General features: G+C 41.5%; 1 pseudogene; it reads right to left on the bottom strand.

Moving 5' to 3' along the window:
• Window positions 1–35,062: 35,062 nt before the first annotated feature.
• On the bottom strand, window positions 35,063–63,539 carry LOC147438946 (uncharacterized; annotated as a pseudogene).
• Window positions 63,540–72,089: the final 8,550 nt, after the last annotated feature.

Below are 72,089 nucleotides of genomic sequence, written 5' to 3'. Positions count from 1 at the left end.
TAGTCATTAGAGACAACCTGAAGAGAGCTAGTGATAGGCAAAAGTGCCACGTTGATCTTCACCGCTCCGCTAGAAGCTCATTAGGAAAAATATGAACCCTCTAGGGGCCCTTTGGGATTAAGGTTAATTAGAGGTCAGCCAATAGGAAGAGGGTGGTGGACACGCTCTATACCCTCAAAAAAGTAGGGAGACAAGGTAGCCTTACACCTCTTAATTGTCTCTTACCTAGTGAGAAGGTAAGGGAGGTGGCTAGGGGAAAGAGGGGGGGGGGGGGACCACTTTGACCTCTTTTCCCCCACTTTTTGGCCCGGATTTAAAAATACACTAAAAATTTTAAATTTTCAAAAAATTTCAAATTTCAAGTTTTCTCTCCTTAAAAGGTCCCCAAACCTATTTCATGGTCAAAAAAGTATTTTTGACCTTCAAAAGTTAAAAACGTGCACTAAAAAATCCAAAAAATTGATTTTTAAAAAAAACAAATCAAAACATCATTTTCACCCTCCAAAGTCTTTCCAAACCTATTCTATAGCTAAAAAGTAGTTTTCTCTCTCTACAAACCTTTTTCCAAGCTCTCCATTGCTGCAACAACCACATGCACCCCCTATAGTCCATCATTATCTCTCTGCTAGCTTTCTCCCACCTCCATTGTAGCACCAAGCAAGCTCCTCCTCCATCTCTTACCCTTACCCACCACATAGTTTCACACCAAGCTAGCTCCTCTCCCTTCTCTCATCTCCATTACAACATGAAACAAGATTCTACTCCTTCTACTTTCATTCACTCACACTACATGGAAACCTCTACTCCCGAAGGTGGCAAAAGTATGAACTCACATGAGTTGCATACCACAACAATAGGAGGTGTGAATATCGCGTGGGCATTGCAAGGGTTCATCTCCAACATAAAGATAGAATGGTAAGAAAACTACCCTTGTAGCTTACATTCGGAGCTTAACATCATCTCCATCTTTAAGTTTATCATGCTGGAGAGAATTAACCTCTTTATGGATTTCAGTGTTTAGGCTTCACAACTCATAACACTGGGTGGTGCTATTTTGTTGATGACTTTGGTGCGCCATCTATAGTTGTGTAGCATGTGATTTGAGTCTCACAATGTAAGTAAGTTGTGTTATCTATGGAGAGTCGTCAAAGATTTTTCTTGTAATTTATTCTTCGTATAATTGTCATTAGATAATTGGAATTAGATAATTGGAATGATATCATTTTGTACTTTATAACTTTGTGCTCACATAATCTTTTGTTTACTTACAGATTCAACTTGTTTTAAGAGGACATGAGCAAGCAACCATGTGCAGAGATGGAAATCACTCTATTTTTGTTCCTTGAGGAACCTTTCACTACCATGTTAAAAGATTTTGATAAGAATAGTAGGTGTTTTTTAGAATCTTGAACCAATAGGGACTCTCTAGGAGCTCTCATAGAAGCCATCCATATAGTATTACTATTCCTAGTGTCATAGACACACAAATACTCAAGTGTATATGAATCTCTAGATGAGGAAGACAAATACTTGTAAGATAAGCCTAACAGCAACAACATTGTCTCCATTTGTAATTATTTTTCATGAGGCTGGATTCCTCTATAAATGCAATATAAATATGTTTTTTTGTTAAATGGTGTCGCATTGAGTGAGAGTATTTAATTTAGATTACTGTAGTTTCATACAGATCTGAGAAATATTGTTTACTTTTATGGATATTTTGATTTGCCTGTACGATGATTCAAGTCGCAAGTCTTAATCACTCCACCTTGAAGAAATTCAAGCAATATTTTAATTTCAGTTTAATCATTAATGGTTATTCTTATTAAAGTGGATCATAAACTTTGTCAAGATGTCCTCATTTGGGGATGTTAAATATATATCATTAGCAATGTTTCACAAGAACACTAGGTGGACACAAGGAAGTAAAAATTGGCTCCTTGTTTGGTCGATTTCTATTGTTTAATGTTTAGTGCACAGGATTTGTGAGGCCGTTGACATGGGGAGTTCACTAAAGTATATGTAGCATAGCACATGTGTTCAACAGAAGGGATTTTATATTCTTGTAAAGTTGCAGAAACATGTGTAGATAAGACCTATAAGGGGTACTTTTAATCCATTCTAGTGAACGCATGTGATATAGGAAAATTTTACATAGTGAATGCTCCGGACCTTTGAACACAAAGAAAGGGGGGGGAGGGGGGGAGCTCTAATTACATCTGAGTGAAAAGAAGTGGAATTTGTACTGTCATGTTGCATAAAGATTTGCTTTCACTTAATCTTTAAAAAAATTGGTATCCTGGGATGCAGACAAGGCCATATAATGCAAAAAAAGGGGTAGCCACAAGCGCGCGTAGTGAGCCATCCAAAACTGTTGGATGGGCCATATGTGGGCCCTTGTGGCCACCCTTTTTTTGCATAATTAGGCTATTGCTGCACTCCAGAACCCTGGAAAAGATGAGATGAACCTAAAATTGAACTTTTCAAGCACATTATGCCTTCCTTCAACTCAACTTACTAGTTCCCTGCACCAAAAGGGCAAATCACATTGGACAGTATAAAAATCTAGTCTCATGTTGCATAAACATCTGGTTTCATCAAATATTAACATTATTGCTATTATAAGGGGCAGACAAGGCCATATAATGCAAAAAAAGGGGTGGCCACAAGGGCGCGCAGGTGAGCCATCCAAAACTGTTGGATGGGCCATCTGCGCGCCCTTGTGGCCACCCTTTTTTTTGCATAATTAGGCTATTGTTGCACTCCAGGACCTTGGAAAAGGTGAGATGAATGTAAAATTTAACTTTTCAAGCACATTATGCCTTCCTTCAACTCAACTTACTAGTTCTCTGCACCAAAAGGCCAAATCACATTGGACAATATAAAAATCTAGTCTCATGCTACATAAACATCTGGTTTCATCAGCTATTAACATTTTTGCTATCCTAAGGGGCAAACAAAGCTAGAAAATGCAAAAAAAAGGGTGGCCACAAGGGTGCGCAGATGAGCCATCCAAAACTGTTGGATGGGCCATCTGCGCGCCCTTGCGGCCACCCTTTTGTTTGCATTTTCTAGCTTTGTTTGCCCCTTAGGATGGCAAAAATGTTAATATTTGATTTAAATTTAACTCTTCATGGCCAAAAACCACTTAACTTAAAACACTGGATAACCAAAAAGCCAAATCACTATGGAGACAGTAAGACACAACTCTTAATCATTTTGTCATTGCAAAGTCATCTGAAATGATGTGAGCCTCTACAACTTCTTGAATAGCCTCCAATGCTATTGCTTGCATTTTATACTGATTTCCATAGCTTTGAAGCACCTCCTTCACCGTGTGAGCATATTTTTGATGCATGGCCATGATTCAAGTGTTACGTTTTTTTTTTTTTTTTAAAGTGTTGAACTTTTCGGTTGTTTTCAACAGCTTCTAGATTTCAATCGGCTCCGAATCTGGCCAGGCTTGTCTCACATGAATTTGTTCATCTCATCGCGTTCTTTGACCATCATGTGATGAGAAAAAATCATATCTTGCTCGCATTCTCCAAAAATCAATGTGCAAGTTGACAATTTATTTAAAAATGATGTAAAACATACATTTTTTACTTTTTTTCTTAATCTACGGGCTCCAACGAGCATTAAAACCATGGAATCTGAAAATACTCAAAGAACCATTGTTTTTTATTGTGTTAAGGACTGTATTTCCTACATACAAAACTTTCCCAAAATCTCGCCCTAACACCTTCAAAAGTGGCTTCCAAGGAGTGTACTCGGTCAAAATTTGAAACTGAAGAAAAACAATCAGAATGAAACTCCTAGACTGTGTATAAACTTTAGAATAATAACCAAAATTTCCTTCAAAAAAAAGTTATGCTAAAAATTTGAAAATAGCCCCCATTGGATCTCCCCACAACGATAGAAGTCAAAGGGTTCAAGGAGAGGTATGGTGTCATAAGTGCATGGTGGGAATCTCATCGAGGTTTATTCCGTCAAGATCTCTTGTACTTTATCATGTCTTCTCATGTACAATCTTACCAAAAAAAAATGATACTTTAATGACTACAAATCTTATTTAACTTATCAAACAATCTAAAATATGGTAGACCAAGAGTGCTCTTACACATCAACAAACAAAAAAGTCCAAACTTCTTCTCATTAACTTTGATATAACATACATTCGTGAACAACTTCCAAGGGGTAGTGCAGTCATAGTTCTTACATCCATTCCATGACATGGTATGCTCATGGGGTGACCTATCATATAAAAAATATCCCTCGTGGGGGTGCCCTCATGTTAGGAAAGGGTGTGTTGTGATGAAAAAGTTATTGTATTGTCCTACTATGGATCTCTCCATGTTAGCATAGTGATTTTTGGTGTAGTGGGGGCCACATTGCTTAAGGAGAGCTTTGTGCCACCGTAAAAGCTTCATGTTATGCTAGTTCCTTGAGCCATTCTTGCATTAGGATGAGATTTACCCACCTCTAATAAGGATGATTTGAAGCACCTACCTGCAAGATGTAACAAAGAAGGCTGTTTTAGAGGAAAAGTGGTGACACTTGACCTCTCTAAACCTGCACCACTGTTTCTTGTAATGCCACTGTTTTGAGCTGAAGAGCTTGACATTCGTGCATCCACGAATGCATAGAAGCACCTGCACCCATACACACCAATTGCAATAGCTAACAAGCCTAATTCTCCCCTCCCAAGATATTGAAGAACCATACACATTCCTCTCACCGACAGTATGACGATCTTGGATGACCTCTGCTCACCCTCACGTGCGGCCTTCGGTGCAAACACCGCGGACAAGCAATATGTACACTTTTGTTGTGCGGAGTACATGGTGGTGAGATCTCTCTCTCTCTCTCTCTCCCTTGGCCCCCCATTCATAAGCCAAAATAGCTCTCTCTCTCTCTCTCTCTCTCTCTCTCTCTTCTCTCTCTCTCTCTCTCTCTCTCTCTCTCTCTCTCTCCGTCCCTCACACTCTCCCTCACTCACCACTCCCTCTCCCTCGTTCAGCCCCCCCTCCACTTTCTCCCCCTCTCTCCTCTCTCTCTCTCTCTCTCTCTCTCTCTCTCTCTCTCTCTCTCTCTCTCTCTCTCTCTCTCTCTCCCTCCCTCTCTCCCCATCCTTGATTCCCGTTGACCTCTCTCTCGTTCCTTCCTCGGCCGTCATGAAGCCCGCAGGTGCAGGTGCAAATAGTCCACTCCCTCTCTCTCTCTTAACCCCCCACCACACACACTCCCCTCACCCCTCAGCCCCTCGCTCTCCCCATATCTCATTCTCTCTCTCTCCCTCCCTCTTTCTAACTCTCTCTCGTTCTCTGTCCCCTGCAGCCCAGCGGGTGCACAGAAAGCTCTCTCCCTCATCACGTGATACACACACACACACACCTACCTCTACCCACCCACACACACATACACCATCTCCCTAGCCCCTCACACCTTCAGCACACGCTCTCTCTCCAACTCTCGCTTCTGCTCTTTCTCTCTCTCTCTCTTCCCCCCCGTTCAGCTCGTAGACGTAGAGAAGGCTCTCTCTCTCTCTCGCTACCCACACACACACACACACCTGATACACAGACACACCCATACACATTCACACACACATCTGCAGTAACATCCGTAGGTTATTATTATTTTCCAATTTCAAGCCAAAAATCTGTATAAAAAACCCATTGCAAATTGCCACCTCTCTCTAGGTGATGGTCACAAAGGCCCACCTAGGAGATATCATTTTTAAAAATTCTCCTAAGATAAAGCAAGGGTCAACCATCTGGGACCCAACTCCTTGCTTTGTCTCTCCAGATTAGGGTCCTAACCTAATCAGACTATCCTAAACTAATGCAACTTGCACCTATAAAAGGGCACTGAGAGGTCACTATCAGGGGAGAGGGGGACTGGCAACACTTGCATTAAGAGAGAGGGAATTTTAGGGCAACATTTTGGGAAATTAGCATTATGAGAAGGAAGCATGTCCACACCCTGACTCCAAGGTTTGCCACACATACGCAAGAGTAGAATCTCCGTGCTTATGGAATCACCTCTAGAGAACGCACTATAGTCTCACTATCTCTCTCTATCACCATAGTCGCCATCTCGCCGAAGCTAAGGTTTTTATAAATGTCGCATTGATTTATGTTCCCTCACATCCTGAGGGGTTTTCATTACCTCTCTCTCCTACATCCTTGAGCCCATCCCGTTGAGTGCGATCCGCACCATTGCCTCCATTCGTCTTAGCTCCCATTCTCTACGCTGCGAGACAGGACGTTGGGGCACTGGCGAGGAGTGTCATCGACTTTGCACCTTATGCCCTCGTCAAGTGCGAGAGAGTGAGTACCACACACTACTTGAGTGCTCAGCTTTTGACCACATTAGGTCCTCTTTTCCTCATATATTCAGCCATGAGCTCTCCCTACATACCTTCCTCTCCCAACCACGATGTGGACTCTCTATTGCGACGCTCATTTCAGCCATTTTTGAGCATCGAGAGTCACTTATGAACTCCACTCAAACCACGTGACATGTTCATTTGGTCCCATAGGTCATATTTGACCTCCCAGGACGATAATAGAACTATCTATCTATCTCTCTCTCTCTCTCTCTCTCTCTCTCTCTCTCTCTCTCTCTCTCTCTCTCTCTCTCTCTCTCTCTCTCTCTCTCTCTCTCTCTCTCTATGTGTGTGTGTGTGTGCAGTGTTTGTGCTATTTCAAATCACCGTTGTTCGCGTCCTAGCTGCTCAAAGCTAGGTGGTGCCCCCTATTCATTTCCCGTGGCCAACTCGGCGTGCACGGTCCTAGCGTAGAGGCCGTCGGGGTCCGTGTCGCGCTTTGTGCTCGTCATTTGGTGCCCCCACTGAGGAGGGCTTCTCAAAAACCTCCAGTTTACAATGCTGAAGACAACGCACATCGTCGACCATGGACAAATGGCTGCAAGAATTCTCCAACTAGAGAACGGAGGAGGAGGAGGAGATTGAACAAACACTGACCACCTTCATTGAAATACTACTGCCAGGCTGTAGCATCGTCAATATCCAAGAGGTAATCTCCCCATCTCGCATTGCCTCTGCTAACCGCAAATCAAGAGCATTAGGTGGGAGGGCTACGAAATGTCGTCACTGTCCTCAACCAAAGCATTCTGTCAATGAGTGCCGATAGAGGACGTGAAGAAAGAACGGTGAGTTTTGCTTTTGAGAACTGCAACACTCTCACGATAGTCAAATTTTGTGTAGCACCAAGTGTTTCTCTCTAATGGTCCGAGAAGAGTCATCAACTACATCAACCACCAAGTCCAAGCCACAAAGCCTAAAGCATTTGGTGGACGCAAGTGAGCCTGCGCTCTCTCTAGGCCTAGAGAGTTCAAGTGAAGTGCGACCACCCAAGCGCCGTCATCGCATGCAGAATGGAAAGCCGATTGAGGTAGACTCTTCTCACCTAGTCTATTTTGAACCTAATATGGAAGATTGTGCGGACTTCAACAGGAGCTAGAGGCATGTGGTGAAGGCATCACCTTGTCAATGCCTAAGGTATGCAACTCTAGTGGTCAAATCCTTGCCCTACACCCAACATGGATAATAACAATAGGCCAAAAGTCTTTTCTTTCTATTTCTTGCAACACATGCATGTGAACATGTATATTGATAGGAAGATATTCTACCAGCAAAAGATTGTTTTCCTATTTGGAGCAGAAATGCTTGATGAAATCCTTAGATCTCCACGTCCCATCATCTTACCCCTTCTTGATTACTACCACTCTTTTGATGTAAGCATCTTTATTCTATTCTAGCCTTGCGCTTTTCTTAGTTCCTGCTCAAGTTTCCACCGATCTATAAACCTTTATGAATCACTAAGTCATTCCGAGAAAAAAAAGTTTGTAATTTCCTGCTCATTGAGTTACTACCATGGCAAGTGTTTCTTTTCCCACATTCAGTGGAAAAAAGGGAGAAGACATCACCACCAATTTTTTGGATGATTTTGACATCGCTTCTGTGGTTTCCAACAAGGATGATGATGTCTCACGCCTACGAATCTTTTCTCTACTGATGAAAGTAGAGGCCAAGTCTTGGTACAATGCTTTGCCCCAAGCTACCAAGAATGCCTGGGACGTACTACATGTTGCCTTTGTGAAGAGGTTTGGTGGAGGCACAACCTCAAAAAAGTTATAGAAGTTGCTAACAGAGTTAAAGCAGAGAGGTTTGCTAGAGTATACCACTTACGAATCCAAGTCCGTGGATTTGTGGGAGCGATGGGTTGCCTCACTAGAGGAAGGTGAAGGAGCGCCTAATTTCCTGAAGAAGGACCGTTTTGTTGCTGGCATGTGATCGACGCTTAAAGAGAAGGTGAAGGGGAGATTCCCTGCAACGTATGAGTTGGCAGTCGAAGTTGCCTGCCTTAAAGACAAGAAGCTGCACATGCAAGTAAGAGTCAACGAGTCAGAGGAATCAAGCTCAGTCCGACTAACACAAGTGACTACAATAGCCGCTCAGAGAACCCAACCACAAGAGGCATCAAAAGAGCAGCAAGACCTGTTGAGACGCATTACTACTTAGCTTGAAAGTTTATCCGTGCATCTAGTATAGCAAGAGCATGCACCTGTCAGAAATCCAAAGCAAGAAAGAGGACAACAGAGGAAAAACCAAGAGTACTACTGCTACAATTGTGGGGAGGATGGCCATGGCATGTACTACTGTCCTCATCCTAAAAGGCAGAACTTCAATAGAGGAGGAAGGCAGAAACAGATTTCTCCACCAAGAGCAAGACCACCACCACCCAAGCAACCAATCCCACATGTTCAAATCCCACCACCAGCCGTGCAACCACAACCAGTCCCACCAGTTCAAGTCCTACAGCCACCAATGCAACCACCGCCACAATCACCACTTACACTCATCCTACGTCCACCACCAATTGACAGCCGCATACTAAGTTTCATTGGTCTTGCAAAAGAGGTCAAGATGAAGATAACAGAAGAAGGGTCAAGTGAGAAGTTTGTTCAAAGGACTGAAGCAGTGGAATAAGAGGCTAAAGAATCAAAAGATGCTACCCCAATGAGGGAGGTAAGTCAAAATATCGTATTACAAATGTTAGTACATCTCTAACCTTGGATGAAATAGACACCAAAGCGATCAATTGACAGCATTGGGCAGTAAGGGTAAAAAGGTATAAAGTGTTGATCAAGCCTCGTCAGAGTAAGAAAAATGCAAAGAGCATGGAAGATACAAGAGAAGAGGAAGACCAGCCTCCTAGTAAGGCTTTGCAAAAGATGGACAACGCATCAAGCAAAGGTGAGGGCTTTGAAAATAGAAGCCTGTGCACCAACATGGACCAAGAACAGTATAGCAAGCTAAAGGCATCCTGCATCAAGGAAGTTTCACCAGAGGACCATAACGAAGAGGTAAGTATGAATGAAGGTTTGGAGCTGAATATTGTTCCAAAGGCTTGGCAGCCTAGCAAGACTTTATTGTGTAGTATCATAGATTTGGAGATGGGTAATGCCTCTAGTCTACTGAAAGGTGTTATAAACTTGGAGATGGGTAATGCCTCCAGTTTATGTGAGAGTGTTCAGAGTAAGTTTGATGATCAACATGTTGCCAACCTTTTAAGGATGTTCCAGACTCCTCCACAACACAACATTGTGTTTGCATGGGATGCATCAGATCTATGGCTATGGTTAACCACTAGGACATTTAGAGGTAGGCTCAACATGGAATAAAAGTTAAGGAGCCATGGATAGACAAAAGGTTGATAGAATCCAAGAATGAAGGCCTCATCCCCAATTTGGTGCAAATTTTTACAAATAGTGCATCCTCTCTTTGGAGAGAGGTAAGTTGATTACACTTGTATTTAATTCACAAGGTATGTGGCTCATCAGAAAAAATAGTTCACATGTTTGAGCACACCCAAGAGGAGCATGATACGCTTGCAAGCTTTTCCAATCGTGGCAGTAAGCAAGATTTTGAAGACAACTAGAGCTCACCACACCAACAAGGAGGCCATCTAAGATGGATTCTTGGCACACTCTTGGGAATCATAATCTTCAGTTCTACCTTTGTAGGAGCCAAGATGCTCATTTTTCCTCTCTCTACTAGTGGTTATAAACTTTGTCCTATTTGGCATGCAAATTTTACTGTTCAAGCACTGCAAATAATGATTCTATGCTTTACCTAGGATCTAGGAGGACACTGGCATAAAGTTCTGGAAGCCATGGGCTTCCCATTTGATCAGCCCACACTATTCCAAGGAACAGGCCATCATCCGAACCTGTTACACATTCATGGATTTCTTAGAAATCTCACCAACGGCCAAATGGAATGGCTAGTTTAGAAGGCAACTCGATATTGACTCCTACACATCAGCTAAAGAAGAATCAAAGGCAGGGCTAGAGGCATGAATGCCTCTAGCCAAAAGGGGAGGTCTAATGATATCCAGTTTTTGAAAAACAAAAAAGAGAGAAACGTTTCTTTTTTCCTCTACCCGAAGCACAACGACACCACCGAAGGGCTTGGCAATGCCGTGGTCAATCGGTGAGCCACGAATGGCACATTTTCAACCCTTCGTCCGCAGATCTCGAGTAGTCCAGCTAACACATTGACAAGGCGGACCCGCCATGCCAGGCTTGTGGCTCCAGTCCCTCTCTCTTACTCACACTCTCCTCACCCCCTCAGCCCCTCTTTCTCTCTTCCCCCACGCCATGGCCCAAGCGGCCCAGCTCTGGCGGCACCCTGGTCATGGCCCGTCACTGTCCATCATTAGGTCCAGGCTTTCGGAGCCGCGGCCGTGGGAACCGACCCCGTTCTAGGAAAATAAATAAACAACAAAAGAATGTTTTTTTCCCTTTTCTTTCCTCCATTGCCGCCATCTTACCTTTCTCCTTACCTTACTCCCACAGCGGGCCGCCGCCCCCCCTTGGCATCATCCCCCTCTCCCTCCTCCATTATCATAGGTAGCCTGACACTCTCTCTCTCCCTCTCGTCCGTCAACCCTCTCAGGGGCCGCCATGCATGGGACGATTCTCTCTCCCTCTCATCCATTATTCAATTAGTCCCTCTCACTTACTCACACTCCCTCTCATTCTCTCACTCGCTCTCTCTCACTCTTTGTAACCAAGCCCTGTAGGGTGCGGGTGCATAAAATATCTCTCTCCCTCTCTCCCTCGGCCCCCATGCATAAGCCAAAATAGCTCTCTCTCTCTCTCTCTCTCTCTCTCTCTCTCTCTCTCTCTCTCTCTCTCTCTCTCTCTCTCCTCTCTCTCTCTCTCTCTCTCTCTCCCCACCCCTTGATTCTGGTTGACCTCTCTCTCGTCCCTTCCTCGGCCATCATGAAGCCCGCAGGCACAGGTGCAAACAGTCCCCCCTCCACTTTCTCCCTCTCTCTCTCTCTCTCTCTCTCTCTCTCTCTCTCTCTCTCTCTCAGTGCAGCCGTTTTTTGACCTAGTAGACAGCAGTCCACTCTTTTGATCATAACTTCTTCATCCGAACTCCGATTTGGGTGATCTATAGCCTCAATCGAAGAGCACGAAGTCCTCTACGCATTGATGTAAAGACAAAAAATTTCAGAGTTATGGAGGCATTTCTGTAGCAGCATTTCCGAAGTGAACAGGTTCAACAAAATTGATTCTCATCTCCTATTTTACATACAATGTCTTCCGGCACTCGCAAGGGTTCTTCTTCTTCAACAAGATCCACAACCATTGTGGAAAGTGATCCAAAATCTCCTAAGTGTGGAGATAGCAACACAACCACCCAACCAACGACATCGAAAACCATGATCATGGCGTACTTGGTATCATTGCAAGAGACCGTAAACAAACAAGGCGAAGACTTACGAGCACTTGCAATGGAGAATGGCACACTAAGGGTACTTGTGGTTGAGAATGAAAATCTCAAGAGGACACTTGAGATGCAAACAACACGTTTGATGCAACTTGAAGAGGAAGTCAAGGAATGTAAACGCTTTCTTGTGGACTTGAATGCTTTGAAGGAGCGGATGAGCAAAGTAGAGCATGACCATGTATTGAAAGAGGAGAAATTTGACACTATGAGCCGGGATGTATGCGACATGAAAAATGTATGCACAAACAAGTCTTGGGCTGATGTATGTGGTAGCAATGTGGTTTCTAATTCCTCACTCATGCAAGCTATGGTTCAAACAAAGAATGTTGAGAATGTGGATGTGGAGGAGTTGAAAGAACGGGAGCGACGTTCCAAGAACATTGTTATTCGTGGAATTCCCGAAGAGAAGTTAGAGACACCTCCTTCTCTTGCCATTGTTATTGAAGATTTCTTCAAAACCCACTTTGGCATGTCCGGAGTTATGGTCTATGGAGCACATAGAGTGGGGAAGCAAGGAGCCTCGCTCGGGAGAACGGCCAATTGTATGCACCATGCCGGATGAGACCAAGCGAAAGATTATCCTTGATAATATTTGGATCTATTTGAGGGATACAAAATGTTTTGTATGTGAAGATCGCACTATTAAGCAACAAAATATGCGTCGCAAGGCATATGAGGAAAAGAATAATAAAAACAAGGAGATCTCTCATGAAGAAAATGTGCCCAAGGAGGAGGCAAGTCTCTCAAGCAAATAGGGATGCGTGACCTATGAGACCGAGTTACAATTGAAAATATGCTTTTGGAATTGTAATGGATACCCATGGAATGCGGGGGTTGGCATTGATGAACTAACAAGCAAAGCCGATGTTGTACTTCTTGTTGAAACTTGGGAGCATGATACACAAAGGATTGACGGCTTGGAGGATTACAATGTACATTCATTGATGTGGTCAAAGAATCTCAAGCAACGAAGAGGACAAGGAGGGTTAGCATGTATGGTTAAGAAAGGATTGGAAGATTTTGTATCAATTGTGAAAGATGACAAGTACAAACGTTATGTATGGCTGAAAATTATGACACCAAAAGAGCACCCATTTTTGTAGCGGTTGCTACATTCCTCATCATGATTCTCCCTTTTATGCTTGCATGGATAGAGATCAACCATTTTCTGATTTGGAAGAGGACATTGCTTATTTCAAAGGTGAAGGTGATGTTATTGTATTTGGGGATATGAATGCTCGCACAAAAACATTGCAACATGATACTCAACAATTTGATATGCCATACATTTCAAGGGAGTTGGAGGAAGTTCACTTGTATGATCGTACTTCAATGGATGAGAAAGAGCGGATCACTATGGAAAGTTACTTTTACACATGTGTAATAGCACGGGTATGCTCATTGCCAATGGTGTATCTTTGTGGAGTGGAACCAATGGATTTACATGTAGAAGACATAATGGGGATAGTGTGATTGACTATTTGCTACTCTCTGAAGCCATCATGTATCGCATAAAGAGTTTTATGTTTGGTCAATGGACCCCGGAATCCGACCATCGCACCTTATGTATTGACCTTTCATGTGGAGAAGCAACTAAGCATGATAATCTCAGCCAAAGGAAAGAGAAGTTATCACTATGTATGGATTTCAAACGGGCACCAATGTACATTGAAATGGTTGAGCAAAAATTATGGATGACAAAGCTTCAATGTGATGCACCATTGGAAACTAAATGGGAAGCTTTCAAAAAAGCTATTTGTTCTTGTGCGGAAGAATGCTTTGCCATAAAGCATCTCCATGGTATCAACAAAGATAGATCACGCAAAAGGTGGTTTGATAAAGAATGTCAAGATGCTCGAAGTCCTTGATAAAGCTTGATGCAACTATGGACAAAGACAACTATCAAAGTCATTTGCATACATACAAGGCATTGATTCAAAAGAAGAGAAGAAGATGGGAAGTAAAGCAACAAGAATTTCAAGTCCAAGAAAAGGCACATGCATGTGGAAGATTTTGGGAGAAACTTGAGAGGCAAGCGGATTTGAGAATTTTGGTAACTTGAGTCTAGTGGATATGTACACACATTGTAGGCAATTATATGAGCAAGAAAATACTGAAAAAATGTCATTTTATGGTTCACTCCATGTATGCCGTCTTTTTTTTCTATTGAGGATGTATGCGGTAGGCTTGAAAAGTTGGCACTCGCAAAGCGGGAGATCTTCAAGGTATCAAGCCGGAGATGATCAAATGGACGGGAGATTTTACCCAGTGATGTGGATGTGTGATGTTCAACCTTGCACTTCAACATGGTATGCCTTATGATTGGAGTACTAATTGGGTTAAGCCTTTGCATAAAGGAGGGGATGTAAAGAATGTAAGCAACTACCGGACTATAATGATTGGGTCTCTTATGGCAAAGTTGTTTGGGTGCATAATGGAATGAAATTGAGTGATTGGGCTGAAGAGAATGACAAGCGTGCAAAGGGACAAGCGGATTTTCGTCGATGCCATAGCACCATTGATCATCTTGTCACTCTGCGTGTTCTCATGGAGGAAAGTCGGTTGAAAGGCAAGCGATTGTATTGTTGTTTTGTGGACTTTAAGAAAGCCTTTGATATGATTCCACGTAACAATTTGTGGAGAAGGATGGAAGAACTCCAAGTGCCAAGTGAGTTTATGCTTGCGGTTTCTCGAATCTATGAGAAGGTGATTTGTCAATTGCGCATGGGAAGAGAAATTCAGAAATTTTTGTAAGCACTATTGGGGTTAAACAGGATGTCCATTGTCACCAACTCTCTTTGGTCTATGCATCGATCAATTGGAACAAATGGTACTTGACTTTATGCAAGAAGAAGGCATTGAAGAGGTCACTATTTGCAATGCGGTAATCATGCTTTTGTTGTATGCGGATGATGTAGTGCTTCTAGCACACACTTTAGAAGATGCACAAAAGCTTATGGTTGTCCTTGAGAACTTTTGCTTGCATAGTGGGCTGATTGTAAATGAATCCAAAACAAAGGTTATGCTTGTGAAAACCAACCATAAGGAGAAGCCATGCATTGTGTACAACAACGAGACACTTGAAGTTGTTGAGAGCTTTAAGTACCTTGGCCTTGAGGTTCCATTCAATCACAAGTGGTGAATGTGCTATGCGTGTTTGGAAGCGGGAAAGAGAGCATATTATGCATTTGAGAACATGTGTAATGCGGGAAACATCAAGTGTTGGGTTCTCAAGAAGTATCTTTTTGATGCATTGGTGACACGGTTCTTCTTTATGGAGTTGAAGTGTGGGGCCGGGATCTCAAAGTTAAATTGGAAAGAGTTTGAGAATGTCCAAAAGCGTTTTAAACCTCCAAAAAGTTAAGAAACAATATCAGCTTACTTCTTGAGTCGGGATCTCTTCCAATTGAGGTTATGGCATGGAAAGGTTTGTGGAGTACCTGATAAGATTTGTCAAAACGACATCGAAGCATAATTACCACCGGTTTTTTAGCATGTAATTGACCTCTGATAAATCACTCAATTCAATTTAAATCCATTTGTTAATTTCCTCTATTTAATTTGTCCTAAAAAAAGAGTATTTTTTCTAAAGTAATTAGATAACTTAATTATCTGAGATTATACTAATTATCACGAGTTTTTTAATACCTAATTAACCATTGATAAATAACTCAAAGCAATTGAAATCCATTGATTAATTTCCCCTATTTAATTTGTCCTAAAAATAGAGTATTTCTGCTAAAGTAATTAGGTAAATTAATTTTCTGAGCTTTTACTAATTATCACGGGTTCCTTAACACCTAATTAACCAGTGATAAATAACTCACAGCATTTGAAATCAATTTACTGATTTTCCCTATTTAATTTGTCTAAGAAACGGAGTATTTCTACTAAAGTAATTAGATAAATTAATTATCTGAGCTTATTCTAATTATCATGCATTTTTGAATACCTAATTAACCACTAATAAATAACTGAAAACATTCAAAATCAGTTTACTAATTTTCCCTATTTAATTTTCTCTAAAAACAAAGTATTTCTGCTAAAGTAATTAGTTAAACTAATTATATGAGCTTCTCCTAATTATCACGGGTTCCATAACACGTAGTTAACCACTGATAAATAACTCAAAGCATTTAAAATCAGTTTACTAATTTTTCCTATTTAATTTGCTCTAAAAACAGAGTATTTCTGCTAAAGTAATTAGTTAAACTAATTTTCTGAGCTTTCACTAATTATTATAGGTTCCCTAATTAACCATTGATAAATAAATCAAAGCATTTGAAATTAGTTTACTAATTTCTCCTATTTAATTTTCTCCAAAAACGGAGTATTTTTGCTAAAGTAATTAGATAAATTAATTATCTGAGGTTTTTCTAATTATTACGGGTTCCATAACACCTATTTAACCATTGATAAATAACTAAAGCATTTAAAATCATTTCACTAATTTCCCCTATTTAATTTGCTCTAAAAACAGAGTATTTCTGCTAAAAGTAATTAGCTAAACTTATTATCTGAGCTTTTCCTAATTGTCACAGGTTCCATAACACCTAATTAACCACTGGTAAATAACTCAAAGCATTTGAAATCAGTTTAATAATTTCCCCTATTTAATTTTCTCCAAAAACAGAGTATTTCTGCTAAAGTAATTAGCTAAATTAATTATCTAAGCTTCTTCGAATTATCACGGGTTCCTTAACACCTAATTAACCATTGATAAATAACTCAAAGCATTTGAAATCAGTTTACTAATTTCCTCTATTTAATTTTCTCCAAAAACAGAGTATTTCTACTAAAGTAATTAGCTAAATTAATTATCTAAGTTTTTTCGAATTATCACGGATTCTTTAACACTTAATTAACCACTGATAAATAAATCAAAGCCTTTGGGATTAATGTGATTATTTTTCCTTTTAATTTTCTCTAAAAAACAGTGTAATTCTGCCTAATTAATTAGGAAAATTACTCAGAAAATTATAGGATAATTTTCCTAGCTTAATGACTATCTAATGCAGGTCTGATAATTTCCTCAACTTAATCTAAGCTTAATTAATATATTTCTCATAAATTTATGGTTAATTTGGCTAATTTCAGCCCTAATATGATAGGATAATTAATTAGCTTAACATTACCAAGTTTAATTACAACAATCAACAGAGAATAATTAATTAAGAGAGGGTTTATGAGTATACATAGGCCTAATCTTTGATTTATTAACAAAATAGATTAATCTAGCCTTGTTAATTAAGAAGGATTAAGCTAATTACAGTTTAAATTAATCGACTAGAGCTTAATCTGTAGTGATTTCTGCGTAGCGTTCTCTCTAGATGAGAGAGAGTGTGTCAAGGCGCCGAGTCTGTCAAATTATGAAGCAAGGGATCCTATTTATAGTTTTCTGGCAGTCACAAGCTCTCACAGGCTGTAAAAGGCAGTTGCTTGCAGTTCAAAGCAGTCCCCAGCAAGTCAAAAAATGCCCCTGCTGCTAATTCAGTGACTGGCAGGTCAGTGATGACCCTCTCATTACCTGCCAGCTTTTAAAATGTCAATTCTGCTATAATTTGACCTATTTTTGCTTAATTGGTAAATATCTTGTAAATATATGGGAGACCTTTAATAAAGTCTATGCTTAAATGATTACTATAACCCTTCAATTTTTCTTAATAATTTATTTTACATTGAATCTTCCGGAAGGACTAGCGGGGTCAGTTTTTGTCCGAATTTAAATCTGAAAATTTCTAGCCCTGGGTTTGTTGTGCTTAAGATTCCAAAAATACCAATAGTTGCCACGGTCAGACAATTCTACATTGCTTTCTCAATAATCATATCAGTTTGATTAAGCTTTATACAACCTTTAAGGTTTCAGAAGTGGAAACCTTACAAGCTTTTTCCGTGCAAAAGGAGAAAGTAAACTAGAGTTATGCTGGGATGGAGAATCTTGCCATTCCTTTAATGTTTATTTTACAACAGTTGCACTTTTCTCAATATAATCAGATTGAGAGAACTTTTCTCTTTAGAATTGTTATCACTTTTCTTTTCACTAAAATTCATTGCTCTTTGCATACAATAACTAGAATCAAGAGCACTTTGCTCTTGAGAATTCACAAGACTTGGAGACAAGCAGTAACACAAAAAGACTTCATCTATTAAATTTGGTTTTTGTAAAATAGAAAGCTTGACTGTACATATAAGAGGTGCAGATGGTATATTTTTCTCACCAAGCAAGAGCACATGTTTACCATTGGCCATAAAGGATAAGGAGTTGTGTTTGTAGCTAGTGTGCAATGTGTTTCCTAAACCATGTAGCCACTCCCATCGTAAAACTACATCAGCATAGTCCTTATTCATAACTTGAAAGTCATGGATCATCATATGATCTTGAACAATAAGCTCAAACCCATGAACTACCGTGTCCCATACTTCTTTATGTGTGCATCTGTTGCAAGTGTCAAAGCAAGGGACTTGCCGTACACTTTGTGTGAGCCACAAATGATTGCAAGCACACAACCAGATTAATCTAGTAAGATCAAGAGAGCAAGGGGGTGTCACTCACCTCCCTACTCTCGCCTTTGTGGAGGATTCCTTGCCATGAAGAAGAGGGAGCTACCGCCATGCCGTGCTCAACCGCCTTGCCGTCATCGTGCCGTTGCAATGCTCGATCACTCTCTCTCTCTCTTTCTCTCTCTCTCTCTCCCTCTCTCTCTCTCTCTCTCTCTCTCTCTCTCTCTCTCTCGCATATACACACACACAAGGAGATGAAGAAGAAGATGGAGATGGAGCAAGAGCACTCTTCAATTGCACAAATGAGAGAATGAGTGATTTTTAGGTTTAGGTGACTTTTATATGAGCTCGTCCATCCACACTTGGGAAGCCATCCTTAGCCAACTAACCCTTGAATGTTCCAATTAGAGTGCACCTCTCATCGGCGATCACTTTTACCCTTTTTCTATTGGATCGACAAGCCCGGCCCATGACTACTAGAAGTGGACACCGGTGGTTAACATGCCCCCCTTCCTGATGTAGATTCCACTCTCTGAATATAACAATGTAGCATCGGGATCCATGATAGGAGTACCTATAGCAGAAGAAAAACAACATTGTGAAAGCTCAAAGGCAGCATGTGCAGGCATGCAATAAGTGAGATGCATATATGATATTCTAGGAAATGCAAAAAATATTCATGAATTGTAACATTGTCAACTAGAACAAGCATAGTACCTGAATGAAATGCAATTGAGGTAAGGTCTATTAGGTTGACTCTAAGAGAAGTACACAAGAGCTAGGGCTAAAGTAAGTACTAGATTGACCAACGTTAATTAAGAAATATCGACTAAAAAGTAGTTAACCCTAGGAATGTTCGTAGGGGTCTAAAGACTAGTGATCTTGTCACTTATACCACTTAAGTGTGATCAACATAAAATACGAGGAAGTTTGTGCTATTTTCTTTCTCTTTTGTCTTTTTCTTTTCCTTTTTTGTTGTTGTCATAGTTGCTACAAGTAGCTCGGGGACTCGAGGTATCAAATACCAGCAGCTGGGAGACTCGAGGCTCAAATACCAGCTTGAGCATAAACTAACCAGGAGACTTGAGGTCTCAAATAACAGCTTAACACATAGACTTCCACAACACAAGTCACACTTAGGTGGAGTAAGCTAGAGAGAACTATACACTCTTAGCCTAAAACATTACTAAAGTCACTACAATTAATAGACTATTTAGGAATTAAAGTCAGCAATCAAGTGGCCTAGTTTAGCCTAAGTTCCTGATACCTACTTAAAGTCAAATAATAGACCAAAATCAAAGCAATGAACAAGGTACTAAAAGTTTGAAAAAATTATAGCATCTAAAGTGGCAATGTCCCAACTTCATAAATTTTATGCATTGTTAGAAACTCAAATGACAAGATGCAAACACATAGTTGTGGAAAGCATAGATAAAAGAAAGTAGTACACCTGATATAATGGAGAGCTTTATCCTTCGAAGGCATCCTTATGTAATCACAAACTGCACAATAGTCACCACCAAACATCCACCTTCCAGAGGCACATCAGTAGGAAAAAAGAACTTTGCTAATCACTAAACTCTAAAACAGAAACACTCCTATCGTACTAATCCTACCTACCCTCCATCACTCAAGTGATGAGGATCAAAGTAAGTGGAGGTTGGAGAGCTTGGTCGGTAGCTTTAAGGCTAAACCGCCATCCTCATCCTCAAGGTAGGTGTAATCCTTTTCAGTAAGGCCGTGTGTCTTGTCTGTCCAATCACCATTATCGTCCTTGTCCTCTTCCGTGCAGAATAGTATTAGGAATATCACGATGCCTGCATACTCAATCTCGGCAAAAGGGTAAACTTGGGCAATTGGGCAAACTTCCTCGATATAATAGGGATCCGTCATAGTCAAGAGGCGGACCAGCCACTCTAACTCCTCAACATTTCTCTTACAAGTGAGTCTTTCAACCGAATCCCATTCAGAGGAATTATGAGGATAACATACATGCATTACTTAGGATAGGTAAAAAGAATATTCGTAAGAATCAGCCATATCTGTGAACACAAATAGAGGATGGTTAGGTGTTTGATGACATAGGTTTCTGTTTCAGTGTACCTAATGTGACATGTGTAGGTCTGGCTCAACAATTTTCACTAGTATTGTGCATACTCGTTTGCTAATTGCTCTTGCTCTTTACTTTTTTTTTATTTTTTTTTAACTAGGGTGGTTAGTTACTATATATCCAAATATATACAATCCCTAAAATTGGAAAGCTCAAGGGTCAGGGGAAGAAGGGTAAGAGGGAAACAATTCACTAGGCTGACGTGAATGAAAGACTCCCCCCTTCCTTGGGTAGATCATATTTTAAAAGGATGTCATCACCTTTTGGAACCAGATAATCCAATTGGTAATAGGTGAGGATTTTAGCCAATAGTTCTCTATTACCTTGTGTGCCTCATCGAGTTGCAAGGGTGGTAAGGCACTCTCCCATGAAGGAACTTGAAGTAGTGCATCAGGTAATAATTGAACAATGGGAGGTGTCGAATATTTTGTAGCCTCATGGAGACTGCCTACGGTAGGTGGAGATTGTGTAGAAGCTTTTACCTCTATGGATGCATTACATGAGGAGCTAGAAGCTTCATGGAACTCCCTCTTTCCTTAGCTAAGCCAAATAGGTTGGTTTTTTCTTGGAACCCAAACTAGCTCTGGATCAGGTGGTAGCATTCTCTGATCTTTCCCTTCCCGCGGTCTTCCATCGGCTTTGGCATCACAAAGTTTGACTCACATAGTTTTGTAGTGGATAGGGAAGGACACGATTTACGTTTAGGTACCCAAATTCGATCATTTCCATCATAGTAGCCTTGGGCTTCTAATAGTTGTTTGGGAATCCAACATGATTTGGTTTTCACCTTCTTAACCTGAGTGGATTCCTTCCTCAGAGGTTTCCTTTGTGAATTATCTTGAAGCATAGGGGGGTCCGATAACGATACCTTGGGGACCCATTGATATATACCCTTGGTCAGATCACGTGGAGCCTTTGATGTAGCATTGTCTGTCATAGCCATGGAAGTTGAAGCTTTAGGGGGTTGCGGTAGTGGCAAGGATGTTGTGACTTTTTGGATTGGCAATATTTTTTGTTTTTTTTGTTATGAAGAGGTGAGATTTCAAGTGTTATTACTTGAGCCATAGGGCCATGAGTTGGTTTCTGCATCGTGATACTCCCGGTCTCCCAATCAATATTACATTTGACTGCAAACATCCATTTGCACCCAAGGTTTATATTACCCTCCATAGTACCAACATGCATGACCAAAAAGCTTTGAACCACGGTTCCATTGTCATAAATAACAGGAGTGTGTAGGATTCCAAAAACAATGGTCTTCTTCTTAGTGACACTTTTGACTTGGATGGTGCTTGTGGATAGGGGTGGTTTTCCTAGCTGACATCAAACTCCATAGGATAACAAATTATGTTGAGCTCCTGTATCCAATAATGCGTTAAATAGTACTCTCCCATAGAGGCTATTTAGTTCAATTGGATATCGTAGAGGTGGCTCAGATTCCAATGAATCATCATCAGTGTCTTCAAAAAATGCTTCCCTGATTCCGAGATTAGCCTCTCGTTGGTGTCTAAGACGTTGTTGTCGTTCTCGAGCCTCAACTCTTGCTTGGATCTTTTTAAGCTCTATCTGTTCTTTGGCTGATTTCTTTTGATGGACGTCATCAACTCCATTGCTTCTATCGATAGGTTTTCTTTGAGCCTTTGTATACACAACCTTACATTGCTCTGTGGTGTAGGATTTGAAATGTTTAGGTGCACGGGGTAACATGTGGGGTCCTGTTGTTCTGTGGACTTTGATTTCACTTCCGATTCCTATTGTTGTTGAGTTAACTCTCAATTTTGTCGTCTCCTTACGGTACGGCTCAACTTTGGCTTCTCTGTAGCCTCTAGTTGTGTGATGTCAATGGGTTGTAGACTACACCACATAACACTTTGAAGATATTTACCCCAGTTATCTACCAACTTCCGATGAGCATCACATGCCCCTATATAATTAAGCCATTCTACGGCATATTTCTTTTCATTTATTCTATCTCTTACTCTTCTTGTCTAATTTTTGATTTATCGATCTCTAGTGAAGAGTCACTAGATGAATCGCTACTTGTGTCCTTTGCTCCCTCGGATAGATTGTCATCTAGGGTACCACTGGGCCCTGAATGGTTTGTCCCCACATTTGCAATAAGATTTAACTCAGATTCTTTGTTCTCATAGTCAATTTCAATTGATGATTCTGACCCTAAATCATGTGGGCTATAGTCTTGTGAGAAGCTACTTGTTCCAATGTCAGTCCAACCTTCATCTTGTAGGTCATCAGAAGCTATATGAATTGCTTCTAGCATATTTAAGGGTACGAGTGGTGGCATTTCATCCCCCTCAAGTGTTACCCAGGTCGTCCCTGTTTTCCCAAGGATTTATGGTTGCTGCTAAGTGGACCCAATCCACATTTTCCAACTTAGTCATCCCAGGAGTACATCCATATAAGGAGAATCTTCCCGAACATCAGTTTCCACTTTACATGTGTAACAATATTGCAGTGGGTCCGAGTGAACTGTGGCGTTAGATCTATGATCAATTATAAACCTGTTTCCTAGAGGATGTGCTCGACCAATCACAAGATCCACTCGAATGACAGAATCTTGGAACTGCAAGTAGACATGGTTTTTAGACCAGTCATGCACCATTTTTTCTTTCCTCATGAAAGGATGTCCTAAGATCATCTCAAATGCCATAGTGTGCTCGGAGAAATCCATAACAATGAATGCATTTCTTATTTTATGTCCAAAGACCTTGATCTTGAGATCTTCTAGCATCCCAATAGGTTTAACAATAGACCCATTGGCCATCTTTACTACTATGGTTGTGATCCCAAGGTGAGGTCTTCCCATAGTTTCCCGATAATTTTTAGTCACAATGCTAACCCCAGCGCCACCATCAAGGATTACCTTCACAGTTAATCCCTTGGTAGTGATTGGTATGGTTGCATTGGATTCATCGCCCTCAAAGTATTTTCCCAACTTGTTAACAAGTATTTCTACAACAAGGTTCTCATCTAGGTTGGGTTGTGGATCTAAGTGTTTCTCCTCTATTGGCATCTCCCTAGCTCCATCCATCTGTGCAAATTTTGGTAGCCCGACCTTCAGTTCTCCATTGAGGAAAGCTCAAAGAGTTAAGAATAGATTGGGGTCTCCATATAGGCTGGACATGATGGTGGTTCTGACTTCTGAAGCCATGAAATCCATCAATTTGGCAATATTTAACGGTACCTTTTGGGCTTCAGTCCCTTGACGTGGGGAAGATGGGATCTCCATTTCTTTGATAGGGTCAGATACTCTCACTATAATTTCCAATAAGAAGTGAGTATGCCCACTTTCCCATGACTTTAAGTCACTTTCGTCTTGGATGACGCTAGGTATGGCTAGGGGTCTATGGACTTTGTGAGGTTGTTGTTGCGTAGAGAACAATGTGTCTATAGTCTGGATCTGTCTAGGTACTGGTTCTAGATCCCTTTGGGTATCTGCTACCAAACTCCGTAATTGCTTGACTCGCTCAATCTCCTCCGTAGGGTTTGGGTAGTAGGGTTTGGGTAGTTTCCTATCTTCTTCTTGGGTCCTAGCCATTGTGGCTCATGACGATCTTTCTTGTTGGTTTCTTTCCTAGTGGTTGTCTTGGTCTCTATGTTTCACCTGAATTAGAATCCTCTTTAGCATCGTTCATATATATTGGGTTGTCACCAATCCCTATGTTTGTCTTTGAATTGGGGTCTGACTTCGTTGCTTTTTGTGATATCTTCCTTCGTGTTTTCTTCTCTTTTTGAGATTGGGCAATTGATGTCGTGTCTCTTTCTTCAAGAATATAATTTTGTCTTTGGAGCATCAATCATGTGAGTACGTTTACTGGTACCACGGGTATACTTTGTGATGGCTCCTCGGTAACCTCAATCAAGTTTAATGGCGTGATCTTCAGTGCATTTAGATTATTCGGACATTGGGCAATCAAATGATCTACGCCACATTGATTACAAATGAGTATCAACATTGTAGACGTGCTAGCTTGATTGGTTTGCATTAGTGTGGTGTTCTTTTGTAGCCTAATAGAACACTCGGCCACACGATGTGGAACTCCACAATCATAGCATTGAAGAGGTGGTCTCTTGACAATGTAATTGATATTTTGGACTCTTGCAGCAAGAGCAGCTACTTGATAGACATGTTTGACTTGTCTCCAATAGTCCTCCATGTAGTATTGTGAACTTTCTTCAAGCGCATCAATCCCATAGGGAATATTAGGGTCTATATCTTCCTCACAACCTTCCAAACAAGCAATAGATGACTCACAACCCACTTGATTCACATAAGTGATTCTTGGATGTGGTGGTTGCGGTCCTAGCACTGGAGGAGGTAAGGGTGTTGTGTGAACAACATTTTAGGCCCTAGGGACCATGTGTTGTGATGTTTGTTCAAGAGGTGGGGCCGGCATCAATGCAGGTACTCAAGGTGTGTCTGTCCATGCTAAGGTTGGCCTATTGGCCATTGCGCGCTTAAATACTATGCAATCCTTAGCTTGATGACCATACCTTCCACATGCATTGCAATTCCCATTGAATAAAAGTATAGCATACTCAGCACCATTGTTGCTCCTTTCTTGGATACATATGATTGTTTTGTGGAGCACGATTGTCTCTAAGACTCTCTTGAATGGCCTTGGTGAGATCTGCTAAAGTCATCTCAGATATCTTTGGCTCCTTAGCAATAGGCTTTAGGGTCATTGGTTGATGCCCCGATGCTTGTGAGCTAGTAGATTTAGACTCAACAGACACTCTTTCTCCTTGACTCATTAAATTATCCTCCAATTGGATCGCATTGGTGGTGACTGCTTCCCAAGTGGTGATACCTCTAATGACTAGGCCATTGTAGATATCCTCATGTCGTAATCCCGTAATGAATCTATCAAGCAATTGATTATTATTGAAATGCTTCAAGCGACTAATAAAGTCTCTCACCGACTCTCCTTTCTCTCGTTGGGCTTTCTGGAGCTGAGAGGCTACACCCCAAAGCACTCCCTCTCGTTTGTATTCTTTCAAGAATAATCTCCTAAGAGTAGGGTAAATTGTTTTTTCTTCCACCCTTAGGGTTCTATACCAATCCCCAACCTTCCCACTTAAGGTTAGGCTTAAAGCACTACTCTTATGCAGGTCATTACTTCTAAGCAAGAATAGTGGCCGTAGGTGCAGGCGCTTCTGGAACTAGATGTGGGATGGGAGTTGGCCTTGGCCTTGGCATACGTGCGGCCCTTGGGTCTCATACCTCATATGGTGGTGTACCACGTGGTGGTCCAAAGTTCATAGGTGTGGCCCTAGGCATAGCCGGTGTCGGATACAACATGTTATTGCTAAATGGTATGGCCCCACTTGAATAAAATCTTGGATAATGCCATTGTGGAGTATGAGCCCTTGGCATAATTGGGGGTGTGGGAGCTACATGGGCATGAGATGCGACAGGTACATAGGCTTGATGCACACGTGTAGGTATTGTTGGGGGCACTGTGCTACTAGGTAGTGGTGTAGTGCTAACAAACAAGGTCCAAGGTGTAATTTTTGCACTCATCACCGGAGTAGGTATCATAGTCGTAGTGTCTCCGAGAGACAGATGAGCTAGATTTGGAAAAGTAAAACTACTACTTGCGGGTTGAGACTGTATCAAAACTCCAGGCGACACAATATATGAAGGGTCCATTGGACTCACTGAAGGACTATCCATCTATGATAGTGTCGGTTGTCTGGCCTTGCCCATATCCAAGAATCTCATAAGGCCCGTTGAAGGAATGTTAATCCTTTGGTTTTGCCTCTCGAATTGGATGATGCTATGGATGACATTGCAGACCATCGGTTGTCGCTCCTCTAAACTTGTGGTGCTAGAAGTAAATTGTACAACTTCTAGCCAACCTATATGGTATGTGTAACCCATGTGTAGGTCAGTCAAGGTTTCCGTTTGTAGGTCATATCCCCAGTTTTCATTGAGAAATAACCCTTCTAGGCCCGGTGTCCTAGAGGTTTCCCTTGAGGTGGAAGCATTGTTGTTCCCCACAGTTTGACCCACATTGCCTACTAACTCAGGAGCACTTGATTGCTTGATTGCTATGCATGTTGTCCTAGGGGTCTTTCCCTTCATGGATCGGTGTTGTTCTAGGAAACTCTCCATTTCCTTGTCCCTAGCCGCTTGCATATAGCGCTCAACTTTTTGCACCTCCGCAAGACTCCTACCATCAGGTAGTAGAACTTCGAGGGTGATTGCTTTGCAGGGTCTTCCATGAAAGTAGGGTGCAAGATATTGACGTGGACACTCTTGGGGAGTATAGGCTTCCCTGAGATACCAAAGGTGAATCTACCTCTCCCTCACCTTCGTTAACTTCACTAGCCACTGCAAGTTCAGAGCCAGTAGCTCTATTAAAGGTTTCTATAAAGCGATTAAACCCACTAGATCCAGACTATGGGGCCCAGACCGGTACATTTTTGTCTACTTGATCGGGGTTTGGTGTAGGATGCCCTTCCATAATATCGTAGTTGGATGAAGAGTCACTAGCCGCTATGTTTGGGTCTTTGGTTGTACTACCTTGGGTCCCCGTCGAGGGCCTGGAACCTAAGGTAGGTGGGTATTGAGAACCCGTGTAAGTCGAAGTGCTCGCTAGTTGCTCAGCCTCTAGCACACGACCAGAGCGCGAATGCATGTGCCTTTGGCATCCTACAAGCGTCCGCGAAAACCTTGAAGGTTAACCGCTTGATTTTTTTAGGCGTTTTGAACCCCGTTTTCACATGTTTTTTGATGTTTTTTAACGTCTTTTTACGATCAGTTTTTGGATTAGAGCGTGTGATAGATCAAAACGAGTGTATCCCTCAGGGGATTGTGGTGTGCTTTACAGCACACTGTTCGGTTACCCGAAGCTCCGATGGTCCTCAAAAGGGTCGATTCTTAGTTAAGCGTGAGGCTAAAATAAGTAAGTCCAAAGGGTGATTGAGGCCTGAGCCTGGGCTTGGGCTTGGGCTTAGGAAATGTTACCGATCCCGATCCTTTATTTTAAATAAATAAATTTTTTATTTTGATGTTTTTGGGATAAGGTCGCCGCGGTCGCACCACGCGCGCATACACACCTAACCTACCTACTTGCAACTAGCATAGCTATTGTTACACAGTGTTTAACACGGTACTACAACAACTAATTAACCAACAGATCTACTTATTGCACCTTACAGATCTAACATTATAAATCTAATACCTTAAATCAACACCATATTAACAGAGAACAATACACTGCAGCAAAAACAAAGTTCACAAATCCTTCTCAACAGCCACACACCTTCTTTCTCTACCTTTCCTACATCTCACATTGCACCACAAAGCAGCATAGAGTGCTATTCGAGCTTAGTGCAGGGCATCTCCCCGACAATGACGCCAAAAATGTGTGCATCTGTCACACATGTCAAAGCAAGGGACTTGCCGTACACTGTATACGAGCCAAAAATGGCTGCAAGCACACAACCAGATTAATCTCGTAAGCTCAGAGAGTAAGGGTGTGTCACTCACCGCCATATGCTCGCCTTCGTGGATGATTCCTCACCGCAAAGAAGAGGGAGCTACCGTTGTGCCGCGCTCAACCGCCTCGCCGTCGTCGTGCCATCGCAATGCTCTCTTGCTCTCTCTCTCTCTCTCTCTCTCTCTCTCTCTCTCTCTCTCTCTCTCTCTCTCTCTCTCTCTCTCTTGCATATACACACACACACAAGGAGATGAAGAAGAAGATGGAGATGGAGAAAGAGCACTCTTCAATTACACAAATGACAGAATGAGTGATTTTTAGGTTTAGGTGACTTTTATATGAGCTCGCCCATTCACACTTGGACACCCATGCTTAGCCAACTAACCCTTGAATGTTCCAGTTAGAGTGCACCTCTCATCGGCGATCACTCTTACCCTTTTCCTATTGGACCGATAAGCGTGGTCCATGACTACTAGAAGTGGACGCCGGTGGTTAACATTTATCATTTCCAAACATCTATTCTACCACATACTTGTGGGAGCAGGGAGTCTGTGTAAGCTTCAATTTAGCTTCTTGTTCAAGAAGTTATGAGTTGCACCATCATCCATTAAAATACAAACACATTTTCCGTTAATAGTGCCATGCATGCAAATCAACTCATAGGGGACAAAGGTGGGTTGCCACATTGAAGCAGGCACACAACACTTGTGCTTTTCTTCCATATGAAGAACCTCTACAACACTATATTCAGGAGATGAATCTAATGTGAGGCGTTGCACCGTGTGCATGGTCTTTTATTTGCCTTGCAAAAGAGGACAATCCTTCTTGTTATGCTCGTTTGAAAGACATTTGAAACACAAATTTCTTTGCATGCTAAAAATCGGCAATGTTGAGAGATCCACGCGGAGTATCTCGTGATTGCTTAGGCTTCTTAGCCTTTGAGGGCGCGGAGAGGTAGATTGTCTCTTGATCCTCTTGGAACGTGTGGGAGATCTACCTTGCCATTGGCTCTTAGCCGAATTGCTCTTAGCAAAACTATTCTTTGAGTAGGGAACATTTTCCTTCCTCTCTTGGTTTTGGGTATGAGTGATGGCTTCTTCCAAACTTTTTGGATGTTGGGTCTTGACATGAAGACGATAGTCTTTGTCAAGACCCTATTGAAACCCCGTATCTTTTGGAATTCATCCGGGATGCATGCCGTATATCTGGCCTCTCTCTCACTCAGTATCTTTCTAAGTATCAAGAAATCATATTTAAACTAGAAAGATACTAACTGAGAGAGAGGCCAGACATGCGGCATGCATCCCATGCTAATCAATTCTTATCTTCTTCATTGGAGTCCAAAAACTCTTTGGAGAAAGAAGCTTGAAACGCAGCCAAAGAGACAGAGGACGAGCATCTATTGGAAATGTCATCCACCACTTATTACAGGCCTTGCATTTAAGAGATAGACTTATTTTCACAGCTATCTTAATATCTGGGATGTGTCTCAGCCTATGAATATCACTCCATTTGTGTAAGAATGTATTGACTGCATCCTTGTTGCGATCACGCTCTTCACCGCTTGAAACTCAGGAATGGTGATATTCTTAAGTAATTCATTTCTACCTTGTGCATCTTCTGAAGCACTTGCCTCATGGACTCCTTGAGTCGTGCGAGCTTGGGTTCCTTGAACCGTGTCAGCTTGGGCTCCTTAAGCCATCTGTGAATTCATAAATTTCACAAGTAGCTCAGTAAGGTTTGTAACATTTTTAGTTAATGCAGAGAGCTTGCGTTCAAGTACACTTTGACAATTTTTTGAAGTCTTGAAAGTAGTCATATCTACAAGACCATGATCTCTTAAATTATTATCATTATGCATATTAATGTCGACAACACCCGTGGTGGCCCGATTTTGATGTGTATACTCAAAATCAAAAGTGTGTGTAGGTGGGATATCCTCGCCGGCTATGGTAAACAAACGCTAATGTGGAGAGAGAAAAACCGTCAACTTGTACCTTGTAAAGCTTGAACCAAAGTTGGTTGGTGTTGTGGAAGTAGCTTATGCAGTGTTATGGGTGCCTATGAGTTGAAGCTGGATTGCTAAAGCAGGTATGGAAGCTTTGGGCAGGCAAGTGCTGGTGGGGATGTATGCCTGATGCAAATTTTTAGGCCAAAAGGGATCCAAAATGTTTAGGCCTTGGATGTGGTGCTTGGTCCAAACGGCTCCTCAAATAGAGCTACATGGTGAATTGAAAGAAAGGGCAGTTTAAATTTGTAATTCTTTGTAGATCCCCGATGAGAAGGGCAAGTGGGGACAGGTAGCCAGAGGCATTGTGAATGGATGGAGGCACAATGCTCAAGTTGTGGAGCATGCCGGTCTTTCCAGATCCTCAATCGGAGCCCAAACGAGAAAGATATAACTAGTCAAAGATTATGGGCCAAATTGATTGCATTGATTGGTGTGCCATCTGGCATTTTCTTTGACCCGCCTGATTTCTCAAAGGTAGCATGCATCACAAGGAGTCAGCCGGATTTGACGGCTCGTTTTCGTTCGAGCCACGATTATCGAGTTATTGCCCGGTGAAGTGGGGTATCATATGATTTTCATGGTTTTTTGGGCCAATGGTTGGAGGTCTCGGGAGAGCCAAAATGCGGCAAGGCTTGTATGGACTAAAGTCGGCATTACAAGCTCTGATGGTGACTTTACAAAGTAGGCATCAAAGCCTTGAGAAAATAATGGCAAGCATTGAAAGTGGAGGAAAAATGCAGGTTTTTTCCTAAGTTTTAGTGGGTTTTTTTGGAGCTTATGGGCTTGAGATGGCGTGGTGCTGCCATGTGGCATTGGTATTGATCCCACATGCAACGTACAAAGCAAAAACTGTGGGGTATATAGCCTACACTGGCGCCCCCACGTGGACGTGACAAGGTGGAGAATAGTTAGTGCTCTCATGGCTATGATGGCCTTGCGCATGCGACATTTTCGGCACAACGGGTGCTCTTTGGCGGCGGTGGCTCATGAAGCGGTTGATGACATGTCAATTTGGGAGAGAGCCCGTGGGTCCAAATCCCTTTTGAAGGGGAGTGCACAGAGTCGTCGTTGCCCCCTGGGGTATTTCACATGTGATAATGAAAGAGAGAGAAAGAAGTCACCGCCCCTTCAAAAAATTTCAAGTAAGGGGGCCCTTGATGGACCAATCGATTGCAAGCTTCCAAAATCAAGGAGGAATCTCTATAAGAGAAGAAAACATTTTTGGGGCTTTTCCTTTTAGACGAGGAGCCAAGAAGGAGGCCTTTTGTCACCACCACGAAGGTGTGTGCCCGTGTCTGAGGAAGCGACAGGGAGAGATTGTCGAGCCTATGTTTTTGCACGTGTGTAGACTGAGAAGGACCTGCTGACACCCACAAATCACTTCTTCACCAGTGCTCGGGAAAAACCCATAGTTTTACTTTTATAAAACCTACATTCATTACACAAGTAGGTTTCTTTCCAATAGGTGATGCATTAGCACTCTATGGGATTGCATTCTGATGAGAGAGAGACATAAGGGCAACTGGCTAGACACTTCTATAAAGAAACTGAACTTGATGAAGCTACACCATAAATATCAAAGACCTATCCAAGCATGCCAAGGTTCCCACCACCCACAAAAGCTTGCCACACCTCCTAGAGTGATCTTAGCGAAGCGAAAAGGAAGCCAACACCTTATTAGTAGTCGCACAATCTTTGAAAATAAGCAGACACACATAAGAAATTTGATTTGTCAAAACCCAAGCATACCCAAAACGATTTCACGCACCACTTTGCTCCATCAAGTGGGGCAGTTGGGGTGCCGTCCACCTAAGCATTAAAAATTGGAATTCCGACAATGGCAAGGAGGGTGCACAAACAAGACACCCCCCCCCCCCGGATGGTGGCGCGCACGCATGACGGCCACCTCCATGCCCTAGTTGCCTGTTAGGTATACCCTAAGAAGTCCCTGTAGATCCCTCTTCCTTTGATCCTCCCTACTCATGAGGCGGGGGCACACGCCAACCTTGCAACGGCTAACATAATCGATTGATTATCTTTCAAAAAACAAGTTTGGGGCTTACCAAGGAAATATTAAATGTACAAAAATAATAAAGATACCCATGTTTAATGCTCTAGCTCTTCCTCTCGATTTTGGACCTTGTGTGTGTGTGTGTGTGTGTGTGTGTGTGTGTGTGTACCGTCTCTTGCAAACAATTGAAAGAGGGTTTCTAGACACTTTCACTTAATCCCCATCATCAGCCACCCTCATCAGCTACCCAAGTAGTCACAAATTCTACGCAGATAATTCTATCCATTCACAGCATAGCAGGTTCAGATCCGTGCTGAGGGACTTATGTCATGTAATCCAAGCACATGATCCACAATCTAAAAAAGCCTCGACCTAGGGTAAAGGGGCCAATATAAGGCCATGTAAGAAAAAAATAGTATTTTTGGGGGGGATTTTTCATATCCGGCCAGATTTGAAATTTGAAGAGTGCATTCAATTCCTCATGAAAAGACGCATTAGATGATATCAAGATTGATATTTTTTTTATTTTGCATCAGCACTCTATTTGAAAAAGCGTAATTCTGAGGGCTTTTTAGAAAACAGAGACACTCAAGCCCCAATAGTAGTACACTTTTTAGCAAATCAGATGTGGACACCTAAGCAAGATTCCAAGCATATTCCTTTTTTTTGTCTCTCTTTTGGGGGTGGAGCCATCTTCCTTTTGGGGGGTGGTTCCTTATTGGCCCCTTTACCCTACTCCTTTGGCATTGCCTACTAGGAGTATCCAATAACTGCATCCGCTACTTTCACCACATTCAAACATGCACCATCCCTGATGAATGCACTCTCGATAGGCCAACCGGTTGAGGTGGCCAACAATTTGAGTTGCAGGCATAGTGATAGAGTGCAGTCATATGTCGAGACCTGCACTAGTTTATGAGGCAACAAAAGTAGAGGTGATGGAAATGAAGATTGGAATGAACTACTCTCTTGAGTCTCTATCTTCATGGCATTCTCAAGCTTATAAGGTACCATAGTGGTTGCAGCCTTGGGAGAGCCGAGGAGCCGAGGACTCGCGAGAATTGGGTGTCTCACTTTCCCATTTATCTATGCCTGATTGTGATGCTATTTGAATTTTGTGTAAGTCATGAATGAGTACTTGCATTTACACGGTGCCATTCAATGGAAGGTCTCAGTTGTAAGAACTCATGTGTTCCTTTGTGGGGGAGAGAGAGAGAGAGAGAGAGAGAGAGAGAGAGAGAGAGAGAGAGAGAGAGAGAGAGAGAGATCCCCCATGCTCATGCTTGCATTTCAAGGGAACAATATGCAATATGTTGACGTTGACGACCAATTGTCTAATGCAATCGTTGTCTATTGAAAAAAACAACTCGTGCTTGGAAATCCTTTGGTTGACATGCCACAACACCAAGTAACCCCGGCCATCAAATGAGGGGCGATGAGGGATAGATGGTTGGGGTTGGCATGCAAAATCTTGAGGTAGGGTAAACCCGAGTAGTGTCCCCTAATTTCACAACGAGACGTAGTCACCTGCAAATATTGCAACCCCTCCTTAGCACCTCCAGTCGCAAGCACTACCTTGGATGCCATGTATGCCAAAGGTGGTGCATTTCATGAATCACGTTAGTCAATATGTATGTCAAGTGCGGTGTTGTACTTGATGAGCTTCCCTTTTGCAATGCTGCCTCATGGAGTGCATTGATTGCAGGATATGTCCATTAGGGTTAGGGTCGGGAAGCTCTGGGCTATTTTGAGCGGTCGGATGCAGAAAGAGGGCACCTCTCCAAATGCAATCACGTATATAATTTTGCAACTTGAAGGCATGTGGCATTACATCAGATGCTGCTATGAGCAAAAAATAATAACGATGATATTGTTATTTGGAGGTTCTTGAAAGAAAACGTTGTGCTTGTCCCTTGATCAACATGTACGCCAAATGTGTGCACTTCAAGAGCATCCAGTTTGGGATGTCATCAAGTCTTGGAATGCACTGATAGAAGGAGGAGAATCGTAGAGAGAGCACATAATTCAACATTTGGAGAGAGTAGATAGAAAGAGGAGAATCCTAGAGAGAGCAAATAATTCCAGATTTAGAGAGATAAAGATAAGAAGAGAGAGAGAGATGTCTAACCTATCTAGAAAGAGGAGCTAAAAAAAGATAAGAGTCGTATAGAGAGAGAATAAGTCAGGAGTGAGGAAGAGAAAATGATAAAAGGGGAGAGAGAGAGAGAGAGAGAGAGAGAGAGAGAGAGAGAGAGAGAGAGAGAGAGAGAGAGAGAGGTCTAACTAGAAAATTGAAGGCCAAAAATACCAAAAAAACTTAGTGGAAACATGCTATCTCTACTAGATGTGATCTCTCTCTCTCTCTCTCTCTCTCTCTCTCTCTCTCTCTCTCTCTCTCTCTCAGAGTGAGAGTGAGAGAGAGGGAGAGAGAGAGAGAGAGGAAAGAAAACGGCAATTTATAACTATTTCTCGCCTCTTTGATGTGGTGACATTATCATAGTGTCTCTCTCTTTATCCAAATTCTTTTTTTTCATTTTAAAAAAAACCACATTTTGGAGAGAGAACTTCTCGAGTCCATGTGGCAACACCACTACCCAAGGCGACGCCTTTATATACATAGCTAAGATAATTCACATAGCACCGCCGGAAGCGATGCCACCGCCGAAGGCGACGCCGTTGTACTGGTGATAATTAAAGATGATGCTCAACAGTGAGCAGTGTGTACTTGACCTGTGATAAGAATCACTCCTCGCTCCTCGTGAAATGAACACACTAGAGTCTAACACTAAGACCACTAATAGTCTACACAATGTTATACATACATACACACACATACACACACATATATATATTATTATTTTTTTTACATGGACATACTAAAAAACTTGTAACTTGTATATTCACCCTTAAGAAATCTCACTTTTCCATTTTCGAATGTGCTTTACTTTTTGCTCACTCTCCATACATTTAATAAACCATATAAATCCCTTTTTTTCATAGGTTCCCAAAACCCATGGAAAAAAAACTCGAGTGGTAATTCTAAAAATTTAGAGGTGAGATAACACTAAACCTAGGTTTTTTTCGAGTAATGTTCCTCACCTAAAAGTGCTACCTAGTTTCATGCACAACACTACTATATTATTGGATAAGGTGACCCAGATGGTGACCTAGACCTGTAATGACCACACCTTGGGTTCTAATAGGGCGAATAGGCTAGTGGTCTACCACAATCTCGATCGTGTCTCTGGCTACAATATGGAGAATACTATAGGGAATAGTCACGCCACTAGGAAAAATATGAGTCTTGTGGCGGCTCGTAATGTCTCCTACAATCACCATACTATCTTGAATAAGGTGACCGAGATGGTGACCTATACCTAGAACAATCACGCCTTGGGTCTGATAGGGTGAATAGGCAATGATCTATCACAATCTTGACCATGCTTCTGGTTGCAATATGGAGAATACTTTGGGGAATAGTCACAGCACTAGAAACAATATGAGTCATGTAGTGGCTCATAATGTCTCCTACGATCACCATACCCCGGACTCGTAAACCCCAAATATCTTCCAGGAGTACGAGTCCTTGGCGGTATGTGCTTAGCCTTCTCAAGAGTTAGAACCCTCTCATCCAGTGTGACTCCATTTAAGTACTTTATGCATCGTTCTACAACTGTGAAGGTCTCCATTGTGATGAATGAAAACCAGCGGGATGCTCGTGAACGAGCATCCATAACAAGCCTACCTTTCCCTCCTTTGCAAAAAAAATCCTCCAAATTTTCCTTTGTCGTCCGAGCAAACAGCCCTATCATAAACAAATTGTTCCAAGGATTAGGAGAATTTGTTGGACTTCTTGACCAACTTGGAGACCTAAAAGGAGAACAGGCTCTGGGAGTCGTGCTAAGAGATCGACATCAATATTTGGAATGCTTGGGAGGCGTAGCTGAATACCTACGAGAAGGTGGGTGAGCTATTCTTGTGATGGATGCGTGCAGACAGAAGAAGTTCCAAGAAAGACTCAAAGTGAATTCTCTCTCTCTCTCTCTCTCTCTCTCTCTCTCTCTCTCTCTCTCTCTCTCTCTCTCTCTCTCTCTCTCTCTCTCTCTCAGCCGTATTTTGACCTAGTAGATAGTAGCTCACTCTTTTGATCATAACTTCTTCATTTGAACTCCAATGTAGGTGATCTATAGCCTCAATTGAAGAGCGCAAAGCCCTCTATGCATTGATGTAAAGATAGAATTTTTTTGAGCAATGGAAGGCTTTGCTGTAATAGCACTTTAGAATTGAAAAAGCTGTCAAAACTTTGTGTTTTTGTTGCCGACTTGAAGGCAATGTCGGACAAAACTCGCAAGGGTGGAAAATCCACACTCGCCATGGAGAATGATGCAAAATCTCCAAGGACTTTGGATGCTAATCCAACCACATCGTCTACAACAACGGAAGCAATGATCATGGCTTACTTGATCTCATTACAAGAAACCATCAACAAGTGAGGTGAATAGCTGCGTGCACTTGCAATGGAGAATGGCACTTTAAGAGGTCTTGTTGTGAAGAATGAGCACCTCAAGAAGGTTCTTGAAATGCAAACAACACGCTTGATGCATCTTGAGAATGAAGTTCAAGAATGTAAGTGCTCTCTTGTGGACACGAATGTATTGAAAGAGCGCTTGAGCAAAGTTGAGAGTGATCGTGTATCGAAAGAGGAAATGATATATACAATACGACATGATGTATGTGAGATGAGAAATGCATCCAAATCATGGGCTGATATATGTAAGGATAATGTGGTTTCTATATCTCCTATCACGCAAGCCGTTGTCCAAGCAAAGAATGTCGAGAATGTGGACACTCAAAAATTGCAAAAACGGCAAAAACACTCATAGAACATCGTCATTCGTTAAATCAAGGAGGAAAGTATGGAAACACCCCAATCTCTTGCGGTAGCTATTGAAGAGTTTTTAGCTACATACTTTGGCATGTCTGGAATCATGGCTTATGATGCACATCGAGTTGGAAAACAAGGAGTCCCTCGCTCGAGAGAAAGACCTATTGTATGTACCGTGACTGATGAGGTAAAGAGAAAGATCATCCTTGACAATAGTTGGATCTACTTCAAAGGAACGGGTTTTAATGTATATGAGGATCGCACTCTTATGCAAAAAAATATACGTCGCAAAGCATATGAGGAAAGAACCAAGAAGGTCAAGGTGTCATCTCAAGAAGAAAAGTCACTTGAGGAAGATGCAAGTGCACCCAACAAATAGGGACACATGATCTATGAGACCAACTCAAGCTTGAGAATAAGCTTTTGGAATTGTAACGGCTATCCATGGAATGCGGGAATTGGCATTGATGAGCTGACCAACGACTCCGATGTGATACTTCTTGTTGAAACATGGAAGCATGATGTGCAACGAATTCTTGGATTTGATAAATATGACGTGTATTCTTTGATGTAGGCCAAAAATGCAAAAAATGCAGAGGCCAAGGAGGCATAGCATGTACGATCAAAAAGGGTTTGAAAGATGTTTCCATTGTCAAAGAAGATAAGTATAAAGGCTACTTATGGCTGAAAATCAGCCCACCAAATGGTCAAGTCATGTTTGTGGTTGGTTGCTACATTCCTCACTATGACTCCAACTTTTATGTTCGCTTGGATATGGATAGAGATTAGCTTTGTTGAACTAGAGGAAGACATTGCTCATTACAAGGACCATGGTGAAGTCATTGTCTTTGGAGACATGAATGCCTGCATAAATATGTTACAACACGACACACAACAAGTCGACATGCCGCATGTCTCAAGAAGAATGGATGACTCATACATGTATAATCGAAGTTCTAATGATGCAAAAATAATTGGATCACTATGGAAAGTCACTTCTACATATGTGCAATAGTACCGGAATGCTCATTGCAAATGGTGTATCTTTATGGCAAGGCACCAATGACTTTACATGTAGAAAGAAAATGGTGATAGTGTGATTGACTATATGTTATTTTCGGAAGCCACACTAGAATGCATACAAAGCTTTAGACTTGGTGAATGGAATCCGGAATCGGGTCATAGGATGCTATGTATTGACCTCAAGTGTGGTAAAAGACCAGAGCATGTAGCCTCCAATCATGATATGAATCATTCGTACCTACATCTAGACTTCAAACGAGCACCTATATATGTTGATATGGTGGACCAAATGTTAAGCATGACAGAGCATCAAGAGAGCCAAACATTAGAATGCAAGTGAAAATTTTTCAAAGAAGTAAACTGCTCTTGTGTGAAGGAATGCTTTTCGGTGAAACGCATGTCTTGCAAAATGTCTAAAAAGGGTAGCACCAAGAAGAAATGGTTTTACATGGAATGTAGTCAAGCCCAAAAACACTTGCTAAGGTTAGATGCAAGCAAAGACAAGGAAGCTTACTTGGAACGTTCACAGTTCACACACATACAAAGCATTTGTTCAAAAAAAGAGGAGAAGGTGGGAAGTTAAAACACAACTTCTTTTAGCGCAAGAGAAAGCACATGCATGTGGTAAGTTTTGGGCAAAACCTAAAAGGCGCGTGTTGAGAGCTTTGGTGACTTGACTCTTGAGGATATGTATACACATTACAAGAACCTCTGTGAGCAACCCAATGTTGATATGATGGAGTGTTGTAGCTCCTTTCCGCTTATGTCTCCCTTCTTTACCATTGAAGATGTATGTTTCGTGCTTGAGAAACTTGCTACTCGCAAGGCAGGGGAACTTCAAGGTGTCAAGGCTGAAATGATTAAATGGACAAGCAAGAAAACACAATATTGAATACGCGATATGTTTAAACTTGCACTTCAGTTTGGCATGCCTCATGATTGGAGTGCAAATTGGATCAAACCTTTGCACAAAGGAGGATATGTAAACAATGTGAACAACTATCGCAGTATAATGGTTGATTCTTTGATGGCAAAGTCATTTGGATGTATCATGGAGATGAAGATAAGTGAATGGACTGAAAAGAACGGCAAACGTGCACTAGGCCAAGCAGGTTTCTGAAAGCATCATAGCACTATTGATCACCTTGTCACTCTTTGAGTTCTTATGGAAGCGTCTCGATTGAAAGGAAAAAAGTTGTATTGTTGCTTTGTGGATTTCACATTAGGGCCAAAAGGGCCTCAAAAAGGGCTGTGTAAGGAATTGGTTAGCTTGCTAATTAGCGGAGCATTTGACGGTCAAAACGGATCCAAATTTGACCGTTTTGGGTATTCAAAGCATATCTTGAGCATTTAAAGAGTATCCTGGTACAGATCTTTCAATATGGACAAAAGATGTCATTTTCACACTACTTTCTCCCCTACAGGACCTATTTTGTTGGCTTGGCGGAAAATACAAAATTTTCACTTTTGAATGATGGTTTTCCTCACTACTCTTTCTCTCAAGCCATTTCATTAGGCTCTCTTCACCCTCACAAGCTTTCCAATTTTTCTCACTAGTTTTGCTCGGCCACAAGCTCGCTTCAACCTCAAAAGTTTTCCCATCATTTCTACTCTGCATGGAAACCATTTTTCTCTCGTCACCCTCACAAGATTTCCAAATTTTCTCACTAGTCTTGCTCTTCCTAGAAGCTCAATTTAGTCTCACAAGTTTTCCAAACTCACTAGTTTTGCTCTGGTTAGAAGCTCCCTTCAGCCTCACAAGCTTTTTCACCATTTGCACTCTGCCTAGAAACTCATTAAGTTGTTCCATATGAAAATCAAGCTCAACCAAGTGTAAGAAACCGCGAGGGTTGTGTATCAAAGGTTGCAGGCGTCCGAGCTCAAGCATTACAAAGCCAACGGAGCAAGCAAATGGATATGGACAGAAGTCAACTTGTATCCTATTGATCCACGAACTCGAAGGTAAATAGAAAATTTTGAAGCCTTACTTTCATAAATAGATTTCCATGGTGGCCATCTGTATTTGGAGATTGATCCAACTATTTCTAAAATTACAGAAAATGTTTTGCAGGATTCTTCAATAGGAGGTTTGAAAGCTAAAAGATTCACTTAGTTTTCTCAGAAGTCACATTATCAAGCACAAACTTCATTTTTCATATGAACAAGAAATGGAGGATGACAAAGAAGAAGCAATGCACTAAAATAACTAAGTCGATACCAAGGGAGTCAATTATAGAGGATGAGATCAAAGAGCCAACAACAACCACCTTGCTGTGAACATCACAATCCTTCCAAGGAGGAGACTATTTAGATGCAAAGTTACAATATCATTCCTTGCAAAAGAATATCATTTTAACAATGTAATTACTTGTAAATTTACTTTAAATCTCCTTGTAAATTTACTTTCAATCTCCTTGCAAAACATTCATTTTCACAATATAATGCCTTGTAAAGTTACAACATATGTTCCTCTAGCATTGCAACATCAGGATTAACACTTTATCTCCCCTTTGCCACACAATCATTTTACTCATCTATAACTCCTAAGACAAGTTTCCCTTTAACTATTCTAACATTTGTGTGAGATCAAACTTGAGCTTGAATTTTTTTCACTCTTCTATGTAGACTTCCATGTGACCATGATCCTATAACATGACATCTAGAAACCATTGGCATGGACCATCATTATTAGAATCTTCATCACCCTCCAGAGTCTCTTTGCCTTTAAGCCATGTTAATAAAACTTTGTTGCTTCAGCTATTTTGACTCAACTTATTATTACAACTTTCAAATAGAGCAAAATGACAAAATTTTAACATCACCGATGAGTCCGAAATGCCCAAAAACCCCAAAAACGACTGGCTATATGCCTTGTTCTGACACCCAGAGAGGACTCTGGCTACCCTCTCCTCGCGCCGTACAGGATAGTGCCTCCGGAGGCCTTTTTTGGCCATATATAGCCAGTCGTTTTCGGGTTTTTTGGGCATTTCGGACTCATTTGTGATTTCAAAAGTTTCAAATAATATAGCTTTTAAAAGTTACAAGTGTTATATATTGTAAAAATTTTGTGACTATGCTTGGGTCCAATATGCTTAATAGATCTCTATATAAAAAGACATCTATATTAGGCAGGAAAGGTGAATCTGTGAATGGAAATAACCCACATGTCATGATTGGGGTAATGAGATTCTAAAACTAACCCCCTATCCTGGGGTAATGTGGCACCAAATTGGTGTTCCAAAAATGACCCACACAACATGAGGGGATAGTGAGATTCTAAAAATACTCCCTATCCCGTTGTGCAAGCAAGGCGTAGTGTGGCACCAAATAGGCCTTTTCCTAATATCTTGTACATATAAAGAAAAACCAATGGAATCCAAATAATAAGGTCACTCAATATTTTTTTGCATTGTGTGTGCATGTAGCCAGAACGACGCGATGAGGGGGGGAGTGACAAGCTGTATGATGCCCTCTTCACGCGGTCTGGGTAGGAGCAAAAATAATGCAACATGGCAAGTGTCAAAGTCTTTGAGCGCTTTTGCACATGGTTTAGAAAAATAAGTCCAAATAATAAGGTCACTTAAGATTTTTTTGCATGGTGTTTGCATGGAACCAGAACGACGCGATGAGGGGGGTAGTGACAACCTGTATGATGCCCTCATCGCGTCGTTCTGGCTCCATGCACACACCATGCACAAAAATCTTGAGTGACCTTATTATTTGGACTATTTTTCTAAATCATGTGCAAAAGCGCTCAAAGACTTTGACACTCCCCATGTTGCATCATTTTAGCTCTTGCCCGCAACATGGGGAGTGTGAAAGTCTCTAAGTGCTTTTGTACATGATTTAGAAAAACCTTAGGAATCCAATTAACAAGGTGATTCAAGGTTCTTATGTGGTGTGGCCGCAGAGCTAGAACAACACGATAGGAGGATGACAAGCTCACAGATGACAAGAGCACTATGGGCAAGAGATGGACCGGTGCGATAGGGGGAGGAGTGAAAAATTCATTGAGTCCTTTTGCGCACGATGTGGGTACACTAACAAAACGGGGCGAGTGGGGGTAGAGTGTAGTTCAATCAAGCCACAATTGCACAGTGTGGTCATTGATTCAAAACAATGTGAGAAAGGATGTCTTCAGGTGTGGTCCCATGTTGATGTAGATATTATGTACGCACGTGCTAGGTGCAAGCTCTTGATGTGGTGCTTAGAAGTAGAGGCTAAGTGAAAAGAAGACATTAAAAAAAATACGGATTAGTCATTAATAGGCGTCATCATCACTGTTTGAAAAGAAAGATTTCGTATCTTCTAGCTTAATATTGTACAATAATAGAAAAGAGCACTTGTACATTAGGCCCAGAATATGATGTTATTAATAGGCGTCATCATCACTGTTTGAAAAGAAAGATTTCGTATCTTCTAGCTTAGTATTGTACAATATTAAATAGAAAAGAGCACTTGTACATCAGGCCCAGAATATGATGTTATACATCAAAAATAACAAGGACGCCATCAAGTATAGGCAATTTAGCCAAATGAAAGTGACATTTAGACGTTTTCCGCTAAAGTGGAAGCACAAAAGCTCAAGCTAGAGGAGACAGGAATGCCATACTTTTGTATACGTGTCAAGTGAGTATTGGCCAATTTCTTAATCCGTGGATTACCAAACAGCCCTTTTTTAGACGTTTTTGGCCCTAATGAGAAAGCTTTTGACATGGTACCGCGAGGAAATCTTTGGAGATGTATGCAAAGCCTTCAAGTGCGGAGAGAATTTATGCATGCAGTCTTTCGCATCTACCAAAAAGTGATATGTCGACTACGTATAGGAGATGGAATTTCAGAATTTTTTGCAAGCACCATTGGTGTCAATAAAAAATGTCCACTTTCCCCAACCCTCTTTGGGCTACTCATTGATGAATTGGAATGCATGGTTCTTGATTTTATGCAACAAGAAGGCATAGAAGAGATTAAGATTGAAAATGTGGTGATCATGCTTTTGCTTTATGCCGATGATGTAGTGCTCTTGGCACATACCTTAGAAGATGCACAAAAGCTTATGAGTGTCTTGGAACGGTTTTGTCTACATAGCGGGCTGATCGTGAATGGATCCAAAACCAAGGTTATGCTTGTAAAGACCCTCAATGATGAAAATCCATGCATTGTATACAACAATGAGCAACTTGAAGTGGTAGATAGCTTCAAGTACCTTGGCCTTGAGGTTCCATCCAATCATAAATGGAAGGATTGCACAATGCGTCGCTTGGAAGCCAAAAAGAGGGCTTATTATGCATTTGAGAATATGTGCAATGTTGGAGAGATCAAGTGTTGGGCTCTCAAAAAGTACCTCTTTGACACATTGGTGACACCGGTGGTTCTTTATGGAGTGGAGGTGTGGGGTGGTAGCATTGGAAAGTCTACTTGGAAAGAGTTTGAGAATGTCCAAAAGTGTTTTCTCACCAACTTTCTCCAAGACAAGACACAAACACCCTACATTCCTTACTTCTTGAGTCCGAATCGCTTCCCATTGAGGTCTTGGGCATGCAAAGGATTGTGGAGTATATACTTAAGACACAATGTAGCCCTTTGTATCGACTTCCTAGAATCGCATATGAAGCAAGTCAAAAGGTCCAAAAGACATGCAAGAGCAAAATACTAAGTACGGGTTGGATGCTTGACATCAAGAAATGGTTTGGAAGATGGGATGCATGTCACTTGGTCAAGGATGCATCGATCGACTCCCAAGTTAATGAGGCCTTCTTACAACGCCAATGTATCACGGCTTGAGAGAAATCCGGAGGTTCTCGCTTCAGCCATTACACCACATACATTGCCCCAAACTACAAATCTCTCTTCTTCTCCGAACACGATAACCGAACCCATCCCTACATCCTTGAGCCCATCCGTTGAGTGTGATCTGTACCATTGCCTCCATTCGTCTTAGCTCCCATTCTCTACGATGCGGGACAGGATGTTGGGGCAGTGGCGAGGAGTCTCATCAACTTTGCACCTTATGCCCTCATCAAGTGCGAGAGAGTGAGTACCACACACTACTTGAGTGCTCAGCTTTTGACCATATTAGGTCCTCTTTTCCCCATATATTCAGCCATGAGCTCTCCCTACATACGTTCCTCTCCCAACCACGATGTGGACTCTCTATTGCGACACTCATTTCAGCCATTTTTGAGCATCGAGAGTCACTTATGACCTCCACTCACACCACGTGACATGTTCATTTGGTCCCATAAGTCATATTTGACCTCCAAGGACGATAATAGAACTCTCTCTCTCTCTCTCTCTCTCTCTCTCTCTCTCTCTCTCTCTCTCTCTCTCTCTCTCTCTCTCTCTACAGATTAAGCTCAAGCTTGTTCAAGTCACACACCATTTTATTAAGGCTAGTATTGAATCTTCATGTATCTTTGGAAGTTGAGCTCTTAGGCCTATGTCACACACGGATGCAGTACACACATATCCCAATTTGTAGTGTGAATTTCCTAGTTGAAAGCAATTGAAAACATGAACTTTGCAAAGTAAATAGACGATGTATAACTTTGTAGAGAACTCACTTGATCATTGGCAGCAACTCCTCCATGACTACCTCAACGTGCTCTAAGATGCCTGCCAAAAAACATGTACACGTGTTCAATTGAGAGCAAGCCTACTTGCTTTGACCATGTGTTTATGACTGGACATGTAAGATCTGGATCGAAAATATCAAATAAGCCCCTACATGCACTATACATGTATAATCTAAGTTACTACAACTGTCAATGTAAGCATTAATCAAAGCTAAGCAACATAGCACACGAGCTGCTAGGCTCCCCTTTCTTATGCCTTCTAGATGTGAATTGGTGGAAGACAAAATAATCTTTGTTATTTACCATTGCCTACTCTCATTGCTGATGTGCGAGCCCCTAGTGAATCAACATCTGTAGATGACAAACCTTAATCCCCAACATTAGCCATTTGATGGCACACATTGGGGGGAAAATTCCTAGAATACTCTTAATTTATAGGGTGGTGAACCTACAACTCTTTCTCTCTGTCTCCCCTCCCCACCCCCCCCCCACATACACACACAGCCACCCCCCTTCTTACGTATGGTATAAGCATCCCCAAATTTGGGGGTACCCCCTATTGTAAACGATTATGGAAGTTCTAAGAAAACGCCCCTATTGTGCACTCACATGCCACCATACGGAAGGTACTAGTGGATCCCCTAGGGTGCAATCTTGACTACCATGATTTACGAACTTGTCATCATGTGCATTACCAAGCATTAGTTAAGTGCAAAGATTGACCTGAAGAAGGCGCCACTTTGGAAAACATTAGTGTTCTTTCGAAGAAATACCCACTTTTATTTTTGGGTATAAAAGAATTTCTCCAATGGGGGAGTAATGTAAGGACAAAGGTAGCTGAGCCGAGCAAGGCCTGGTGGGAACCGGGCACGGGGACTCAACCACCTACAAAGAGGGGTCGGGGCAAGTTGTGTATGAGTGAAGTGATTCTCACTACTCTTTGGTCTTGAACATTCCCTCATGGAGAGCAGCAACAACACCAATCAATTCCACCAATGAGCACAATCTTAGCTGACATGGAGGGTAACAAGAAGGAGTTGGCATCAAAAGTGATGCAAAAGAGAGAGGTGGTCAAGACTTGATGGAGATAGAGATGTTGTTAGCTCTCTGCTCTAAGAGATAGAGGTGGAGAAGGAAGAGAGAGAGAGAGAGAGAGAGAGAGAGAGAGAGAGAGAGGCAGGGAGAAAGGAGGGCCTGGATGGCGGAGGGCATTCATTGCCTTCTCTTCCTACCATCATCCCCTTGGCAGACACACCATTACAAAAAATAGCCGAGGCCACAAAGAAATATTTTTAGGGGGGAGAGGAAGAGCTCATGCCCAATGTCTTCTTCCTTCTTGTTTCTGGGTGCGTGAGGGAGTGAAGAATTTCTTGCCTTCAAATTTGTATGTAGACTTGTGGATGAGAGTGTTGAAGTTATTGTGAAAGTGTGTTGATGGAAAATTGGGGTAAGAGGATAGGGTATTTTTCAAGGCAAATTGAAGCTGTGACTGTTTGATTAGAGGTGAGGGTACAAGAAAGGGTGAAAGAGGTTGGAGTTTTGAGGTGTTCTTAAAGGATTTTGGGAGTTTTTTCTAGGATGATAAAATGGTGTTTTTTGTGTGTCTCTTTATTGGCTTGGTTGGCGTGTGCTAATACACAAGAAGATGTAGAAATTTTCTCATGTAGGAAAACGGAGTCTTTTCCAATGTTTTTCATACAATGAATAATATCATGAGCTTCTGCTTGGGAGGCACCGCATACCTAGCTAGGTCCGATCGGGGGTAGGGGACCACCGGCCCCGCCATCGGGCCGGCGGTCCCCTGCCCCCAATCGGACCTAGTTAGGTGTGCGGTGCCTCCCTCACAAAAGCTCATGATGTTGAGGTAAGTCACAATGTGGGAATTATTCTGAGAATTTGTCCAAAACTTCTTCTGATAGGCTCCATAATTCGTCTCGGAGGGTGTTTTGGGTTGTTTTCTTCGGGATCATTTTCTTCAAGGAGGAATACATTCATGGAACTTTGGGTTGTTTTCTTCGGGCAATTTTCTATCAAAAAAAGGTCAAAAACTTATTGCAAAGGCATTAAATTACTATTAGTAACTACTTTGACATTAATGAAAGGCCATTGTACCTACTATTAGTAGGTGCAGTGGCATGCATGAAAGGCACATCATGTTTTATGTTGTATACACTAGTTTACCTTGTTTCATCTCCCTACTACCTACTGGGTCTAGTTTCACTTTTCATTAATTAATTAGACCCGCAGATTCCTTCTGCCAGTCTTCCCAAACTAAGGGTCACACTTTCGCCCCAGTTCCCGCATGCCTAATCGCGTCAGTTTCCATGCACGAGTGCGATTCCTTCTACTGCTTTTGCTCTGTTCATGTCCCGTGCACCCAGTTGGAGCTTGACATTGCTCATTCGCAAGCTTTGCTGGCAAGATCACCTGCGATAGCCGCTCGCCAAGCTCAGTCGTCAAGCAGTTTGCTGTCATGGCCCCATCCGTCTAGCCAGCCCCCTCCCCCTCCCCGTTCCCCTTCCCCTTCCCCTCCCCCCCACCATGGCTCCTCCCCAAACATAGATTTTGTCTCTCTCTCTCTCTCTCTCTCTCTCTCTCTCTCTCTCTCTCTCTCTCTCTATCTATTTCCCCCAGCACAGTCACACATACACGTAGCTGTATCTCCGCCTTTGCTCTCTCAGTCCCCATCCTAATCATTTATTCTGCACAGCAAGATGCCCTCGCCTCTGCGTTCAATTTTCGTCCTCTTGTTTCCCTCGCCATGGCACCAGGCTCACCTCGCCCTCGTGCTACCCATGGAAGGTTGCTCCCTGTCTCGCGTAGGCCATCGCATGGCAAGACTCTCTCTCCCCTTGATCGCGCAGAGAATGGCAGCATTCTCTCTCGCCGCCATACATGTATCCCGCCTTGCGCCACAATGGCCACAGGAATGTCTCTCTCTCTCTCTCTGTCTCTCGCTCTCTCTCTCTCTCTCTGCCCGCCGATTTTGTCATCTTGTATTTATTGATAGACAATCAGTTTTCTTACGAAACGTTGTATAGAAAAGAGGAAGGACACGTGGAGAGAGAGAGAGAGAGAGAGAGAGAGATTTTTTCTGGGTCGATAGGATTTTGCTGCCCGCCGCAGGCACAGAGAGAGAGAGAGAGAGAGAGAGAGAGAGAGAGAGAGAGAGAGAGAGAGAGAGAGAGAGAGAGAGAGAGAGAGAGAGAGAGAGAGAGAGAGAGAGAGACATTCATGTGGCCATTGTGGCGCAAGGCGAGATACATGTATGGCGGCGAGAGAGAATGCTGCCATTCTCTGCGCGATCAAGGGGAGAGAGAGTCTTGCCATGCGATGGCCTACGCGAGACAGGGAGCAACCTTCCATGGCTAGCACGAGGGCGAGGTGAGCCTGGTGCCATGGCGAGGGAAGCAAGAGGACGGAAATTGAACGAAGAGGCGAGGGCGTCTTGCTGTGCAGAATAAATGATCAGGATGGGGACTGAGAGAGCAAAGGCGGAGATACAGCTACGTGTATGTGTGACTGTGCTGGGGGAAAGAGAGAGAGAGAGAGAGAGAGAGAGAGAGAGAGAGAGACAGAATCTACGTTTGGGGAGGAGCCATGGTGGGGGGGAGGGGAAGGGGGAGGGGGAGGGGGCTGGCTAGACGGATGGGGCCATGGCAGCAACTGCTTGACGGCTGAGCTTGGCGAGCGGCTATCGCAGGTGATCTTGCCAGCAAAGCTTGCGAATGAGCAATGTCAAGCTCCAGCTGGGTGCACGGGACATGAACAAAGCAAAAGCAGTAGAAGGAATCGCACTCGTGCATGGAAACTGACGCGATTAGGCACGCGAGAACTAGGGCGAAAGTGTGACCCTTAGTTTGGGAAGACTGGCAGAAGGAATTTGCGGGTCTAATTAATTAATGAAAAGTGAAACTAGACCCAGTAGGTAGTAGGGAGATGAATCAAAGGAAGGAAAGGAAAGAAAGGCTACAACTTTTTTTATTTTTAGAAATATATAGGAAAAACTACCCAAATACCCCTCGAAAAAATCCCAAAATACTTAAAAATTCTCAAGATACCCTTGTATCTATTTTGGCTGGATTGTTCAAGATTTTCCTTTTTGATAATCGAGATCCATTTTTGAGTGTCACAAATTACCTTGCTAAAAATAATGAAGCAATTCATCTCCGAAGCCTAAGTAACCAACTTAAATTCTAGACAATCAATCTTCTTATGAAAAGCTACAAATTTTGTATCTTTCTATAAATTTTATCTTGCAACCAAGGGCAGGGGTATTTTGGGAGTTTTGGCAAATTTGAGGTGCATTTTGGGAATTTCTGACAAAATATTGGTGGTATTTTATGAATTTTTGAAATTTGAGTGTGGGAATTTCAACAGACTAGAGGGGTATTTTGGTAAATTTTTCGAATATATAATCTCATACCCAGAAGTATTTTGGGAATTTTTTGAGGTGGTTCTTTTGTGGTTTTGAGGGGAAAAAAAGGGTGACTTGGCACGTGGAGAGAGAGAGAGAGAGAGAGGGGGCGGGGGGCGGGAGTGTGAAAGATATTTTCTATGTGCTTTGATGACAGACACCATCTCCGAGCGCGAAAGAGGGATATAATTTTTTTGTTTGTACCATCACAGCTACGATTTCGCCAGCAGCAGGGACGGAGAGTTGTTCTGTCTGAGCGCCAAGCCGGCGAAGGAATGAGTTGCAAACTGGTCGAGCAAAACGAAGTTAGCCACCGGCAGAGCTGGGCATGGCACAGGTATAAAAGATGAGCCGACCATCACGAGCCTTGATTGACCCTCTCTGGCCGCTGCAGCTCTCCGGCGCCCACAGCCTTGCTTTCGGTGCAGGATAGGTGCTGGCAGGTGTTAAACGTGCAATGCAAGTGCATGGTCAGGTGAAGGAGTGCCGAAGCGGGGAGGCAGGTCTTTTTTATATATATCTAGGTAGTAGGGAGTCGAGTAGCGTGCAGTAAATTCCTGGCAGTGGACTGGCTTAGCACGAGAGCTTCTCATGTTTCGGTAGCTAACGAGCTCGACCGCAGTCTTAATTTACGCGTCCATACTTTAGTTGCTTTGGAAAAAAATGGAATCTTGAAAGATTCCAGCTAATCAGAGCGAGTGGACCGAGAAGAAGGGGCTTGAAGAATCAATTGGTTACACAATGATATTTACTAACATTTGTTTCAAAACTTATGGCTATTGTCATGAAAAATCCTTCCATGAATAATGGTCACTAAGCTAAGTGATTCGAGGTTTGTGGCATGTCACTATAGAAAGTTGCATACAACCAATGAATAGAGGTTGTCATATGACATGTATCCCAAAGATTGTTTGCATGATTACATACTGGGGATAATTAGGCAAGGTCACAAAGCAAGATGACACATTTGTCATTGAAAGGATCCAACAATGTGCCACATGCTATATTCACAATCTATCTTATGACAATATCAAAAGTCATTTGTGTGAGCACAGATATATCATCAATGATTATCACATTTTTCTCTGTTATATACATATATCTATAAGTTGTCTCATGAATGGAGAGAGAATACTATTGATTTCTGGTTGGTATCTTGAGATAGCAATAAAGTATGGATGCAATGTTGCTAAGTCTTGTTGTTGCTGCTTTGATAGATGTGACAAGTATGACACTCTTGTCTTGTTTAGTGTACTCATGTGTCAAATATTTGATCAAATGTCCCACTCCAAGGTGTGCATGTTGGAATGTATACCATTCTCGGTAGTCAACAACCATTGGTATATGTTTATTTGTTCCATTGTGAGTCAATGGACTTGAGTCAATGGTGTTCTATGGTTGAGTCATTGTTTGGGGTCAAAGGTGTCATTGTTTTGTTTTTTCTTTTTAATGTAGCCTTCCGAATGATCATGTTGACAAGTCGGTCAATTTGCTATGCGACTAGCATATTTCCTTGCATGTACTTGTAATGTATAGCTATAGGTCCTTGTTGCTTTGGATAAAATTCCTTGCCTAACACTTTAGGAGGTAAAACGTGTTGCATTGTCATGAGATAGCAACTAGACTTCTCAACAAAAGACTATATGATGTAACATGACATTGCAAAAGAAGACATCTATGTGATGTGTTGGGTGGTGTTTGGTGAATATGATGAGTCTTTTCGAACAACATTTGTGTAGTTTTCCAATAAGGATTGACATTGTGTGCTTGATGAAGAGCGTTTTCATACAATGTGGTTTTTATGGTGGTCAAAGAATGTGAAATTTTCAAGGGCACTCGGTTTAGGACAATGTAATTCAACAAGGTGCAAGACAACATTGTGTGATTTGGACAAGATATGTTATTTGAGTTTTGAAGGTGAGGAATCCATGTAGTAAATAACCTCGCCTTTTGTTATAACCAAGATTTTCAAGGAATTCAAAGCAAATTTTATTGTTTAAATCGGATTTGTTAGAAGTGTATTAGTTGTTACTTGTAGTTTAATTTAGTTGGGTTTTTTTAAAGCGGCTACTTTTGGATGTTTTAATCGTTTCAATTTTCATTGTGTATTTGACTAACTAATATTATATTAATGAGTTGGTGGTATTTGGTGAATATAATGAGCCCTTTTGAACAACATTTATGTAGTTTTCCACAATAAGGTTTGACACCGTGTGCTTGATGATAAGCGTTTTCATACAATGTGGTTTTTATGGTGGTCAAAGAATGTGAAATCTTCAAGGGCACTCGGTTTAAGACAATGTAATTCAAGACAATGTAATTCAACAAGGTGCAAGACAACATTGTGTGATTTGCACAAGCCTTATGTTATTTGAGTTTTGAAAGTGAGGAATTCATGTAGTAAATAACCTCGCCTTTTGTTATAATCAAGATTTTCAAGGTATTCAAAGCAAATTTTATTGTTGAAATCGGATTTGTTAGAAGTCTATTAGTTGTTACTTGTAGTTTAATTTAGTTGAGGTTTTTTAAAGCCAATTTTACGGCTACTTTTGGATGTTTTAATTGTTTCAATTTTCATTGTGTATTTGATTAACTGATATTATATTAATGAGTTTGTGACGGATTAGATTTCATATGAGTGCTTTAAAGGAGGAGAAGGGTATTGTCTGGTATGCCACAACATTTCAATGCTTTTAATTTAGCTGGTAGTATGTATCCACTTCGAGAAATGAGGGTCTAGTATGATATCACACAAAAATCCATACTTTCACTTTCCTTTGTTGTTGTATGTGCGACATGCGTCATGACATACATGAATTTGCTTCTTGAGAATAAGTTTACTAATTGTGTTTACATGTGTATCATTGGTAGCTGCTATAGGGATATGAGTAAAACTCTATGATGTTGCTTAGTCATTTTCATCTTCATCTACCCACAAAAATGCAATGGTCATGGACAAATCCCATGTCTTGAATCTCATGCCTAACAAGGTGGTGATGAACAAGGCCTAGAATTTGACTTCCATGCAAGATTCATATATCTATCATTTTGTCTCATGAATGGATAGAGGATACTATTAATTTTTGGTTGGTATTTTTGTCATTACCTTCAATGGTGTTTTTGATTATGAGTCTGATCCATTCGAAGACAGTAAAACTTCTAAATGTTGATCGTCACCTTTCCTTTTTTCTCTGGGTTTTGAGGACAGTCTGGGTATAAGTGTTTGATTTTGCATCCTCCACAACATCCTCCCTCACTCTTCTTACCATGAGGAGTGTTGATCATAGCATTTCGTTGATCCTCTAGACAATCCCTAGCCCAATGATCGCCACTACACCTAAAACAAGGTCCCAGAGGTCTCTATTATTTACGTTGATGTGCATATGGTCTCTGAGGATATGACTTTGGTATGAATTCACCTTAGTTAGCTATGAACATCAGAGTCCCCTGACTTAGAATAAACCCCTCGCCTTGATTTAAATTTCTCTTCATCGTCTCTAAGGCTGTAGAAGATGAAACAACACTTTCCTGGTTCAGAGGCTTCCATGACACCCTTGGTGGGAAAGGATCACTATGATGATAATGTCCATGGTGTTCTTCCACGTGATCTGTACTGGCACTTTCCTAGTGCACAGGTTTCCATGACACCCTTGGTGGGAAAGGATCACTATGATAATAATGTCCATGGTGTTCTTCCATGTGATCCATACTGGCACTAAAGTGATCTCTTCAGGATATTGGTTAGAAAATACATATCTCATTGCTGCTTAATTATCTCCCGGTAGTGGGGGTTGATCGCCTAATACCTTTCTTGGTTTTTCTACTCATGGTTGCAGGTTCACTAGTCCAAAGGTGTATCTTGGTGGTGGTAATGTTGGTCTATTTGGTTGATCTTGAGGGTTTGCTGGAGTATTTTGATAATAAGGGAGGTTAGGAGAATGAGGCCTTTCCCTAATTTGTCCCCAATTATAACAAAATTCCTCAGTGGCATGATTTGTCCACTTATTTTCAATAGCACACCACTTTGGCTAGGATATGGCTGCAGCAACATAGGGTATTGTGGTGTCGGATAATATCCTACACAGGTTAAGCATTGCCTCAAGGGTGATATTCTCTAGTTTGGAATTCCCAACTTTGGCCCCATTCTTCTCACAAGTTCTTCCACAAGATCTTTGGTGATCATTAATGTTTGTTGGTGTTGTGTTGTTTTCGTAGTGCTTGGTCCACTAGCTACTCATCTAGAATTTGTTGATCTTGCATCCATGTAACATTTAATGGCCTAAAATCTTATGTGTAGCGGAAATTAGCATGAACATAGTGAGCATTTCATTAGAGTTGATTCCTAATGAGAATTACAAGAGTGCTTGGGTGGAGAGAGCAACAAAAAGCATAACACCTAGTTAGATAGCATCGACAATACTTTCAAAAGAGAGAGCAATTAAGCTATTGACAACAGTTGAGGACCGGATTTGCATGGAGCCGGTCCCCCCTCCAAAAGGCTTTGTATTATGGTTTCTCCCATCAAGAGAGACATTGTACAATACAATTCTTTGTGTTCCTTCAAGACGAGCTAGTGCAATGAAGATGGAAGCTTCATACACCAAGCAAAACACTTAATCAAACACAACTTGAATTATCCCCGTTCTCAGACCCAAGACCTCACACACCTTCGAAGATGGTGAGAGCTAGCAGGGTATGAGAGTAGATTGAGAGGAAAAAGAAGTATCTTACGAGAAAGAAGTACATCTCCTCACATAATCACTCATATTAGCATAGCTTAGCTTAGTAATTAGCTTGGTAGAGAAGATGAGCATGCATTGAAGCTTGGCTCTTGGTTGGATTTGCATCCACATGCCAAGAGAGTGTTGATGTCGGCTTCTATCTCACAAGCTTGGAGTAGGTGATGAGCTCTCCATTAAAGCTTGGGAGGAGATAGAGTATTTTCCCTTCACCATGGTCAAGTGTGAGAGTGTGTGTGTCAATGCCAAGCAAAAATCAGCCCCCTCTCTCTCTTGGGCGAGCCCTAGCTGCTAAGTTAGTCTGGCTTTTGCCTCATTGGACCTCCCCAGGTCAAGCCAATAGGGATTAAGCAGCATAAGTGATAGCCTTCTGACATGTGTCCCCCTTTCCCCTTTTGTGAGAGCTTTAGATAATTAAATAATTAAACTAAACTCTCATTGGACCCCTTTGCCTCCTGGCCAATAGGAATCAGGCAAGCCATGGGGCTCCTGAATGCTCATTGGACCCCTTGGGAGACTGCCCAATAGTCTTCTAGGACACTTAATTCTTATTGGTTTCTTTTATTAAATGTTTTTAAATTAATTAAACTAGATTTACTCTAGCCTAATTCTCATTGGTCCACTTCAAGGGTCTTCCAATAGGAATTGGGCATACCTTGTGGGCATCTGGCCTAGGGAGCTGACATGTGTCCCTCATTCCCTTTGTGTAAAGGGAGCCTGTGTGTGTGTGTGTGGCTTTCTCTCTCATCCCCTAGCTTTGGGGCTCGCCCCCTCCCATGTAGGGATGTAGAAAGACTTTTTGGGCACACACTAAGCATCCAATTTTCCCTAAGGTTGACCTTTGGACACAACCTTTGAATTTTGGAACCTTAGCATTTTGGAAGTCTTAATGGGCTGAACCTTAGGGTCTTTTTAGCCCGTTGTTTCACATGGCTCTTTTGCAGATGGCCCCCCCTTTGGATCCCTATTTTCCCTCCTTTGGATCCCTACTGTGGCCGGTCTGCTAACTTAACCAATATTCTAGCTTTTTCTCCCTTGGCACTTCCCCACATTAAATGATCAGTTTAATATGAGAAAATCATTTAGGAGAATTAGATATTGATTATTATGACATTACCTCTCTCTTGAAATCATAGTCGTCCTCGACTATGGTGTAGAGAAGATAAAGCATATGCATGAGTCCTTTTCTTAGCGGGTAGAGGATCCCTATGTTACCCTACGACATCATTCCATAATGGATGACTAGTCCATTTGGCGCTTGAGAGCCTGAGGCTGCCGCAAGCATGTCTGCACATTAGTCCTATCAGTCTTCCATAGTAGAGTGACAAGCTCTACTTGGTGTTCGGGAGACGTCGTCTCCGCAAACTTGATCTAAGCATGCATACTACTTCATTTTTGTGCACAAATAAAGAAAAAGAGATTCTTATAAGACAAAAATTTTTGTTCATTTTTAACATTTTGTACATTTGCTTACTCTTGGGAAGCATTGTAAGCATTGACAAGGTTTAGGTTATCCTTTAATTGTATGCCTTGCATCCATCTAGCATCTTCAAAAGGATAATTCTTAAACTTAATAAGATATCGTCGGATAGTCTTACCGCCTCTTAATACCTTGTCTTCATGTCGGAGAATGGACTCGGGCTGCAGCACCTCCTCGTGGTCCTCGATCTCCGGTGGGTCTTCAATAGTTGGTTCTTGAGGTGGCTCTCCTTTGTAAGGCTTTAAGAGGCTCACATGAAAAGCATTGTGTATGAGCCAATGATTGGGCAACTTAAGTTGATAGGCCATTTCATTGATTGGCCTAAGAATCTGGAAGGGACCATAGTACCTTTTTGCTAGTTTAGCATAGTACTTTTGGTGGCCCGTAGGATTCTTGCCCGTCGTGTGCTTTAATCGAGCCTTGGGAAACTTTAACAAGACCCAATCGTTTTCTTTAAAGGCTTGGGCTCTTCTGTGCTTGTCAGCAGCAGCCTTTTGCCTTTGCTGTGAGATAGAGATAGCATCCTTAATCTTTTGGAAAGATTCTTGTAGGTCTCGGCTATACTCATCTGCAGCGAAGATCTTCCCATGTACCTTAAGTAGCAAGGGACTTTTTGATCTTCCCTCAATTACCTCGAAAGGTGCTTTTCCTGTAGAAGTATGTACAGTGTTATTGTAAGCATACTCTACTAAGGGTAAGTACTTCTCCCATTGGGATCTTTGATCTACTTCCGTTACATAGGCTTTTAGTAGATCGAGAATAGTTAGGTTAGCTATTTCACTTTGGCCATCAGTTTGTGGATGATAGGCCGAAGAGAAGTTTAGCCTTGTTCCTAAATTCTCAAAGAGACCCTTCCAGAAATTACTGGTCATTCTAGGATCTCTATCCGACACTATGGACATTGGCAAGCCATGGTACTTGAAAATTTGTGAAATGAAGAGGGTTGCCATTTGATGGGCTTTGATAGTCTTTTTGACAGGTATAAAATGAGCTTGTTTACTGAACCTGTCTACTATCGTCCATATTTCCGTATTCCCATGGATAGACTTAGGCAATCCAAAGATAAAATCCATGGATATGCTCTCCCATGGTGAATTAGGGATTGGCAAGGGTTGAAGCAATCCAAGTTGCTTCCCTCTATCAAATTTTGTCTTTTGACATACCACACATTTGGAAACATACTCATGTATGTTCACTTTCATGGTAGGCCAATAGAAATATGTTTCAATTCCCTTTAGGGTAGACTGAATCCCTCTATGCCCCGCATATGGGGGAGCATGAGATTCATACATTACTTTCTCACGTAGTGAGTTAGTAACGCATAGTCTATTGCCATAGAGAAGATAACCATCTTGTAAAGTAAATGGTTCTTCTTTCTTCCCTAAGGCAAGGGCTGAAATCACATCTCTAAAATCGGGATCAATAGCATACTCATCTATCATTAAAGATAGATCATTGTGAGTTGCTATGGAAACCGCATTCACTCTCGGTCGTCTTGAGAGTGCATCGGCTACTTGATTATGCTTGCCAGCAATGTGAGCAATATGAAAATGAAATTGCGAAAGGAAATTTGCCCACCTCATTTGTTTGTCGGAGAGCTTGGTCTGCGTCATGAAGTACTTAAGACTTTGGTGATCCGTTCGCAGAATGAAAGGAGTCCCCAATAAATAGTGCTTCCATGAGTCTAAGGCATGTAGAACTGCAAGGAGTTCTTTTTCGTATATGCCTAGAGCTTGCTCAACAGGGTCGAGCCTTCGACTCTCATAGCCTATGGCGTGCCCTTCTTGGAGCAAAACAGCCCCAAGGCAATCACCACAAGCATCACATTGGACCTCAAATGGTTTTGAGAGATCCGGTAGTGTAAGCACAGGTTGAGAGATAAGCTTTTCTTTAAGCTTTTTGAAAGCATTGTTCTCCTTAGCAGACCACGTATACCTAACATTTTTCTTTGTTAGGTCATGTAATGGTCCCGCAATTTGTGAGAACTTTTCTATGAAGCGTCTATAGTATGCACACATACCTATAAAGCTTCTTAGTTCATGAAGATTCCTGGTTTAGGCCATCCTTTTATTACCTCTAACTTGGATGGATCCATTTGGATTCCATCTTGAGAGATAATGTGACCTAAATATTGAATCTCTTGCAAGAAAAATTCACTTTTCTTTCGATTAACATAAAGTTTATTCTCTCTTAAAACTTGAAATATTACCTGGAGGTGTTGCTTATGTTCCTCTAATGAATTAGAGTAGATGATAATATCATCAAAGAACACTCCAGTGAAGGTTCGATGAGGTCTGAACAGCTTCTCCATCAAGCGGTTAAATGTGGCTGGTGCATTAGTCAAGCCAAAAGGCATGACAATGTATTCGTAAAGACCAAATGTAGTACGAAATGCGGTCTTTACAATGTCTTGATCAACTATCCTTATTTGATGATAGCCACTTTTTAGGTCAATCCTACTGAAGTAGGTCGATCCTTGTAGCTTATCAAATAGGTCTTCTACCCGAGGAACGGGAAACCTATTCTTGATAGTGATCCTATTTAGTGCTCTATAGTCGACACACATATGATATGTGCCGTCTTTCTTTTGCACTAATAGCACAGGTGAGCAAAATGGAGATGAGCTAGGCCTAACCATGCCCTTCTCAATTAACTCATGCACTTGCCGCATAATCTCCTCTTGTTGAGCTTGAGAAACTCTATAAGGAGGTTTGTTAGGCGGTGAACTTCCTGGAAGAAGTTCAATTGCATGGTCGTCATTACCTCGTTTAGGAGGTAGCTCAGAAGGGATGTCGTCAATAAAGACATCTTGAAACCCCTTGAGAAAATTGGATAACTCTAATTCCTTTTGGTTGCTTTTATTTTCTTTTGCTAAAGCATTAGGTTCATTTTGAGAATCTTTAACAAAAATCATGTACACGGAAATAGAGCTCTTTATTGACTTGTTGAAAGCTGGTGTATGTACAATGGGGATGGTGTTACCCATCTCCCTAGCATCTATATACATGTCCTTTTCCCTGAACTTAAAGGAGATTCTCCTTTCAGGAAATTTAACATGGGCAGCCAGACGGTCAAACCATGGTGCCCCTAGGATTACATCCTCATGCTTGAGAGGAGAGATAAAGAAATCCTCTTTGTCCACATAGCCTTGGACATGAAGCCTCAATTTCCCGATTAAGGGAGTGACTGAAGCTTCTTGCCCCTTGAAGGCACTGTCTGCGGGTAGGATATCTCCCATCTCGTAGGATTGTATGCCTAGCTTGGTGGCTAACTCCATAGATATGAAATTGTGAGTAGAACCAGGGTCAAAGAGAATAAAAGCATCATGTTCTCTTACCTTTCCCCAAGCATGGCATAGAGGAGATCCTTTGTGGTGAGTTTGGTGAATCTCCTCCTCTTGGATTTCAACCAAAGAAGCTCTAGGAGGATCTTGGCGGTTGTTCTTTTGGGGACAAGAGCGGTACGCATGCCCTTGTTCGCCGCACTTGAAACACCGGTTATCTTTACGATAACGCTCAAGCTCTTCAGGAGAGAGTTTATTCTTTCCTTTGTAAACTCCCTTCTCTTTAGCTTTGTTGGAATTGCCCTTAGGAGACTTTTGGACATTGTCCTTCCCCTTAGGCTCATTGGAACCTTTGTTTTCCGGGGGCTTATTATTTCTTTTACCCCCCGTTTGGAAATTGATTCGCGAGGCCACCATAGTATGGTGTATTACCGCCGATATGGTACGTGGCCTTTGGGAGTTGACATACTCCGCCATTTCTTCGGTTAAGCCCGCACAAAATTGTTGCTTTTGCTCTCCAAAATCCAACTTTTTGAAGACAGTGGCTTTGAGTTGTAGGTCCCAAAACTTGTCTACATATTTGTGGATGGATTCATTGGGAGAGAGCTTTAAGCTTCGCCATTCGGTGAGTACTTTGTCTTTGGCATCGGTGGCCAAAAACTGCTTCATAATGGAAGCTCTTAAAGCCTTCCATGTTCGTGGAGCTTCACCGTTGGCTCGTAGGCTAGACCACCATTGTCTGGCGGACTTTTGAAAGTGCATAGCTACATGGCGTAGCTTAGAGGACTACGTGAAGCCCTCATCTCCAAACGCCGCATCGAATTGCTGGATAAAGGCCAAAACTTTGTCTGTAGCACCGAAGGTGCCATCATAGGTAAGGAAAGAGATGCTCTTCCCTCCCTCTTTGAATTTCTTCAGCTTGGACGACCTCTTCCATGCGGCATAGGATTTCCTATGGCCTCTTCTTTTTGATGGTTCAAAAGTTGCACCATCACTTTCTTCAGAAGATGAAGAATTTGAAGAAGGTGGAGAAGAGGGTGACCTCTTTCTCGCCTTTTTCTTGTCTTGATCTTTGTCGTCTTCACCATAGCTTTCATAAGAGGAAGAGGATAAAGAAGATGGAGAAGAGGGTGTCCTCTTTCTCGCCTTTTTCTTCTCTTGCTTTTTATCATCCCTCTTTGGATTATGGCGTGGAGAAGAGTGTGATGGTCTTCTCCGCTTTGGTGGTGATGGAGAGCGTTTAGCCCGCCGTCTTCGTGGAGCCATCTCCGCCGAGGTGGCGGGAGACTCGCTTCTTTCTCGTTCCTTCGGTGGAGGCTCTTGAGTTCTCCTTTGGGAAGGAGATGCATCATCAAGAAGTAAGTTCTTGAGCCCTTCATATGGATTCTCTTCTTCTTCCCGAATCGGAGAGAGACCTCTTTTGGTAGTCTCACAAGGAGGCTTCCTAGGTGTTCTCTCGTCATGGTGATGAGCTTGGAGAATCCCGTGAGCACGGAGCTACCGTTGCACTTCACTTTGGAGAGATGGATTGCCCATGGCTTGTTGAAGCCTAGAAACAAGATAATTAACAAGCATTGAAGCATCATTAGTAGCTTGCTCATGAGCAAAATCAAAGTTATCAACATTAATTTCACTCTCTTTAATATTGTCAGCCATTCTAACAACTTTTAGGTGTAAACTTTTTAGGTGTACTTTGGCACTTCAAGCCCTAGTTGCTACTCCTCTTTACCCCTTTAGAAAAAGCACTCAAGCTACTGTACCCGCGGCTCGAATACCATTAATTGCAAGGAATAGAAGAGAGGGTCTTTCGACACCAAAACAGCACCGGCTCCTGTCAAGCTTCTAATAGCTCAATAGTGGTTAAGCCATAGGCAAGCCCCGTAGGACTCCACTATTAAGACCATAGCTCTCGACGGTGATGCCCCGTTAACTGCACAAAGGCAGGCGCACTGCAAGGCTGAAAAATCCCTATTCTACTTACTCACAGGCAATTAATAATACCAACCATTTGTAGCTAGCTTGAGGACCTCCCTTCTTGAGCAAGAAAAGAGAAACCTTGAGCTCTGATACCAATGTAACATTTAATGGCCTAAAATCTTATGTGTAGCGGAAATTAGCATGAACATAGTGAGCATTTCATTAGAGTTGATTCCTAATGAGAATTACAAGAGTGCTTGGGTGGAGAGAGCAACAAAAAGCATAACACCTAGTTAGATAGCATCGACAATACTTTCAAAAGAGAGAGCAATTAAGCTATTGACAACAGTTGAGGACCGGATTTGCATGGAGCCGGTCCCCCCTCCAAAAGGCTTTGTATTATGGTTTCTCCCATCAAGAGAGACATTGTACAATACAATTCTTTGTGTTCCTTCAAGACGAGCTAGTGCAATGAAGATGGAAGCTTCATACACCAAGCAAAACACTTAATCAAACACAACTTGAATTATCCCCGTTCTCAGACCCAAGACCTCACACACCTTCGAAGATGGTGAGAGCTAGCAGGGTATGAGAGTAGATTGAGAGGAAAAAGAAGTATCTTACGAGAAAGAAGTACATCTCCTCACATAATCACTCATATTAGCATAGCTTAGCTTAGTAATTAGCTTGGTAGAGAAGATGAGCATGCATTGAAGCTTGGCTCTTGGTTGGATTTGCATCCACATGCCAAGAGAGTGTTGATGTCGGCTTCTATCTCACAAGCTTGGAGTAGGTGATGAGCTCTCCATTAAAGCTTGGGAGGAGATAGAGTATTTTCCCTTCACCATGGTCAAGTGTGAGAGTGTGTGTGTCAATGCCAAGCAAAAATCAGCCCCCTCTCTCTCTTGGGCGAGCCCTAGCTGCTAAGTTAGTCTGGCTTTTGCCTCATTGGACCTCCCCAGGTCAAGCCAATAGGGATTAAGCAGCATAAGTGATAGCCTTCTGACATGTGTCCCCCTTTCCCCTTTTGTGAGAGCTTTAGATAATTAAATAATTAAACTAAACTCTCATTGGACCCCTTTGCCTCCTGGCCAATAGGAATCAGGCAAGCCATGGGGCTCCTGAATGCTCATTGGACCCCTTGGGAGACTGCCCAATAGTCTTCTAGGACACTTAATTCTTATTGGTTTCTTTTATTAAATGTTTTTAAATTAATTAAACTAGATTTACTCTAGCCTAATTCTCATTGGTCCACTTCAAGGGTCTTCCAATAGGAATTGGGCATACCTTGTGGGCATCTGGCCTAGGGAGCTGACATGTGTCCCTCATTCCCTTTGTGTAAAGGGAGCCTGTGTGTGTGTGTGTGGCTTTCTCTCTCATCCCCTAGCTTTGGGGCTTGCCCCCTCCCATGTAGGGATGTAGAAAGACTTTTTGGGCACACACTAAGCATCCAATTTTCCCTAAGGTTGACCTTTGGACACAACCTTTGAATTTTGGAACCTTAGCATTTTGGAAGTCTTAATGGGCTGAACCTTAGGGTCTTTTTAGCCCGTTGTTTCACATGGCTCTTTTGCAGATGGCCCCCCCTTTGGATCCCTATTTTCCCTCCTTTGGATCCCTACTGTGGCCGGTCTGCTAACTTAACCAATATTCTAGCTTTTTCTCCCTTGGCACTTCCCCACATTAAATGATCAGTTTAATATGAGAAAATCATTTAGGAGAATTAGATATTGATTATTATGACAATCCACATCCCTTATCACTTATTCGTATATCTAGCAATTGTCCATTAAAAAGATGGCTTCCTTTGTAACCTCGTTCGGAGACATACACTTTTTCAAATGTAAATCCTTCTTGAGGTGTTCGTTCTTGAGCCCTTCTATGAACAATACTACCTGAAGATCTTCCTGAGGTTTCTCACGTGATAGACACATCTTGATGTATTGCTTGAATCGCAAAAAGAGACTTCTCAAAATCTCTCTCCCTCCGTTTGTTTGAAGGAATGAATCTGCAACACAGTATTGTGCTTGATTCCCCTCATGGAAAACTCTTCCATGAAATCTTGAAGCAACGCGTTTATATTCCCATAGTCTTCCTTTTCCAAAGGTTGGAACCAAGTGAGGGTGGTGCCTTCCAAGGTCAATCCAAATCCTTCAAATTGGATGTGGAAATTCATGACGTATTAAACTCTCAACACCTATTTGAAAAATGCTAAGTGCGCATGGGGATCCCCTAATCCATTTTATTTCAAAGCCGTGCATTTTTCAACTTGGGATAGGAACATGGGCCTTGGCTCAGTGACATACCTCATCATTCCAGGAGCTCCTGCAATAGCTTCCTCGTAAGGGGAGGTTGTCATTCTAGGTGAGGCTCTAAGTTCCTCCCTTGTATGGGCAGTTGGCCTCGCCCTCTCACTGTGGTGTGATTTGGATGACCCTGTAATGGTCATATAGCCACCTCTAATAGGCTTTGTTTCTGAAAAGCTACCTCTTCTTATCCATGGATCTGGAATCTTCGTTACTACGAACACTCTTTACATGGGGTGGAATTTTGATGACTCAATCCATGAAACTCACCTCTTTCTCAATTGCCTATCTAAGGGCATTTTGATTCAAATAGTTGACAGAGAATGGGTCTCCCCAACAAGAAATCTTTTCCGTGCCTGCCATATATGCATATATATACTCATCTCCTTTGTTGTCTACCAAAATAAGTCATTTACTCATGTCAAGCTTGTAGACATACATGTACATCCGCTTGATGTGAGTGAGTTCCCTCGAGCTGACGTCCTCATTGATGTAATAGTTATTCCCTTCTTTGGTCACTAACTTGTATAACCCCACTCAAGGGTCATCTACCGGCATTCCCTCTAGCTTTTACATCTTGCTCTTGGGTCATTCTCCGAAGGAGGTCTCTCGATTCCCTCGTAAACTTTATCTTTGGTTCCACTCATCCCCATAGCATCAAAAGGTTGGATTATCCGTCCTAGGATAGGCAACCCCTCTCTCATTGATGGTCTTTGTAATCAAGAACCTCAACTAGTTCATGGAACTCAGGGTTTCCCAAGTCCTCTCGAACATAACACTTATGATGGTTGTGGACATAGATTCTAGCTCCCTAACCATTAGTGTAGTAGTAGTGTATTTGTTTTGTGTGGGGAACTTCAGGATTTCCTGATATTCCCTCTCCATGTTTCTCACTGTGGTAACTCATTTTAGGTGCTTTCTCTACCATAAGCATGGTGAAGACTAACTCAGAAGAACTGTCTAAAATGGCCTCCTCCTGCACCATTGCTAAGGATTCTATGTTTACTTGGTTAACATTATCTTCTGCGGATCCCCTACTCACTTGGTCTCTAAGTAATCTGACACTAACCGATACCAAGCTCTTGATCTCAAAAGCATGAACAATCTAATAATTTTCAACCCTAACATGTTACATGGAAGTGTTTAGATTCTCTCAGCTTCCTTCGGTATACCAACTCCTCTCTTGCAATCATCCTTCTTGTACAAGGCTCAATAAAAACTTGAACATGGAAGTAGTTAAGTCCAACCAGCAATTGATGCACACACAAAATTGATCAATTATAGGGTCTCATGCACAACTTCAATGATCTTTAGACCTAGTAATTCCCTACAAGTCTTACTCCATAAGGTGGAACCAGAGTTAACTGAAATTTTTCTATCCTATCACTCTGTGGGAAAAAATCGCCATCTTTTCTTGCATACAGTCTTCTGAGGTGCTTTTCCCTTCTAGTTGTCTCAAGGCCTTTATTCCTAGCCAAAACAACTAGTATTGGCAAGAAATTCAAGGTTTTGACTCTTTGATGGTCTCAAGAGTCCCTTGATCTCCTCTTGGCGTGGTTTCATAGTGGTGTTTACCCTATTCTCATGATCAAAAGAGTAAGTCTATATCTGACTATAAAGTGTGCTACTTACCCTGAGGACTTCCTCTGATGCAAATATGGGCTCCTCAATGTAAGTGTGGTTAGGGTCAGGTACAAAAAATGAAATTTTTGCATCCCCAAGTGGAATAGTGCACTTTTCTCAATTCTAACCTTATCGGTGTCTTGCACTACTTAAGAGAAGTCCCTGGTATCAAAATTATCCAAAAAAAACTTACCTATAAGAAGTTGATGAAAAAAAGTCGATTTTTTCCCTGACTCCTGCTTTTGGCCATTTTTTTCAAAATTTTTGACAAGTCTCAAGTGTTCTACCCTTCTTCAATAGTGCTTTTGGAAATTTTCACCACAATTGGTGCAACACTTTTTTGGCAAAAAAACCAAAGTTGGCTCCATATTCACTTTTTGGTGTTTAGGTTGTACCAAACTTCACACACTAGCTTAAACACATTAGTCAGAGATATTGATGAGGTATCATGCACATTCCTGTCCTCTGGCTTCATCTATAGGAGAAAATTGCAATTTTCTCTCGCAGATGTTGATTTAGAGTATTTTGTGAATTTTGGTGATGTAGTGCATTCACACTATTTTTCACACACATCAAGACCAGAAGCTTTCACTTCCTTGGCTACACTATCATTATTCAAGCTTTTTCTACCCTTGGCAACATGATCTTTTCAGTGATATGCAGATTTACTGAGATGCGGAGATTACTTGTCAATCTTGCCTACTTAGTCTACTCCTAAACATAAAAAACAAACCAAAAATTGATTTAAAGTTCTTAATCTACATTCCCTAACTGAAATTTTAAAAAAATCCGTTTTCTTGTGTTTTTCTCGCCTAGTGTAAGCTTTAGCACTCTGCATGTTGATCAAGCCTTGCACTAAGCTTTAACCATATTTACAACACTTATCCTAACTTGTCGACACTTTTGTAGCAAGAAACTCACCACAATCATCTACAAAGCAATGACCATGAAAACCCTGGTCTCCTCTTCTAACCTATCTAACCTAAGAGTCTAATTAAGGCCACCTTGTTTGATTCAGTTGTGTTCACTCTACTCTAGGTACTCATTCCCGGGCAACAGTGCCAATGTCAGGGGTCCACTCAAGTCAACACCTCTATCACATCTCTAAAAGAGATGGAACCAAGACAAAATGTCAATCTTCGGAAGCAAATGACTCGATTCGGGCATGGAGGCATGCCAAGAGGTTGTCAGGCTCTTGTCTAAACACAACACATTCCACTACAACGCTCAAAGTGTACTCAATCCACCAAAATCTTTGATCCTCTTCTTCGGACCTCTCACCTAACTACATGCAAATCCTTGAACAATCTCCAATTGACTCCAAACTTCATAGGTAGCATACTGAGACTATGTGGAGCAAGACTAGGTCATCAAACTCACTTTGCAATGTAGTTATCCACACAAAGAGCTTGACAAGACAAACACAATAGTGCCCTCGGAAAGCCAATGCACCAATTATGTGGTGTGGTGTGAGGAATTCAAAAACACCGTGAAAGAGAGAACACACAACATACATAGCAAAACCTTATCTCCTCATTCATAATATTCATCGTCCCAAAATCCTTACAAGATTGCCTTGTATACCTTGGCTTGGGGTTTTATGGTACAAAAGCAAGATATTTCATCCGCCTTACAAATAATTACATTCTCGGCTTCACATTACAGTCAGGTTGAGATATAGATTGTGGGAAAGTCAACATCATTTGGAATTACACTTACGGTTACATGGGATATAGAATAAACAAAGAATCTTTGTTGGAATCTTCCAACACTGCTAGTCAAAATGCTTCATGTTATATTTAGGAACTTACTCCTCATGGCACGAGTGAGTAAGAGCTGGCAGAACGCACGTAGAAGCTCGCAAAAGATTGCCAAATTCCACTGGCTAGAGCTCTCTCACAAAGGTCTACAATGCAAATGAGGGTGGAAATGGCCTAGTGGACTATACATGCTTGGACTTTTCGCACACCCCCCATCTTTTACCTAACCATTGAGTCGAGTAGCCCTCACAATGTATCCCCAAATTGAATTTTTTTTGAAACCTGACATTTGGAGATCTTATTGTCAAAACTTGTCCAAAGTAGTGAGTACGTTGGAGTGGCCGGCAATCAATTTGATTAGAATAGCGTCAAACTCTTTCCGGTCATCCTATTGAGCTTCAAGATTTGGCATTTCAAGTTGGATTCCAATTCTCGCATTCCTACCTATTTAGTTATTTATTTTGGACTTTTATTAGCTTTTATTAACAAAATTGAACAAAATGATCCAAAATTAATCATAAAAATTCCATTCCAAACTCAAAAACATGAAAACACACCTAATTCCAGTGCTTGGCCATTTTTTTGTGGATTGCTCCATTTTTATCACTTTTTTGGCCAAAAAACACACAAAAAGAGCAAAAATTATAATATTTTGGCTTTTTTGGTGATATTTACACTATATACAAACACACCTAGGGATTATCACATTACATGTTTCCCACTCTGCTTACTCCTAAGGGAATTTTATTTTTAAGCTACAAAAATCTACACGTTAACATTCAAGCACTTCAAAACATTGCCATTTTCCTAATCTACCTCAGATATCTGGGTCTGCATTAAGAATGCCTCCCCCCTTCCTTGCTTGAGTCCCCCGAGTAGTAGAGTGTAGCCCGGTTTGTACAGTGCATGGGCAACAAATTCGTGTTTATGCATAGCCACGATTGGCTCTACCATGCTATTGAAGGCAATGCAATTTGAAACACTATGTTGTGCAAAAGGTTGGTCTTGAGTGGTATACTCAAGGGTTGTTGATGGCAAAGTATCATGTTGGATAGCTCTCTTAAATAGTAGATCTTGAAGTAGTTGCGCTCGTTCCTTGATAGTGTCCGGTGCACATTTTGTAGTTGTGGTTCTGGAAGTGATTGGCACTGTAGTGGATGGTGTTGCTAGTAATGGTTGAACCTTTGGTACCCATTTATAAATAATTACCGGTGGATTTGCATTGAATTTCCATTTGTAAACAGTTTTTGGTTTGGGCTTGGCTTGAGGTTGTCGCTTGGGTTTCCACGTCCATTGAGATGGTTGTGACCTTGGTTTTTGTGGTTGCGATTGATAAGGTGGTGTAGTTGATGACTTCTTCTGAGTGGTCAATAGTCGTTTAGGCACCCAAATCTGCTTAGCGTTGTTGGTGAGCTAGGTTTTGGGTACCCAAAATTGACTAGGTTCTTGCACTCCAATATTATGAGGATGGATTCAATATCAAATTGAGGGCATCAGGGTTGAGTTGTTCATGCTATCTAATAGCGTCAGAGTTTTGAGAGCTGCTTTCCACTCTTCATGGCTATGAGAAAATGGTACTCTTAATTGTCCACCCTTAAGTGTTAACGCTAAAAATCCACGCGACTCCTAGCACCGTATCTTTGTTTATATGCTCGTCCAAAATACAAATAAAGATGTGTGGGCACAAAAATCCATGCACAAAGATGTTCGAATTAAACAGCCCCAATGTTGGTGTGAATTCTTTATGACACCCTTGACTTTAACTCTACAACATTCTAGAGGTTGGTTTGTCTCTCTTTTGTACGTCCAATAGTTGACATCGTTGAGTCATGCACCTATGTTAGCTTGTGCTTTGACTCTAAATCCATCTTTCAGAGTCACTGTTATTCTCATATCTAATCCATCCAATCATTCATTGTCTGTCTCCACTTCATTATCGGCTAGGGATTGAGTAAAGTAGTGATGGTGAATCTAAAGGACATTGAGTGGCATAACTTCAGGGTTTGGTCGCATTGCCGCTTTTTGCTTCAAAATTTGAATGTGTGCCTCTTCTTGAGCCGCTTCAACGTTTGAGCTTGCATTCTTTGCAAAAGGTCATTAGTTAATGGTAGATGGTATTTCCAAAGACGACATCCACTAATCCAATTTTTCATAACTTCTCCATCTAAGGTAGCTAATTTAACAGCCCCACTTGGCAAAACATTCTCAACGACAAAAGGGCCATGTCCCTTCTTTTTTGATTTGAGGATGTGTTGTTTTAAGGAGTAAACTAGTACCAAATCTCCCTATTTGAAGACCTTTGTTAACAATTGTGATTCAATGAACTATTTTTGTTTCCGTTTTTGCACATATATATGTGTTATGGCAGCTAGCCTCCATTCATCTAACCACTCTAAGTCCTCTAGTCGTTTTGAAAACTCGTGGCCTTTCCATTCAAATTTGTCCACAACTCTAAGAGTGGGTAACAAGAATTCCATGGGCAATATTGTGTCTCGTCCATAGACCAAGTCACCATATTAGAAAATTTTGGAGGTCTTTTGGAAGGCCTTTTAGTAGAGAGAGAAAAAAGAGCTCCTCCAGTGAGAGAAGATCCAACGTTACGTAGAAAAAAAGCCTTATATCCACAAAAATATGAAAAGGATATCATCCATGCATTCAATGATCTAACCATCCTTGAGTATGGTCACTTTTTTATTGAATGCGAGTGTCTTTTTCACAAGGCCAACGCTGCTCATTCAATGTGGCTTGCGTCAACATTGAAATGAAAAAAAATCACAAAGGATTTTGACAATGTGAATGCGTCTGAAACACCCAAAAACCTAAAAATCGAGTATCTACTTGCCCTTTTCTGAACCCGGAGAGGGAGAAATTGCCAAAAATCCTCTAAAAGAGGGTTTTTGCCGAATGACGCACGAGGGATACTTCAAAATTCTGTAAATGGGCCTCTACGTGCTGATAGGAAAAACACCGCCAACGCGTCTAGAATGCCCAAAAACCTAAAAATCGAATGTCTACTTGCCCTTTTCTGAAACCCGAAGAGGGAGAAATTGCCAAAAAAAACTTGTAAAAGAGGGTTTTTGCCGAATGGCACATGAGGGGCACTTCAAACTTCTGTAAATGGGCCTCTGCGCGACGTTCAGCAATTTTTGGGTGTAAGAAAAGGGCAAGTAGACATTCGATTTTTAGGTTTTTGAGCATTCCAGACGCATACGCGATGTCAAAATTTTCAAATTTTGACACTAGTTGACAGCTTTGTGATTTTTTTTTTTCATTTCAGTGATGACGCAATCCACATTGAATGAGCAGCAGCCTCGTGAAAAAGACGCTCGCATTGAATGAAAAAGTGGCCATTTTCAAGGACTGCTGAAAAGTTAGGTTTACTTTTCAAAGTATCTAGTTATCCTTTTGGACATACTCAATAAGTGCAAAGGCATTTTACCAAAAAAATCTATAGAGAGAAATATAATTTCTTAGAAGGTCCTCCAATGACCTCCGAAATCTTCTAATATAAAGGGAGTAGTGTTCAAAGCTGTTAAATGACACTCTATAAGCCCACAAGGCTGAATCCAGATACATTTCCCAATCAATTCTTCCCAAGATAACAATCTTAGTAAGCATTGAGCTCAAGATCTTGTTTGTATGTTCAGCTTGACCATTCGCTTGAGAATGATAGGGTGCAAATTTTTTATGGATCACCATAAACTCATTCAACAATTGTTTTACCACCTCATTGAGAAAATGTGTTCCTTGATCACTTACAAGCTCAATAAGAAGTCTGTACCACGTGAATATACACTCATACAAGAATGATGCAGTGATTCGAGCATTGTTCTCCTTAGTGGCTCTTGCCTTGGCCAATGTGGTCAATTGATCCGTGGCCACAATAATATATTGCACCAGAGTATTATAAGTTGGTGGTTGTATTGGACCGACAAAGTCTATTCCCCAATTAGAAAATGCATGTGCTCCCATCATAGGTCGCAGTGGCATATTATCAATTCTTGTTTGCATCTTTGTTCGTTGACATGAGTCACATCATTGAACATATTCTTTTGCATCAGCAAACAGAGTTGGTCATCAGATGCCAGTCACCAGATGCCAATCATCAGTATAGCTCTAGTTGTAATTTCATGAGATAAATGACCTCTTGCAAGACCAGCATGCGCTTGTTCCAAGATAGGAAGGTATTCATCTTCATTGGCACATAGTGTGAGTTGTTGGTCCTTTTCTTGTCGACAAAGTTGACGTCCAATCATCACATAATTGGTTGCTCCCATCCCAATTGCTCTCTGTCTTTGTTTACTCATATCTTTAGGAAATATCCTATTGGTCAATTACTCTACCAGATATCTACATTGTGGTGTCACAGAGATCTGGAATAATGTGGCATGGGGTATGGTGGACTTTTCCTTACACTGAAAACAATTGATCACATAAACATGAACATCTTTCCTTATATTAGGTCAATAGACCCCTAACTAGGTTAATCATTATAAGTTTGGTCTTCCACAAAGTAGAGTCTACAACTGTCGTATGAGCTTGACTCAAATAGTTTGCACATTCCTCAGGGCCAATGCACAAAGGTAGAATCCCACCCTTGTTTTTTCGATACAACCTTCCAGCCAGCAATTGATATAGGGCAGATTTCTCTATCAATTGTGGTGTGATGGAAATTCATATCTGAAAATATACTTTAGCTATGGTCATTAGAGATACAAGGTCCCCTAACCATCTAGGAACCATTTCCACAGAGAACATATAAGCATTTGACAAATTATCATCTACACCTTTCAGTGCTTCCCCCAAAGTGATCCTTGACAGGTGATCTGCTCTTTGGTGTGTGGTGACCTTCTTGACTACCATTGTGAAATCAAACTTGAGTATAATGATAAACCATCTTACTATTCTTTCAGTATTGCATGGCTTATTCACCAAATAGAGGAAGGCTTGATGGGCCACAAAAAAGACAAACTTGTTAGCTAACAAGTAGTGTCAAAATTTCTTAACCGCATATACCGTCCAAGGCCTTTGCTTTCACTGGGTGATGTAGTTCTTTTCTGCTAAGTTTAGTTGTTTGTTAGCATAGAAGATAGGAAAATTCATTGTTTCATCTCTTGGCTAAGCTAATATGCAACTATTAGCAAAATTTGAAGCCACGACTTTGTTCTAATTTGGAGTCTTCAATATTGGTGTTGATATCAAGGCTTGTATAAGCTTCGTGAATGACTCCTCACATTCATTTGTCCATTCAAAATAAGTAATAAGGCCATAAATGGGTTTTGCAATGATTGCATACATATAGATGAATATACGGTAATAGCCACAATGCCCCATAAATGCTTGAACTTCCTTGACATTTGACTGTTTAAAAATCTCCACATTTACTACTACTTTTTTCATATATGTGGCAATACCATTTTTGATTAAAAATGTCTTTACCATGTCTAACCATAAATGCACATTTCTCTGGATTTAAACAAATCCTATATAAAAGACATTTTTCAAAGACACACCGTAAGTGTTCAGAATGGCTCTCTTTTTGTAAAATACACACAAGATCATCCATGTAAACTTCTAAAAAATTCTATAGATATTCTTTAATGCATGGCTCATTAGTCATTAAGATGTTGCAAGTTCATTTGTCAATCCAAAAGGAATGACCCTGTAAGCAAAAAAATTACATTCCGTAGCAAAAGACGTTTCATGTTTATCTTTGGGATCTATGGCTAACTGATTGTAACCCAAGAATCCATCCAAGAAGCTATAAGCCTCTTTCCCAGCTACTCATTTTAGAACATGATCCATGATAGGAAGAGGATAATCATCCCGTATAGTATCTGCATTCACCTTCTTGAGGTCCACACACACTCTGAGTTTGCCATTCTTTTTTGGCACTACCACAATAGGTGATACCCAATCAGTGTGTTCTATTTCATAGATGAATTTAGCTTCCTTGAGCTTCTTGATCTCTTCCTTGATCTTCTTAGCAAAGGTCTCATTGTAAGTGTATGGATGTTGTCTACTTGGCTTAGTATCATCTTTCATAGGGATTGTATGCTGACATATTTCGGGATCCACTCCCTTAAGATCTTTATAGGACCAAGTGAAAACATCCCTATACTCCTTTAACGTCTAAATGAGAATTTCTTCCT

The sequence above is a fragment of the Adiantum capillus-veneris genome, chromosome 16 (genome assembly GCF_014529385.1).
Source record: "Adiantum capillus-veneris isolate H3 chromosome 16, ASM1452938v2, whole genome shotgun sequence".
Classification (NCBI taxonomy): Eukaryota; Viridiplantae; Streptophyta; class Polypodiopsida; order Polypodiales; family Pteridaceae; genus Adiantum; species Adiantum capillus-veneris.
This window is presented reverse-complemented; position numbering and strand designations above follow the sequence as displayed.